The sequence below is a fragment of the Panthera leo genome, chromosome F3 (genome assembly GCF_018350215.1).
Source record: "Panthera leo isolate Ple1 chromosome F3, P.leo_Ple1_pat1.1, whole genome shotgun sequence".
NCBI classification, from domain to species: Eukaryota; Metazoa; Chordata; class Mammalia; order Carnivora; family Felidae; genus Panthera; species Panthera leo.
In genome coordinates, this window is record NC_056696.1 from 7,721,336 (window position 1) to 7,793,424 (window position 72,089).

At 42.0% G+C, this 72,089-nt stretch overlaps 2 long non-coding RNA genes across 2 annotated transcripts; one reads left to right on the forward strand and one right to left on the reverse strand.

Moving 5' to 3' along the window:
* Positions 1–6,233: 6,233 nt before the first annotated feature.
* LOC122211780 lies at positions 6,234–24,497 on the reverse strand. The gene is made up of 3 exons (XR_006198831.1): positions 24,256–24,497; positions 16,405–16,506; positions 6,234–7,202 (listed from the first exon to the last, which is right to left on the reverse strand). It is a non-coding gene; the product is annotated as an uncharacterized LOC122211780 (long non-coding RNA).
* Positions 24,498–26,273: 1,776 nt separating this feature from the next.
* LOC122212076 lies at positions 26,274–53,124 on the forward strand. Its single transcript, XR_006198968.1, has 4 exons — positions 26,274–26,289; positions 45,386–45,487; positions 51,629–51,677; positions 51,790–53,124. It is a non-coding gene; the product is annotated as an uncharacterized LOC122212076 (long non-coding RNA).
* The last annotated feature ends 18,965 nt before the right edge of the window (positions 53,125–72,089 follow it).

Here is a 72,089-nt window from a genome sequence, read left to right on the forward strand (position 1 = left end):
ATCACATCAAAAAATTAGCCTTTCTTTTTGTGGTGAGAACATTTAAGATCTACTCTCTTAATAAATTTCAGGTATATAAAATGATACTATTAATTATAAAAACTATGCTGTACAGGAGATCCCCAGAACTTATCATCTTGTAACTGGAAGTTTATATTCTTTGACCAGCATACCCCTTTCGTCTACCCTCCAGTCCCCAGTGGCCACAATTTAAGACTGTTTCTCTTAGTCTGGTTTTTTAGATTCCACATATAAGTGGTATCAGGCAATAATTATCTTTCTCTGTCTGATGTTTTAACCTAGAATAATGCCCTCAAGGCCCATCCATGTGGTTGCAAATGGCAGGTTTCCTTCTTTCTCACGGTTGAATAAAATTCCATTATATATATATATATATATATATATATATATATATATCACATCTTGTATGTTCCCTTAGAGGCATGTCACCACAGTGTTTAGAGACAACTGGAAAAATCTCTCATAGTACCTCCTAGACGAGATATGACTGACCTGGAAGATATCGTTTAGAGCATGGAGAGCACATGTTTCTCTTGGTGGATTTCTGAGGTCACTGCCCGAAGAAATTCTAGTGATTCCCCCTTCACCTTATCTGTCTTCATAGCATACAATTCACGTGTTGTTGTTTTTTTTAGCTTGCCAGAGAATTCTATAAACTTCTCACCCTGTCTTTCCAGAATTGGTGAATTCCACCTCTTTCCTGAGGGCCCATGATTTAAGCTCTGCCATTAGGAAAAGCAGTTGGAATAAAAAACCTCTTCTAATTGGAAAAAAAAATAAAAATAATGTTTACAGTTATTTTGCCTCACTATCAAACTTCTGGAATCAAAATCATACAAAATTTAATACATTTTCCCCTCTTTCCAAGACCTCCCCTCTCCTTCTTTCCAGAGAAATTTGCATTTCATGTTATATATTTATCCTGTGCAAGTACCAACCAGACCATGAGGTAAGAGGAACCAAATGGAATTGTCCCAATTTTGCACATTGCTCTTTTCCTTCTATTTCTTGGGCTCCATTATGCCACTTCCCCAGATGACAAGGTGTCAGATGTAATGTAAAACCAAAGTGGTCTAGAGTCTAGTAAGAGGCCAGTGGCCTCACAGATCTCTATGGCAACTCTTCATCCCCTGCTGTGCTGTGGGATGAGGTATGTGAGACACCCTCACAATTAAGACTCTCTGGCCTCCTGCCACTGGCTTTGACCTGAACCTGGAGAGCAAGAAGCTAGTTTCTTGGGAAGACATAACACAGAAGTGCTGGACATCTGACTTTCCTGTTACGAATGAGAGAAAAGGCAACGTAATCTAATAGTTTCCCTTCTGATTTAGTGTCATCATTATACGGACATCAGCATTTGCTGTACTGTAAGCCAGAGATGTCCTTCAGGCTGCTGTGGAACACACTTCCCCTTGACCTACACTAATGGACCAGACTACTAAGGCTTCTTTGTTCTCACATTTTGTCTTAATTTCCTGGCTCGTTCTTCACTGTCAGGAAGTTAGATAACACATATTGCCATTAAGCCTGTGCTTCTTTAACAGCCATGTTCTCTTCTAATTGCTTTGGGCAAATAACCCAAATGAAGCCAGTTTTTTTGATGCAAATATAAATGAACTTGGAAACCATACATTTTTAACTAGCAGACTTTAGCACGTGGACCGTCATCCCACATGCTCATAAGCTTCGAACATTTATCTTCATGTTAACCTGCATTTGGGAAGAGGTTATTTGAGGTCTGATCTCCAGATATTTTGTTAGACTGTTATTATTAGAATATATAAGCTGGATTTTACAACAGAGTTACCCTCAATCAACACACACATACACACACACACACACACACAATCATGCTTTTTGCTCACAGTGCAATTGCAAAGGACAGACTCCACTCTAGCTGGTCTAAACTGCACTGACTAATAAAAGGTTTACAAAATCACCAAAAGGGATAGAGGCACAGGCTGTAGGCTCAGCTTCCAGGAACAACTCTCAGCTCCTAGAACCATTCTGCCTGTGCTCCAAGTAGGAAAGGAAGCTGCTACTGTCACTGCGAAACCACACTGTCTCCAGTACAACCCATGCCAGTTGAACAGATGCCCACATGCAATGTGTTTCCCTCCATATCAAGTCTCACACAATAGATAAGTGAAATCTGGTACATCCTGAGCCCCACCTGCAAGGGACTCTGGGAATTGTAGTTCTAACCTTCCAGCATCAACACTGTAGGAAATAATTCTAGAAAGGATTTGGAGCATGTATTGAGAAGCCAATCCATAGAACGCCTCCTCATATCTCACAATCTTGTCATACCATTGTATATAAACAAATCAAAAATTATCTAGCGCAAAAGAACTATTAAAAAATTCCAACAAAGTGCTAGTGGAGTCTATATCTGATAAAATATTCTTATTTTTATGTAAGTCTGTATATGTATATGTGTGTATGTATGTGTATCTGTGCATATACATGTGACATATATACAATCGGGGGCACTGTGGCAGGAGACAGTCATGTTGTACCAAACATGGCTAACCACGCCACTCTTCAAGCACGCTCTAAGGGTAGACCTTAGGCTTACAAGGGGTGGACTGGCATTTATCAGGCTATGTGCTAGGTGCTGACTATACAATTTTGTCCATGTCATCTAGTAAGAAGAGGGAGACACCCATGTATGAATAATTATAAGACAACAGGGTAAGTTTTATGCTGTGAAAATATAACTCAAATTTTTCATCAAAATATCCCTGAACTATAGACAAGGACAGAATGGAGGTATAGCTAACAATGGTTCTCTGTAAAAAAAAAAAAAAAAAAAAAAAAAAAGTTATTTGCTATCCATGTGAATTTTGTGGTCTGTTTTATATTTGTTATCTTTTAAAATGTAGGTATATATATGTTTTAAATAACTTGCCATCATGAAAAACACATTTTATCTCTTGGAAGAGGAAATTCTTTTCTCTGTGCTGGTGTCAGAATATTTCTAGTGGTGCCTGGGTGGCTCAGTTGGTTAAGCATCTGACTTTTGTTTTCAGCTCAGGTCATGATCTTGCAGTTCATGGGTTCAAGCCCCGTGTCTCGCTCTGTGCTGACAGCACAGAGCCTGCTTGGGATTCTCTCTCTCCCTCTCCTTATGTCCCTCCCCTGCTCACACTCTCTCACTCTCAAAATAAATAAATAAACATTAAAAAAAAAAAAAGAATACTTCTAAAATCTAGGCCCACCAAAGTATATGCCTATTAGTGGCAACTGTTTCCAGTACTTTTATGAGATTTATGATTTTGTGAGTTATCCTTTATTCTTATGATTACCAATGAACTCATTTCCTTTGTTCAGGTTTTCCCCCTTTGTTGCACTTTTTTCTCATGGAGAAATATACCATGGAAGCTTGAGAATACCAACTCTAGGGAAGCACCCAGTGTCTGTAACAGGGGTGAGCATGGGACTCCATGTCTGTAACAAGGGTGGGCATGGGAGGGCCGCAGGGGCTCTACCCCTGTAGGAGGAGTATGTATTTTATCACTGAAATTATCTGCAATTGTTGGGACATACAGTGATAATAAAAAACAAACCAAATTCATGGGCTTTGCAATGATTTTTCAATTCTCTACAGACAATGCGTCCCTTTATTGCCTGTCCCCAGGACAGATGGCTCCTGCTGACCAATTTAAGAAGCCACTGCTGTACTGTGTGGGCAAATCTTCAAGTTATTTCCCATTATGCTGCCATGTGGCTACAAGATGATTATTCAGTGCACTTTTCTCCTTTGTGAAATTTATCATTTTGACCACCTCATTGAACATACACAAATACTTCATAAACATCATCTTTATAAACATAGGGAACAAAGAAACCAATACAGGCAACAGCTCATTACATCTAAGCACACATTCAAATGTAACACAAACAACCAGGTTGAAATTGTTTTCCAACCAATTGTTCACATCTGTCTGTGGAGAGGAACAAAATCATCATCTGGTCGTGGGGGAGTATCTAATACACCCTGTGGCCACCTTTGAGTCAGAAACAGCTGAGGCCAGAGCCAGAGCTCCATCCTCTTTTCCTCTGCAAAATGTAATTTCTAATGGGCTTGTTCGGTTGTGTTTTACATGGTTTCCTGGCCAACACTTGCTTTATTTTCATTGCAAACATTGCTGAAATTATCTTTAAATTTGCACATGGCATATTTGAAAATATCTCCATAATAATGATAGTTGGGGGCAAGAATTGCTCAGGATGTTTGAGAATGTGGAGGAGCACAGGTAGGACAAACAATAACACTGGATTTTCTAATAACCCTGAACTTTCCAGTCAAAATCGTTTACTTCTTGGGCTTTTTTTCTTCCTTCTCTTATTCACTGTATCAGTTAATTTTTGCTGCATGGTAAATCATCCCCAAATGTGGGGTTTAAAACCACAGTACTTGAGGGGCACCTTGGCGGTTCAGTTGGTTGAGTGTTTGAATCTTGATTTCAGCTCAGGTTGTGAGCCCAGGGTCGTGGGATGGAGCCCCACACAGGCTCCATGCTGAGTGTGGAGCCTGTTTGGGATTCTCTCTCTCTCTCTCTCTCTGCCCCTCTCCCTTGCTTGTGCGCTCTCTCTCTCTCTAAAATGAAATAAAAACCCACAATCATTGATTTACCTCACAATTCTGTGGGTCAGCAATTTAGAGCTGGGCTCGGTTGGGCAGTTTTTCTGATACGGGCAAGGCTGATCTTTCCTGGGCTCACTCATGTGTCCTGTGAGCTGACAAATTGCTCTGGGGCTGGCTGACAGCTGGGGTGCCTCTGTTCTTCTCATGGCCTTTCATTCTCCAGCAGCCTAGGCTGAACTTCTTACATGGTGGCAGTATTCTAAGAGCAGCGATCCCATGCACAGTGCTTTTCAAATCCCTTCGAGCATCACATTTTACACATACTAGGGTCCTCCCAGGCTCGAGGGCTGGAAGAAGACTCTACCTCTTCATGGGAAGAGCTAAAGAGCCACCTTGCAAGGATGTGGATACAGGGAGTGGAAGCATTGGTATCCATCTTTGCAGACTACCGCACTCACTTACATTCACGTCTAAACATAGCTGACACACAGTTTGGGGTAGGCCAACATAGGAAAAGTGGAATTCTACTAATATGTACTTGAGTATAAGTGCACCAAAAATATTTAAGAGATTGGGGCTCCTGCGTGGCTCATTTGGTTGAGCATCCAACTCTTGATTTTGGCTCAGGTCATGATCTCATGGTTCGTGGGATCGAGCCCCACATCCGGGCTCTGCACTGAGAGCACAGAGTCTGCTTGTGATTCTCACTCTCCCTCTTTCTCTGCCCCTGCCCCCCGCCCCCAACTCTCTCTCTCTTTCTCAAAATAAATAAATAAACTTAAAAAAAATGTTTAAGAGATTAAAACAAAAGCTTCCCAAGTCTTCAAGTAAAATTGGCACTGAGAGAAATCATTCTATGCAGCCCACTGTTTTTGGCTGCCACCTGGCCCCCACGGTGTGTATCCCTAGGTGTGAATGCACTGTCCTTGAGAAATGAGTTGTCAGAGGTGAATAACAAACCTGTGATAGCATGAACAAGACACAGACTAGCTGTCCCTAGGAATAGGGTGTTGGAAAAGAAGGGAGGAGTCAAACAGTGCAGATGGAAGAGATTTAATCAGGGGAAGGAAGAATGAAATAGATACAAAGGAGGGAACAAGAGCTCCCAAGACTAGAGAAATGCACAAATACAGGAAACAAACTTACTGCCTAATCTCTTTAACCCTGAAGGTACCGGATGAGTCACATAGTGCAACATACATCAATACAGTGAATCTCTGTTACCTGCCACTTTGCAAAACTTGAGGCTGGGATTTAAAAAAAATTTTTTTTAATTTACGTTTATTTATTTTTGAGACAGAGAGAGACAGAGCATGAACGGGGGAGGGTCAGAGAGAGAGGGAGACACAGAATCTGAAACAGGCTCCAGGCTCTGAGCTGTCAGCACAGAGCCCGATGTGGGGAACTCACGGACTGCGAGATCATGACCTGAGCCGAAGTCGGTCGCCCAACTGACTGAGCTACCCAGGCGCCCCGAGGCTGGGATTTTAGATACCTCCCCTGAATTATTTTTAGAAAGTTAATTGGGACAGAGTAAGAATAGACCAACCAGATGATGCATCTCCTATCAACTTTCTAAAGGATTATTATTTATCAGTCATGTTGCTTACAGATAAGTAATATGAAGCATAAATACATACGATGGGAAGGCAAGATGGAATTCTGTCTAGAAATGCCACAGGTGGAAGGTTCTTCAGAGAGCTTCATGGAGGAGACACTTGAGCCAGGCCTAAAAGTGTGATGGATGAATAAGAATGTTCTCTCAGTCTGGGAGCCTGCCTGCACTGGATCAATCTGTGAACCTTACCTTGCATACCAGATACTTCATCTGTGGCCCACAGTGACTTTTGGAGATAAAGAAAGGGAGCCAGAAAAATCAGTCCCACTGGCTAGTTGGTCAGGGGATCCTCATGATGGATCCACACTACCTTCTGTCTCTCGCATTGGGCTTGGGTCCAGCATCTGCTTCTGTTGGTGGTGGCACATTCATGTATCTCTCAAGGCTCAGTGCTGAAGGTTCAAACAGCCCTTTATCCTAGTCAATGGACTCCAAACTACTGAGCAAGGGAGTGTTAGGTGTGTGCTTAGTGGGAGGCGTGGTGACCATTCACTGTTGTCACCTGTCTACGTAGTTGTCAGCCCTGACTGCAACCCTGGAGCTCCTCTCCCCAGACCCTGAAGGCATTCAGTCCTCTTTACACACCCTGTTTCCCCTTCTTCCAACACCTAAGTCCTGGTAACTCCCTCCCTGCAGGGGCTGTTCCCCAGCACTCTTTGGGTGAGAAGTCTTCAGTCTCCAGTGTGAGGTGAGAGTCAGAGTTCCACTGCCTGTTGCTCAGAAGGGTGAAGGGAACGTGTCCAATGGTGAGGTTGGGGAGAATAAGGGGACCCATGTGGCCTCTGGCTCTCCACCACCTCCTTCCTCTTGTGTTTTGTTTCTTTGGGTGGCCATGATGTGAGATAATAGGAAACACATACACTGGTCTCTGCCCCCATTTCTGATACAGGGCTCCTTGCAATCCAGCTTCTTTAGTTCTACGAGGCAACTCTGGGTGGACTCCTGGATGTTTCCTGGATGGGAGCTTGTCACCTGAAAGGCCAAATCATGATTAGAAGGTTGGAATTTTCACCTCCATCCACCCCCACACACTTATCCAGAGAAGGGGGAGGGGCTGAAATGTAGGTAATGATCCATCACGCCCTTCCTGAAGAATCCTCCATAAAAATCCCAATGGTACAGGGTTTGGAGAGCTTCAGGGGAGTGGACACTTCCACATATGAGAGGGTGATGCACCCCAGATCCACGGGGACAGATCTCCTGCCCTCAGGACCTTCTCAGACCTCACCTTATGTATCTCTTCATTGGCTGTTCATTGTGTCTTTCCTCACGTCCTTTAATAAACTGGTAAATGTAAGTGTTTCCCTGAGATCTGTGAGACTCTCTAGCAAATTAATCAAACCCAAGGAAGGGTCATGGGAACCTCAGATTTATAGTCAGTTAGAGCACAAGTGATAACCTGAACTTGCACTTGGGTTTTCCTAACACACCTGGTTATTTAACAGAAAGTCAAAGACCTCATGCTGTGAAGAAAGAACAATATGATAATCTCCTCTGTTGGCTTGTGTGTGAGGAGTAAATGCGTTAAAGCCTGTATAAGCATTGGCACAGTGCCTGGCACATACTTGGTGCTCAGTGGCACCAGCTGTTCCCTTCTCGGCACTCCCAGTACCCAGGCATAGACAGCAGCCTCCACAGATGCTGTGCATACACCAGGAACTCTGCCACCTTCAAGGGCACAGTGTCCCTCCTGTAGTTGCCATGAGGTCTGGGAGGGTCCCAAACAGCACAGTGTTTGACGAAGTTGCTGGAAATAACGTCTTCCCTTTGGCGTGTTCCAGTCCATCATCATCATACCAAAGCAATACCCCCTTGTGTCTCACAAAGTTTTGGATAAATCTTGAGCGAAAATTGCTCTTTTTGTGTTTACCCATAGTTCATCCTGGGTTGCAGGTCAGGGTGAGTATCACGGCACAGAAAATGTAAGCGACAGACACATGCTGTGTGAATTCATTCAACAAATATATATTGAGTACCTACTACTACATGTCAAACAATGTACTAGGAGCTGGGCTCCGTCAGTGACTGGGAAGGGAGGAGTTATGACATCTGCCTGGGCATTCACTCCCTCCTTTTACTGGGGCAACACTCCCTGGGGGAAGAAAAAGTAGGCAAGTGATCCTTCCAAATTTCCTCATCAGCTAAACAGCTGAGTTGATGGATGAATGATATCTGCTAGGAAAAAGGGCCCTAACTATTGGATGACCTTAGCTGGATATCCCCGGCTAAGGACCACTTGCAGCATTAAACCCAGAATCTATGAGGCAGGGGTCCCTGCAGAATGTCCCATACACTCCACACCTTTCTGGGCTGTAAGCGCTGCCTAGTGTGTGTGGGAACCCAGCAGAACCTCACTTAGAGACCTCCTCTATTATTCTGGGCCAGAGCCCAGGTGTCCAAAGTGGGAACGACACTAGCTGTCACATGGGCCTGGGAAGTCACACAGGTGTCTGGGCTTTGTGCATCTTGATTGACTGTGTCTTTGAAATAATGAGCAGATCTTGATACTGGATGTGTTCTAGGGGTTCGCATGAGCCTGAACCAGCCATCTAATCCTGTGTTAATTTCACAGTTTATGTGAGCACAGCAGACAAAATCCCTGCCCTTTACGGAGCTTCTTTTATCCTGGGGAGTCCTTCTTTCTTCTGACAACCCAGGCTTTGTGGCTGAGTCAAGCTCAGTGCGTGACAGCTTGTGGGTAAAGATTGACCCCAGACTGCAGAGGGTAGCTGTGTGACTTCAGGCTACTTACTCTACCTTTCTGAAACTCGGTTTCCCTGTCTACAAAATGGGGATTATTATGGTACCCGCCCCATGGGGTTGCTGTGAGCTGAGCTAACCCCTATGAACACAGGATGTGCTCAGAATAGAGCTAGCACATGGGGCAGCTACGTCAGTTTCTTGAAAATTTCCTTTTTAGGCATCTTAGAAGTCTTCAGTGCAAAATAACTCTGGCTAGCCACCTAGCACTCGTGTCTGGACACCATTCATGGGTGCAACTTAGACTTGAATTGACTGACACCTTACACTTACGTAAGTCACTGTCACCTTCATGTCTGTCTGTATCACACATGGAGTTTGCTTGGAACTGAAATCACTTATTGGAGCTTCATTTTTAAGACCGCATCAATTTGAGGTTTAATGGGATATTTATTTACTGTGATTCCTCCCCAACCAAAATATTCAAACTTTATTTCTAGAAAAGCTTGCAAAGCAAAAGTATGTTCAGATTAGGAATAATTATACAAGTCTTTCACATACAATTTTAAATAATATTACTTAATTTGCTGTAAACTGAATCTTCCCTGTGGATACAGTGTTAGGAAAAAATTATATGGTACATTATCTACCAAAGTCCCTGTTCCCTGCACACCTCCAGCAGACGCATTTGAATGTGGCCTCAGGTGTTGCTGTTTGAAATGCAAATAAGCTCCACTAAGGCTCAGCAGCTGGGCTCCAGGGCTGCCGCCCACGCCAGCGGGTTTAATAAGAATTGATTCGTCAGTGTGTGTATTTTGGATAAGTTATAGGATTGCTTAGTATTCTGGCATCTGTACCGTATCTCTCCCTACTTTCTGAATGAGATGGTTCCCACACACAGCCTGCTATTGTCTTGTTTTGTGCATTTTATTTATTCAATCATTTATTTATTTTCAGAGAGAAAGAGCACGGGGGAGAGAAGTGTGGGGGGGGGGGGGGAGAAAGATGGAGAGAGAGAGAGAGAGAGAGAGAGAGAGAAAGAGAGAATCTTAAGCAGGCTCCACACTCAGCAAAGAACCCAACCTGGGACTCAGTCTCACCACCCTAGTATCATGACCTGAGCAGAAATCAACAGGCAGATGCCCAACCAACTGAACCACCCAGGTGCCCCATTTTGTGCATTTTAAAACACATTTTCCTTTAATGGAGAGATCTTGCCTTCTACACCTGCAGTCTCTCTCAGAACCTAACACATGGTCTGGCACATAGTGGAGGCTCGTCTAGTATTCATTAATAAATGCAGAAATGACTGACGTGCTACTTTCTGGAAGGTCAAAGAATTTGGCTAAGTTGTACCTATTGTGCCCTTTGTAAAATTACTTTTTATTTTGCAAAGAAACTCCTATCTGTATTCTGACTCAGACACAGTTGCATTCTATTTAAAGGTATTGTGACATTGGCCCAACAACCCTGATTACTCCCATTTTACAGGTGGGAGTACTCGCGCTTAGTGTGCATTCACGACTCGACCCACGTTACTGACTCAGCCACTGAGAACCTCCAGAGTCTGTGCTCTTCCCGCGTCAGGACACAAGACAAGACAAATTATAGGCAACTGGTAAACATCTAACAGCTAGAAACAAATGGAAGAGGAGAACCTGAAGCAATTTGAAAACTGTCAGGGAAATCACTGATTGGAAAATGTAGTCACAAATTGTTCTGATGAGCAACCTCATCCCTGTTATTTTCCCATACCTCCTTTAAAGAAAACATTTAAGGGTTCCACTGGTGCATGGGGGGATTCTGGAGGGGTACTCACTGATTGATGGGGAGGTATACCTGAGTCCATTCACCCGTGCAGATCAAGCACAATGTCCTTCAAACTCCTGCACATGTAGGGCCATTTCTCCCAAGAGATCTTAAAATGCCTGTCTTCCAACTACCTACAGTAGGCCCTCTTCTAATAACCATTGGCTGGTGGGGTTCCTACCAGAAACAGCTCTAAACGAGTTTAGCCATGCACCCAAACCAAGAAGACTGGACACCATGAAAGCCCTAGGTCAGACGAGGTCCACCAATGGACCAGCCACTTATTCTATGAAGAGAGGGCCCACCCTTCTTCACCGCACATGCTACATCTTTTTTCTGAGTACCTCTGTGTGCAAAGGAAGGTTGGTCTTTTGCAACCAAAGGCCAATTTTACTCATGTGACTTGAAAAGAGGATAGAAATGGAAAGGCAGGGCTGCAATGTAATATCTTGGCCATCATACCTACAAGGGACTTCAGAGCCCCGGGCAGAGTATGGAACTCAATCTGACATTGCACTGAGATGGAAAGTGCTGTCAGTTCCAACAAGAGAGCCCTCTGAGCCCCTACCTAGGGAAAAAGGGCTGAGGAGGGGGTGCCATGACTCCAACCAGCAGGATCCAATCTGTTAAAGATCCAGGATTCACCTCAGGAACATCACCATGAAGTTATTTCCTGTCTCCTTGTCCTTTTCGAAAAATGGAACTGTGGGGGGTGGTCAGGGAGATTGCTCCAAAGAAATGATGCCAAAAGCATTAAAGGCAATGTTTTCTTGGAAGCAGGAAGTAGTCAGCAAGAGTTACCTCTTCTAGAAAGAGAAAATGCTACAAGATGCTGCCCACGCGGGCTTTTGGACAGAAAACCATGTGAAAGAGCGGACCTACGCTGGCCGACTCCATCTTGTTCTGTGTCCTCCACCTTGAGTGACTATGTCCCCGACATGCCCCCTTTCCGGGAAAATCGCAGAAACCTCAGACCACGCCTCCTCCCCTTGAGTAACCTCCCGCTCACCCGTTCAAACTTCCCGATCAAAACACGCCCAGCGACCTGCGTAACAGGACTCCGACCCTTCCCCAGCCAATCGGCTGAGGCCACAGCCATTACCTCACCAACTGCCCCTAGACCCCTATAAAACCTTTGTGCTTTTGAAACTCGCTCTCTCTCTCCGGTATCTCACCGCTGTGTCGGTGCAGGTAGGGGATTGAGCTCGAGCTAGCTCGAATAAAGGCTCTTTTGCTTTTGCATCGGACTCGGCTCCCTGGTGGTCTTTGGGGATCACGAATTCTGGGCATAACACCATGCACTATGGATAAGTTTAACAAAGAGTCTACCTCTAAGATAGAGAATTATGGGGGACACTGTGTTGGCTCAGTCGGTTAAGCATCTGACTCTCGATTTCAGTTCAGGTCATGATCTCACAGTTCATGAGTTCAAGCCCCACATTGGGCTCTCTGCTGTCAGCACAGAGTCTGCTTGAGATCCTCTGTCCCCCTCTCTCTCTGCCCCTCCCTGCTCTCTCTCTCTCTCTCAAAAATAAATAAACATTTAAAAATATATTTAAAAAAAGAGAATTATGGATAATTAGACCCTCATGTTTGGGGGGGGGGGGAAGAAATATCTATGTAAATACAGACTAAACAGTTACCTTGTAACCTAATTATATTAACTGCTTTGTGTCTTTAAGTGTTGGTCTGAGTTGATTTGGCCTTTTCAACATGTTTGATTAGGTTTAATTAACAATTTTATTAACCATTTACAGTTTTAATTAACAGAAAAATCATATTTAAATGGAACTGGGTAACAAATTTCCTAAATTTTTCATGTGTATAGAAGATGGACATTATGGAACACATTTGTAACACATAGAGTATATTTTATCTGAGTTTTATGTGTGGAAAAGGCAAGGAAAAATAAGATTTCTCCTTATATTCTGACCTTGCAAACACAGCTTATAAAGTGAAATGACTCTTCTAATAGTAGAATTTCAGACCCAACAAATACCATGTGCTTTGGGCTTAATAGACAAATGATTAAAAAGAACATTGTGTTTCTCCTGAAATTTTGGACGGCTGCTCTCAATGAGTATTTCTCAGTTACATTACCAAGTTAAGCATTTTGGTGCAAACATCCTCCGATTTGGTAATGTACAAAGTGAAATGTAGCCTCACATCTGCCCTGTAAAATGACATTAAATAATCGAAATGTAATTAAGGTTTAAGATGTTACAGAAATTATGCCAAGATTCATTAGACCCCAAAATCACCTCCAGCATTTATTTTATAGGAAAACAATGGTAGATGAAACTTGGGAGTTACTCAGAGTGACCTTGAAGTTCTTGGATGGAAACTCAAGATATAAAATCCAAGGTTTTTTTCCATTTATTTTAATTAATGGCTCTGATTATAATAGAGGCGGGCCACAACCTGTTTATTTGCCTACACACATGCCAGAATTCCATCTCCAAGTCCGTCACTATACGCTAGAATGATGGATTCTTATTGTTCCAGCTGGAATAAGGTAGGATGTGCTATGTGGACAACCAGCCTCCATATTTTGATAGATTACTTTTCTCCCCTGCCTTCAAGTGCACTGTAGATTTGCAAGGGGCTCTGCTCCTTGTCTCCTCTTTCCAGGACTGATGTCGTCTGAATGGCGATCATCACAAACAGTGTTGTTGCTATGGTGAAGGGAAAGGGTTTCAGAGGATCTTGCACTGGCAATTAAACACTGAGGTCTAAAGCAGCACTCCTCACTCCCACTTCTATTTTATTCGCCAGATCAGTCACATATCCCCACCCAATCCCAAGGTGGCAGCGAGATGCATCGACACGTGTGTTCTAAAAGCAGAGAGCCAGAGATCTTTGTTGAAAGTCACTAATCCCTGTCATGCTGGACACAGGAAGAAACAATTGCTGAGAAGAGTAAGTCCAGCATTGAAAACGAGTTAAAGAAAAGCAAACTTTTGTGCAGAGTTCTCAAGAGATTTCTTTCTGTAAGGTATGTCCTTACAGAGAAATTCACTTCCTTAATAAGAAGGTGCCAAGATCAGAGCCTGCTCACCACACAGTAGACACTGTGCTGTATGTATGTATTATATTGGGTTGAATTAATGATTGAATAAAGACAGAGCCCATGGGAGTGAAGGTGGAAGGGGAGAAAGAGAGGAGAGACACTGGGAAAGAAACATACAGTGGGCTCAAACAGGCAGGGACAGAGGCCAGAGGATTGAGCACAGAAATGTAAAGACCTACGGAGAGGCAAGAGTAGAATCTTCTTCAAAAAAGTGGGCATCTGTCCTGTGAAAGATAGAGCATCTGATCATAAATTCTTGCTTGACTCTGGTCACAATTTCATTTCTCAATGTACAGAAGCTTCTATTCGATACTTAAGTTCTTTGGTTATTCATCAAAATTATTAGCAATACAGAAATCAAAAAATAATCTTAGGCAAAGTATTCTGGAAGTGTATTCTGCAATAGATTATTAACACTAGACACAGATTATCAGACATATGTCTAGACTCTGGGAAGACAGACATCAAAAATATTCAGAAGAATTAAAGTGTTCATTCCATGGACAAAATTCTGAAAGGGAACGTGGCCCACAAAGGATGGAACATCATTACAAAAATGTACTTCTGCTCATCAAAGAGCCATCAAAAGAATTCAGACTGGTGCTTCACAGGAGCACCCTGATTAAAAAGTCCATCTATAAAAGACACTATCAAGGTTATGTGACCCAAAGAATGACACTTTTTTTAAAGAATGACAGTTTTTAAGCATCATGAAGACCAAAGCCTCAAATGAACTAAAACCCATTATAAAAGTCCAAAGTAGGCATTTTGTAAAAAAAAAAAAAAAAAAAAAAAAATTAAACAACAGGAGATAGATCCACTGCTAGATGTAGAAACTACTAATGAATAACCAGGAAACTGCAGAACCACTTACTATTACTTTGCTTCATTTTTCTTCAGCCAAGATGGTGGGCTCTACTTTTAAAGGCATAGAACAAGTAATTTCAAGAAGGGATACTGCCAAAGAAGTTATAACAAATTTGAGGTGGTGGGGGAGGGTTGTCCTGAGTGGGATATCATCAGTGCTTAGGTGTTGGAGGAGGCATCTCAGAATGGTTTCACAGAATGAATGGAAGTTCTTAGGTGTGGGAGCAAGGGCAAAGATCCATCATACCAAGCAGCAAGGCACATCGGAGAGCTGAGAAAGGTGGATAATGATGGCAGCAGTGTGAAGTAATTAGTGAAGTCAGGAGACCAGGAGCATTCAATCTGAGGACAGGAGAAGCCTTCGAAACAGAGGAGAAAGAAATGGGCAAGATTTGGCCAGAGGCACATCGCAGGGAGGGTGGAGGGGCTCGAGAGGGTGGCGAGTCTTGGAGACTTGCCCCAGAACTGGAAATAGGAGCTGAACAGGGAACCATAAAAAGATTGCCAGAGAGCACTGAGAGCCCAAATGAGTCTGTGCCCAATGCCTTATAATAGCTCTGCTGTGTTATCTGATTGGTTGTAACTCAAATAACATTTCCACCCCAAAAGACACACAGTTCAAAGATTGTGTCTTTTGCTCAGACCCTAGTAATGCAAGATGAGTAGATCTCATCTTGTGGCTGCCCAAGACTCACTTCTGTCCCTAAGTCCTTTGAATAAACCATTTCTCATCAACCTGGGTTTATCAGCCTTTTCCTTCGGTCTTATGGCTCCCTTAGGCTTTGGAGATGATTTTGCATATACCTTCCTTGCATGAAACAATTGCAGATTCCCATGACCCCCGCTTTGGTTTCAATAATTTGCCAAATCAGCTCACAGAACTCAGGAAAGCACTTTACTTACTCTTAGCAATTTATTATGAAGATGTTTAAGAGACAGAATGAACAGCCAGATGAAAAGATAAATAAGGGGAGGTTCAGAAGGCTCCTGAGGGCAGAAGCTTCTGTCCCTGTGAAGTTTGGGTACACCACTGTCCAGGCATGCAGGTGTCTTCACATGTCTGGAAGCTCTCTGAACCCAGTACTTTAGGGATTTTTATGGAAGCTTCATCTTGTAGGCATGATAGATGATTAACTTAATCTCCAGCCCTCTCCTCTTCCCAGATGATGGGGGCAGGGCCATGAAACTGAAAGTTCCAAGCTTTTAATCATGGCCTGATGTTTCTGGTGACCAACCCCCATCCTGAAGCCATCCAGGACCCAATCAAGAGTTGCCTCATTGGAATAAAAGATGGTTCTGTCACCTAGGAAATGCCAAGGGATTTGGCTCCCTTAGGAGCTCCTGGGTCAGGAACCACAGCCAAAGACCAAATATTAGAACAAAGAACCCTCCTACTACCTTTATCACTTAGGAAATTACATAGGTTTGAGGATCTCTGGCCAGGAACCAGAGGCAGAAACCAAATATATGTTTATTATGTCACATACTCATGCACACAGGCACACACACACACACACACACACACACACACACACACACAAATCACATACACATCTATTCTGTAGGAAGCACAGATTTTGGAGGTAGATATTAATGGCATCACCTTGGACAACCTCTTTAAGTCTATTTCCTTGTCCAGAGAAGAAGGTGATTATAATTGCATTTCCTTCTTAGAGTTACCTGAGAGTGGAATTACTATTTACTGAAATCCGCTTCCCACCAGCCTACCTGATGACAGCCTTCCAGAAAGGTTATCAGTATGACTCCCTCGACATGGTAAGCTGATTCTCATTTGATGTGGGAGTACATCAAGTAAACCTTGATCTTTATCTTCATTTTACAGGAAATAAATGGAAGAGATAGGTAAATTTTTGCACTGATAAATTTCATATAAAAATGCAGACTGGAAAGTAGCAGAGCAACCTGTTAGTGAGAGAACCTTCTTAAAGCAGCACAAATACATTCTTAAAATTAGAATTTAGAATTGGACTCCATAAATGGTCTTCCATAGCACACCTATTAAGATTTACTTTCTATTTTTCATAAAATATAGATTTATATATTAAAATCATACAAACATTAGGTAAATAGGAGTATACTTTCAAAGGACTCAAAAACATTTCCAAACAATTTGGAAGACAAATGTCGAAAAAAGCACAATGCTGTACATTTTCAAATTTCACAAGATGGGAAATTTCCAAAAAGGTAAGTTTTTAATCTAAATTATGTCTTAACGGATTGCTAACGGGGGACAGTGGATATTTCAGGGAATGGTACCCCCACAGCATTCAAACATTTCTTAAATTACTAATTGAATTTCCCTTAATACTTTTAGAGATATCTTGTTTTCACAGACTATTTTTTTTTAAGTTTTTTATTTATTTGAGAGAGACAGAGACAGCGCAAATGGGGAAGGGGCAGAGAGAGAATCCCAAGCAGGCTCCATGCTGCCAGTGCAGAGCCGGACAGAAACTTGAACCCGGGAAGCCATGAGATCATGACCTGAGCCAAAACTAAGAGTTGGATGCTTAACTGACTGAGCCACCCAGACACCCCTCGCAGACTGTATTTTTAACATTTACTAGAATTTTTGTTTCAGTTTGGTTTTGATTGATTCATAACGTGACAGTTCCCATGAATACTGTTGTTGTTGTTTTTGGTGGCCATTCTATATGTGGTCTTAAATTATTTAAAATTTTACAAACTTTTTTTTCTTTATTGCTGTCAATTGGAGGCATCTTTAGAACACACCTTAGGTTTTTTATTTTTCAGAACTTTAAAGACTCTTAGAAGAAAGAAATTTTGAGCTGTTTAAACGTTGAACTGTATAAACCATGGAGTACTGAATAACACTGAAAATGATAAACTAATCTATTTCTATCATTCTAGGTCACCAGAAACCATATAAAAGCTATTGCTCTAATCCCAGTACAAAGTGGCAATGGTTATTTACAAGGGACTGTATTCCCATCTAAATGTTCCCTGGCAGTTTAAATCACATATCAAAAGCACGAGATGTGGTGACATATCAATTATTCAGAAAGTGAAAGCCGGAAGCAAACCCACATCCCCTCTATATATATGCTGGGGAATAACATATAATTTTTAATATACCTTATTTGTGGAAAAGATATCACTGGAATATAAGCTTCATAATGGCAGAAGTTTTATCTATATAGGTTACTGAACAAGCCCTCATGTCTAAAAGACTAGCAATGATAGGCCCCTGGGAAACATTTGTCAAATTGTTGGGGAAATGTTATAAAAAAAAAAAAAAAATCTTGTAGTGGAGAAATCCTTTCCACAAAGGTAGTAGAGAAAGAAAACATTTTTGTTATCAAACAAGAATTAAACCAGAGCATGATGCTTGTCACAGGCGATCCACTGAGATCCACAATCCCCAAAGACAGAAAGAAATGTCACTGTCTTATACAGCCAAGCAGATACAATCCACTACCTACACGTTGTCAAGAAACACTATGTTTCTTGATGACTGAGGACTGCGACAGCACCGGTTGTCATCCATAGTCCAACCTAACTGTACCTACTAGATGGGTGACCATCTGTGTCATTTAACTGGCTTTACCAAGAGGAAAACACTATCTTCTCATATCTTTATGACAGGAGATAGTTTTGCAGACTGGAGGAAGGACCCCACTGAATAGACTCCTACTCTCACAGAGAGTGGGGACATAGTGATGTACTCCCTCCTTTGATGTTTACATTGAAAAGAAATGGCTCACAGGTCTTGAGAAAGACATTCCTGGATCAGAAAGCTGACAAAAGGTCTACCTGGTCTTCAAAAGGATTTATATACATTTCAAAGAAAGGAGAAACATGTGTACCCTGACTGGTTTTCTAAGGCAAAACACTCTAAGACAAAGAGATAAAGAGGAATCCCTTTCTTTATTTTCAATAGGAAGAATTAAGCCTCTTATTTTTTTTTTAAATTGTTTTTTAATGTTTATTCATTTTGCAGAGAGAGAAAGAGACAGCAAATGAGTCGGGGAGGGGCAGAGAGAAAAGAGGCACAGAATCCAGGCTCTAGGGTCTGAGCTTTCAGCACAGGGCCCGACACGGGGCTCAAACCCATGAACCATAAGATCATGACCTGAGCCAAAGTTGGATACTTAACCAACCCAGGCGCCCCTAAGTCCCTTTTTTTTTTAATGTATATTTATTCTCACAAAATGAAGGAAGCTACTTCTATTTCTACCATTTAGACTGTATTTTATCCTAGAAGGTAAGCCTGTTGCCTCAATTACTGGTGTCAAGATCTCTATGCTTCAAATTGGGGTTTTACTATAAAAACAAGATTGGGAAAAATCCAGATACGTTATTGTTTGATTTTGGTAAAAATAAACAAAAAGATTTACCTTGATATCACTTTTTTTAAATATGAAATTTATTGTCAGGTTGGTTTCCACACAACACCCAGTGCTCATCCCAATAGGTGCCCTCAATGCCCATCACCCAATTTCCGCCCCACCACCCCCCATCAACCCTCAGTTTATTCTCAGTTTTTAAGTATCTCTTATGGTTTGGCTCCCTCCCTCTCTAACCTTTTTTTTCCCCTCCCCCATGGTCTTCTGTTAAGTTTCTCAGGATCCATATAAGAGTGAAAACATGGTATCTGTCTTTCTCAGTATGACTTATTTCACTTAGCATAACACTCTCCAGTTCCATTCACATTGTTACAAAAGGCCATATTTCATTCTTTCTCATTGCCAACTAGTATTCCATTGTGTATATAAACCACAATTTCTTTATCCACTCACCAGGTGATGGACACTTAGGCTCTTTCCATAATTTGGCTATTGTTGAAAGTGCTGCTATAAATACTTATATAAATAGGAGCCTAAATTGTAAGCTTGATAATTGTTCTTTCCTATCGTGAACATCAGCCTGTATGTGTGTTTGTATGTGTGTGACTATGTAAACATTCATTAATGAACCTGTGATGCTCTTCCAGGATCAGGCTAGGATTTGCAAAGCAAGTACCATAGTTTGGCAAAGAAACAGATTAAATTAGGGGAGGTATGTGATAGTCACTCTCATTTTATCTTTCAACAGTGAATTAATCACAGGTACAAGAAAGCTATCTTAATTGAACTAAAAAAAAATCTTTGATTAGAGTTATCTTAATGATAATTCCAGTTGACTTTTCATGTGTAAATCAAACCACAGGGTGCTCAGATGTTAATTGGTGATGAGATTAATCATTCCTTCGGGTTTAATTCACTTGATACTAGACCTTCTCCCCACCAAGATTTTGAAGTAACTCTGTTTCTTCCCTCACCACTGAGCATCTGAGATGGAGCCCTGAGAGCTCCGACTTAAACACCACTAGTGAAAAACGATGGCAAAATAAAGACCATACTGGCTGCTAGTGAAGAAGTTTTCTCTATTTCCCAAATGTAAACATGGATTAGGTTGCACTAAATTTCAGTACTTCTTGGGTACAAATGGCACATTGTCAGACACCAGAGGGATTCCCAGAATTACTGTGTTCTAAGGATTTTTATCAACCTGGGTACATCCACTGATCTCATGTATAATTTGGCCAAAAAATTCTAGTCCTCCCTTAGAAATGTGTATCACTAAATGCCACACGTGCTGCTTGTGCCTCAAGTATATATGCGGCATTGTATGTTGTCCTCACAGAAATACAAGTGGATTTTCACAGATGAGAAATGGAGGCTCAGGTGTTAGGTAAGTCACAAAGCTTGGGAACAGCAGAATGGAAGTTAAGCTTGGCCATCAGGCCAACTTCAAAGCTCACGGTTGGTAAGGCACTTCCCTTCCACAAAAAAACCATAGCCAATGAAAAATCAGTTAAACTACATACTACCTTAGGTCTTTAAGCCGGGGCCACCTTAAGAAAATCTCAGATCATTAAATATTAATGACACAAGCAAGGGCTTAGCTCCATTAGTGCCAACTGAGAGCTGTAGGTAATTAGAAATGATTAGGTGGCTGCCTTGCTTTCTAGGTTTTCATTTGTGAGTTTAGAGGTTTCAGGGAAATTTGGTGGCCAGCTTCTCAGGGGAGCAGCACCTTTCTATCACCCTCACACTATTCTGAGTCACAGTTCACAAACTGCTCTGAAAATATTAGAGAATGAGGAGGAGGGCATTTCACTTGTATGAACAAATGTCTCCTGGGTAATAGACAGTAAAGTCCTGTTAGCTGGTCTAATTTTCCACTAAGTGAGCTTAAAGAGAAATGAAAGAGGAAGGTGCCTTTTTTCTTGGTGTAAATGTGTTTAAGTTACAGTATATCTATTGAGTTAAATAACCTGAAACCAGCTCCAGGCTCTGTGCCAGCAAATCCCATCAGGCTCTTTGTATGGAGGAGCAGCCATGTGGACAAGGAGAATGCTACTTCCCACCTTTTGTTTCCTAGCAAAACTTTTGTAGAAAACATCCAAGACCCTCTGGTTAGTTCACAACCAACTACAATGCAAGTGGCAGTCACAGAGTGGCAGAGCTTGTACAGGAACTGGGTACAGCCATGTTTAAGAGCCATTCAGAAGGACTGAAACACAGGAACTAGTACCAGGGAATACACTGAGACCAATGGCTTCCATCAGGAATTATCACCATCTTGCCATGAAAATATGTTCTTGAATTATATCAGAGTGGTCTGGTTTTCTCAGCCAAGTTTCAACTGGAGAGCCAGTGTGAGTAGATACAGCACAAAAAGCAGAGAAGCCAGTACATGTGTACATAAAAAGGAGCTGGTCTGTTTAGAGATAATTTTCTCAGGTAAATATGCATTTATTTGGCACCTGTCACTGTTCTAGGTCCTGAAACCAAAGACCAACAGTCCTTGGGGGCTCTCACAGTAGATTTATGACAAAGGTTCTCAATCTGAGATTCACCTGAGTTTCATAGAGACTTGTGACCTCCTGAAAGACTAGGACAAGTTGTGTATGAACTTGCAGATTTAGGTTTACATGAGAGTTTCCTATGGGATGAGGCGTAGATTTCATCAGTTTCTTTAGAAAAAGGATCATGATTCTAATAAGTTTAAAACAATATCATATAGATATTTTTGAATATAAATCCAGCAAATTGATGAAAACAAAGGGCCAGTGAAAGCTCTCAACTTAATTTGATCTTGGAATTATAAATTCAGAAGGAATATCTATTGTTTGTTTGGGAATCAATCTTTAGTCTCAGACCATGCTAGGTGCTACCCCATAGGTAGTGATGGCTATTAGAAAAACTGGGGAAAAAATGGAGCAAGTAAAAATAAGTACATTTGAGAATAATAGGCCTCAAGCAGAGAAGTACGTAGAATCCTTGCGTCTTGACGGAATTCGGGAATTCCACATAAATATTATTGGATTTGTACCCCCTTCAGCCCCTAAAATCAGCCACCTTAAGTTGGCTGCTTCATCTCTAATCAAGCAACAATATTACATCTTATCTGAGCCAATTTCCCTGCTGAGAATTTGGAAGCTCCCTGCATGATTCATTCTGCATAAAATCATTTGGTTTTTGCTCGCTGTAGATAATTGGTTCTTGGCACCAGAACTTAAACTATTTACGGTCCAAGCCTGTTAAAATGACATTGAAATTTAGCTTAAACAAATAGAATCCAAGTTAAGGGTATGTTTTCTTAATGCTGTTGGTTGTACCTGTTAAAATTAAATTTTAAGATGCCTATGAAGATCTATGGTAGAAATGGTGGGGAAAACATCCTCCAAATCTAGTCCAATGATATATTTGATGTGGTGTGCCTAAGAAGAAGGGAGAAAACTGAGGGCCAGAGTGGAGTCTTCTTTCTTGGGGAGGCATCCACAGGGTGTGTCAGTGACACGTGGTGTAATTTGAGGTATAGCTATCCAACGTCTCCTTTATCCCCTCATCTATTGATGGACACTTGGGTTGCTTCCATACCTTGGCATTGTAAACAATGCCACAGTAAACATATGGGTACATATATCTTTTTGAATTAGTGTTTTTGTTCTCTTTGGGTAAAAACCCAGTAGTGGAATTATTGGATCATATGTTATTTCTATTTTTAATTGTTTAAGGAATGTCCATACTGTTTTCCACAATGGCTATATGAATTTACATTCCCACCAACAGTGCATGAGGGCTTCTTTTTCTCAATAGCTTCACCAGCACTTGTTATTTCTTATATTCTTGATTCTAGCCATTCTGATAGATGTTAGGTGATTATCTCATTGTGGTTTTGATTTGAATTTTTCCCTGATGATCAGTGATGAGCATCTCTTCATGTGTCTGTTGACTGTTTGTATATCTTCTTTGGAAAAATGTCTATTCAGGTCCTCTGCCCACTTTTTAATTGGATTATTTGTGTTTCTGGTGTTGAGTTGTATAAGATCTTTATATATTTTGGATATTAAACCCTTATTGGATATGTCATTTGCAAATATTTTTTCCCATTCAGTAGGTTGTCTTTTTGTTTTGTTAATGGTTTCCTTCACTGTGCAAAAGCTTCTTACTTTGTTGTTGTCCCAATAGTTTGTTTTTGTTTTTGTTTCCCCTGCCTGTCAAGCAGTATTTAAAACAAAACACAAAATAATAAAATCTAACAATTTGCTGTTTACAAAAGATACATCTAAAACAGATACATTCAGAAAGGTTGAATGTAAAATCATAGACAGAGATGAATAACATAAATGCTAATAAAGTATAGTGAAACTATACTTGAAGCTGAAGAACATTCCTATTGATAAAGATGTTCACTTTCGAAGGGTGAAAGTTTCTATTTGCCAGGAAGATACTGCAGGTTTAAATTTAGAAGCACCAAATAATATCACTTCAAAATATACAAAGGAAAATTGGCAGAACTAAAAAGGAGAAGTAAATAAACCTTTATAGTAGGAGATTAAAGTACAAGGCTTCTAGTATTTACAGCATAGGCAAGACAGACCATAGATGACTGATTTCCGGAATATCTGAACAGCATGATTAACACATTGACTTAAGGGACATATATTGAACATTGTATCATGCACAGAATGGGAGACTAATGCTCCTTTTTGGCACCTTGGCAAGGGGACTTTCCTAATAATTGAGAGTAGATATTTTCATATAGTAGGCATATACAGTTTGCATATAGTCACAGACCACATAGAAAGTAATATTTGCTCAGGTGTCCCTACCTACTTCAAGCCTGCTTAATTTCCCCACGGCAGAGGAGATCAGTATCTCAGAACACCTTTAACTAACTCAGGGTTCCCAGTGACACACTTCGGAAGCTGTGGCATAAAGGATGCTTGGGGGCTCTGAGTGTGGAGGTTCAAGGGCTTTAGGCCACGGTATGGTCACAGGTCACCAAAACTTCATACACTGAGTTTCATCTAGAAAACCCTAAAATGAGCTACGGGGCTGTAATCTGTCTTTATCTTCTGCTTTTGTGGTGACGAGACTCCAGCATGTCCCCAGTGATGCTCGCCACCTGGTGTTCTCTCCTGCAAAGAGTCTCCCCCCACACCACACAAAGGACTGTCTTGTATAACCCAAAGGACACTGCAGTGATGTCAAAGTGTGACTTCTGGGGCATTGAGCTTTTCACCCTGCTCTCCTTTGGATTACTCACCTAGGGAAGTCAGCCAGCATGTTGTGAGGACACCCCAGCAGCTTCATGGAGATGTCCACGCAGTGAAGATGGCAGGCCTTCCACCGACAGCCAGCACTAACTTTCCAGCTATGTGTGTGAGCCCCCTTGAGACCTGAAATTCTGGTCCAACCTTTAGATGACTACAGCTCCAGTTCAGCCTCTGAATATTAAGGTAATTTGCTACACATCAATAAATAACTAAAGCAAAATAGAGCATGACACTTTTGTATTCTTGAGCCAAATTTCAGGGTCTAATATTCCATATGGATTCAAAGCCACAGCACAAAGTCTGGAAGTTGTATTGCCTTGTCTCCAATTTCTTATGGGCAAGAGCAAAAATGTTCCAGAGATTGTGGCAGGTGAAGCCATGGAGCAGAGATGACCTGAAGCTCCTTCTGCCTTACCAATGACCTTTCCACACAAAGGCTGGCATTTTCTTCCCTCAGCACTGTTTCCCAGGTGAAGTGATTGCTGGGTAACCACCAGAGCATCTGTGTTGCCATAGCGATGGGCATGTTTGAAGCAAGAGTATCCAGCTCTATCTGAGGTGGGTGGAGGAGACCGCTGGAAAAACCTGTAGAGGCTTCTGGAGGATCAGGACTGCGTGGGTAGGAGGAGCAGAGAAATATGAAGGCAAGTTCAATCTATGGCTGAAGACACAGCCAGAGTCCAAACCAGAAAAAGCTGACCTGATGTCCAATCTCCAGGGTGAGGGTGGGCCTGGGCGCAGGAGATCAAGTGCAGATCCAGAACGAGGACCACGGTAGAGCAGAGAACAGTAGAGCAGTAGAGCACAGAACCAGGGCAGGTGAAACAGAAGCGGGCCAGCGCCTGCCGTGAACTGAATGGGGCTGCCAGGAGGCTCATTTACAGGGGCACCAACAGGGCCTCTCAGGTGTCTGGAGAGGCCTGGACGATTTCCATTTTTTGAGGCTCCGGAGAAAACATAAAAATGAAGAGAAGTTAAAATAGGATTGCGAAACACTGTTGTACGTTAAATGTTTGTGTTCGCCAAACTAATGTTTAACAAAAATCAATACAACGTGTGTGACACTTGCAAGATGATAATAGGTTTGATTTCTTTTTTTTTTAAGTTTTTTAAATTTATTTTTGAGAGGAAGAGACAGTGCAAGTGGGGGGAGGGGCAGAGAGAGAGAGAGAGAGAGAGAGGGAGAAAATCCCAAGCAGGCAACTACACTTAGTGTGGAGCCTGACACAGGTCTCAATCCCACAACTGTGAGATCATGACCTGAACCAAAATTAAGAGTCAGGTGCTTAACCTAGCCACCCAGCTGCTCTTGACTATAGGTTTTATTTAAGAATAGTGGCCAACGTTTAAATCTAAAGCTCCCGATGAATATGGAGTACTGAGATTGATGACACCCCTGTAACACCCCATCGAGGAAGCGTTAGGTACCAGCTATATGGTACTGGGCTGGCCTGACCTAATGTAAGGCAGAACACTGAAACAGATAAAAGCATGAGCTGGGGGAATGAGGCCCTGAGAGGGATGGTGGGGGGGGGGGGGCAGTGGAAAGAACAGACTCTGTTCCCAGTGCTCCCGGGGTCACTGGGAAAAAGCAGAACAAGTCTCCTCGAGGGTCGTTTCACCCCAGCCTGACTTCATCATTCAATGCTGTGTTACTTTAGAACCACAATCCCATCCCTTTCTGCATCGATTGCTTTTCTCATTGGAACAAAAGGGCTATGTTCCAACCCCATCAAGAAGCCTATAGGCAGATTTCAGTAGACTAGTTGGGCGTACCCTTTCAGACAGTGTCCACTCCCTTGGTGATTCAAAACTACTCTTGATGTTGGCTTTAGCTAAGCATTGTGAAAATCATTTCTGCCCTACAGAGAATAGTTTCTGCTACATTTCAGAATCAGTGGGAAATACTTCAAGTTATTTCACACAGGTACTTTTTTTGCTCAGCTCATGTCCGAGACAATAAGGTCTTTGCACTACTCTTGCAGGGAAAATAAAGGAGCAGGTGTTTCTGAAGGAAAGAAAGGGTAAGTCTCCAGATGGGCCCGGTACCCATTGCTGTTAACACTCAGCCATTTCCTGCTTCCCACAGGGTGAGTGGCCTCAGGACCCTCACCCCCTCCTCCTCTGTGGGCTTCCCGGGGAATGTTGCCTTATTTTCCAAGGTCTTTACAAAGGACCATAAATGCCCAATGTTAATGGCTGTGAACTTTTAAAATATGCAGTGGTATATAAATGTCACATTAATAAAATAATGTTAACCTTTTTACCATTATATAAATGATTTAAATTCTGAACTAACTGGCCTAGCTGGTGAATCCCTACATCTTCTCTACGGAGTTTTCATAGGAAATTTTGCGTGCTGGCGTGATCTGGAGAATGAATGTTTACTTATTTACATCACAAATTCTTTAAACTCATTCCATTATGCGCAGAGGCCGCTTTTAGGCAACAGACTTAAGCAATGGAATGTAAGCAGGGCTCCCCGGTGACCACCTGGCTGAACACAGACCAGCCCATCAGGCGACCCACCTCAAGATATCCACTGGCCCTAACTGATCAATGGGCTACTTACAACCAGGCACAGTTACCAAAAAAGGGAAAATTCTACATGTCCCCATACTTCTTACCTTCCGCCTTTCAATACAGCCCCCACCGACTGCTGTTGCACACAGTGTCTCCCCTCGCTGTCCTTCCTGTCCACTGCCCCCTTCAATAAACTTCCATCTCCTTTGTTCTGCCTTGAGAGAATTCTTTCACTGCCTATGCCACCTGCTTCCACCGGATCATTGCCCCCCATTTGGGGGCCCCCAGATGATCAGGAGAGATGCCACATTATTGACATTATCTATATGGTTTATTTGGAGTATGTATTCCAGTAAACACTCACCCACCCCACTGCACACACGCACACACACACACACACACACACACACACACACACACAGATGCCTGTCTCTCTTATGTAGTTATTTCTGGCTATTTCGATGGTATTAACTGTTAGGACATCTTTTTTTTTTTTTTTTTTTTCTTTTTCTTTTAAGCTATTTAATTCTCTGAAATCCTGGAGAAAGGAATAAGCAGGCAAAGTAAGAAAAAGTAAAATGCATTCAAATTTGAAATGGAACATGATATGCACACAAATGTCATTCTATAAGTATATAATTGTATACTCTAATAACATTAATTAAATTCACCTTTAACCTGGAAATATCAACTGATGGTAGTTATAATTCAATAAGTTGTAAGACTGAAACTATGAATATTCTAATATTTCAACCAAAAATCATGCCTCATCTCACCTCCCTTCTGAGTCTTGAACACTTACTGTTAATGAAGCTGAGAAATAGTCACTTACCCAAATGAGACTTTAGAGTGAGACTGTTTGTGAGAGATGGGACGAGAAGCTATAGGGAAGGGATGTTCTCAGCTCATCTTCCCCATGTGTTAGGACATCTTTTTACTCAACACAGGGGGGAGTGTAGTCTGGAAACTTGTAGGTGGCTGGGAAGCTTCCAGAAGCAGCTCCTACACACCCTGGGTGGCCCTGTGGCCCACAGTTTGTGCTGGTGGCAGTTATATGGGGAAGTTTCTCTTCTTAGGTCATCCCATGCTTGGTTCAAGGGTCCTCTGCATTTGCAGCATTCAATCATAACATCTTATATTCGCATTGTGCCTGGGGAATCTGTAAATCAGACACCACTTGTTACCTTTCTTGGTCATGATGTTTCCTGGCTCACCTCACACAACACCTCCCACCCCCAGTCTGCCTAAATGTAATTTCTGAAAAGTGGGCTTACATTCTTTCAAATTTTACAGTGAAACTCTCAGATATAAATATTCTTTTTTCACTCCAATCTAGTCCAAGTAGGTGACCGCAAATCCCTGATTCTGGAGTCATACTGCAGTTAGACACCTCTTGTTTAACTCAGAGTGAATCCTAAGAGTGCCCCAAAGTCCAAGGTGAGCTAACATCAGGGCTGTGGCTAATTAGCTCACAGAAATGCAAAGCAGTTCCATTTGAAAAGCTTGACACCTTTTCTAGATACAAATTTTCCAGGAAGTGAGAACACTGAACAGAAAATGATAATGTCCATTATTTTCACTTATAGTCACTATGTATCATACGATGAGTCTCTTACTTTCAGTCTCAAATACCTGTGGGCACCTCGTAGCGGGGTGCAAGGGAAAGGAAGCTCCTGAGGGGTTTCTGGCTCCTAGGGTTGTTCCTAAGGAGTCATTGGGATGGTGCTTGTGGAGAACTCAGTCCAGTGCCTGAGTAAACCAAGCCAGTGTTTTATGCAAAATAAGGATGAGTAAGCCAAACTCTGTCTCCTTGTAACTTCCAACAACTTGAATGTGCCTGCCCTCCGTAGGTACCCATTGAAGTCTCTCTTCCACATGCTACCCCTTCAGATGTGTCCCCTGTGCTCTGCATGGTCTCCAGGGAGGGGAGTGCAGGAAACCTTCCCCCAGGAGAGGACCACCGAGCTGAGCTGGTGAGGCAAGCAGGAGTGGGCTGTGGGTGCGTGTTTTAGGCAGATGTAGTTACTGCCAACAACCTGAAGGCCGTAGTCTGTGTCTTTTGAGTGAAGATGTGGTGAAGATAATGGCGGAAGAGAATATGGGTGAAGACCCTGCATGCTACGTTGCCCAAGACCTGTGGATGGGGAGCCTCTGAAGGGATTTCCGCAGACAAGGAGCATCATCTGACTGGGGGGCTGAGAAGTACTAGTTGGGCTTCGGGGTGGAGACTGGATCGAGGGCCCAGTTAGGACCAGGCAGTCTGGTTGGACGCCGGTGCAGCATCCACAGGAAAAAGAACCAAGGCCTGCTCTAGGGTGGTGGCAGTGAGGATGGAAAAAAGCAGTGTTTTCTCATATATCTTTCCTGAGGGAGATCTGCTCTGATCACCTTATACACTGCAAACTGCTTCCTTCTCTGCATTCCCATCCTCCTGACCCTGCTCTGATTTTTTCCCCAGGACTATGATCATCTCTCACTAACTACATCATTTATTTGTCTTGCATTTTGTTCTCATCCCAGTGGAAGATGCGGTAATTACTAATCAGGTCACAAGTTTGCACTGGTGGGTTGCAAGGACCCACAAGTGCCCCAGCACATGGTAGGCACTCGATTCGTATCTATTGTCATCATTTGAATGAATGAATGAATGAATGAAGACTTAGGGCAAAGCCTACAAATTTGGGAGGCTTTCCAAGAAGTTGAAAGATGCCAGCAATAAAGACGGGTGATGTATCAAGATGAGATCAACCTTAAATCCAAGGTTTTTGACCTGATGGGTGCTTCGGTATTAGGTGCTTAAGGGAATAATCTCCCGAGGGAGAGAACAGTAAGCCGTGGTGGGGAAAGGTTTATGTGAAGCCCCAGAGGTGAAAAATACCACAGGAAACATGAGGATGTGGGAGACCCTGATGCCTGGGATGGTCCCAGGCATCTGAGTTTTTATATCCCCCGTGTGACACAGCCCAGGCACAGCCCAGAAGGTGGGTGATGAACCCCAGACCCAACCCTGGCCTGCACACCACCTCAGGGCAAACTCCAAGGATCCCAGGACAACTGTCATGCAATCTATGCAACAAAACAAATCGTGACAATGACAAAAACCACAACCACATCCACAAAAACCAACCCGACTAACAAAGACAGCAACACAAAAAACCCACTAGGCTTTCACACACACATCTATCTCTGCGTCATCTCCACAAGATCTGGAGCTGAGGTACAAACCCACACCATTCCCTGGCTTCTCCCCGAGGTCCTCTGTGTGTCCAGCCCTTCCTCCCAGGCTAGGTCAGAGCTGGGGCTCTTGCTCTGAGCTTCTATAACCCACCGCCCTCCATCCCTTACCAAAACCCTTGTCACACGTAGAAGAGATCATTTCTTGTTTAGTATCCAATGTCTCACTTCACCAACTGTGACCTCGTGAGGCAAGGACTCTGTCTTGTTTATTCACTGCGACACACCCAGGACTCTGCACATGCCTGGCACCTAGAAGACATTCAGTATATATTAAATGAAAGAACAAGTGGACAAATGAGTGAATGGGAGTCCCCATTTCTCACTCTCTGTTTTTAGATGTACCATCCTCAGGGTCAGCGAGGCACTGAGCTCCCTGGGGATGAAGGTTCATGCTGCTTCCAGTGGTGTGCAACTGTGGAGCACTCTGCCTACCGATCTTGAGTGGCACGATGCCACATAAATAGTGAATGTAAGCCCGCCTTTAGGACAGGACTTGGTTCTGTGTCCTGAAATATCTAGTACAGTGCCTTATGAATAGAGTATAATCAGAAAGAGTCACTGAATGGAGAGACGAATATTTTTCCTCATAGAAGTATATATATGCATCACAACCCAAAGAAAGCCACAAAGAAAGAAACCCCAATGCAGAATCTATAATGATAGCAATTCAGGCACTGTGCCACCCGGGTGATAGAGATACCGTGGAGGGCAAAGGAGGCTTTCTGAGGGCCTTTGAATCATCAACTTGTTTATCCAACAAATATTTGTTGAGGGCTTGCTGTGTGCCAGGACAGCTCCAGGCATTTAAGGTATGTCAATGAATCAGACAAAGATCCATGCCCTTCCAGGGCTTACATTTTAGGGGATACAGTAATAGTAGGTGTGATAAATAAGTAAATTTTAGAGTGTGTTTAAAAGGCATGAGTTATCTGGAGAAAACAGAAGAAGAGGTGATGAGTGAGGTCTCAGATGCAGGGTTAGGATGATGTGAGGTGTTGCAACGCTCAACTTAGTGGTCAGAGTGGTCACGTATGACTACAGCCTCTGTCTGTGGGGACGAAGTCAGCCTGAGTAGCTGGGTTTGCACAAGAAAAGCTTCTGCATGCTTCAAAAGCATAGCTTGAATCTGTAGAACCAAAACATTTGTTCCAAATGGAGAGAAAGGCAGACCATAAACAACTTCAAAAAGTCTTAATTAGCCCTGCTTATAAATACTTAAGGAAGTAGAGCAGAACAGGAAGAAAGAGTAATTTATTTGATTTGATGAATATTTGCTGCAAACTTTAATGTGCATTTTGGGTAATTAGAGGTTGCTTTCATTATAAGCAATATTCATTGCCGTTAAAAACAGACCATTCTTAGTAAATAAGCCTGTGTTTGGGAAGAGCCAGGGGCCCGTCTCTGCTAGAACTGCCTCTGTAGACTGAACTAAGAGACAGGATGAGTCCTGGTCTCTTTTCCCTGGAACAGTCTATGGATGCTTCTCCCTTCCAGGCACCAGTGATGGGAGGGGCCTGGAGGCCTGGATTTAACAGAACAGGAAATCCAGTCTGAGACTAATCATGACCCACAATTTCTCTCTGCTTCCCTCTAGAAACTACTGTTTAGCATTGACCTGAATGGAAAAGCATTGAATTGGAGGAGAATGCACTAGCTCTACTTAGTGGAAATGGGTTTTAATGTAGAGAAGATAATTGGAGAGACTGACCAGTTTCCTTGCCTGTGAGCTCGTGAGCTCAGAAACCAGCATTCCCATTTGAGACACCACTATGCAGGCACCAGAGCTGGTAGCCAGGCTTAGGGCCTGCTGCTTATGTTGATACTACAAAGAGAAAAACCACTTGTAAATGAAGAAAGTAATACTTAGAGGCTGTGTTCTGACCAGATGGACTTTGGAAGAAGGTTTGGTGGGAGTCTGGAATACATGTGTGCAATAGAGGTTGAAGTCATTTAAGGCTTGTCTTGAGTCGTAAATAAAAGGAATTGTATTGGGGCACCTGGGTGGCTCAGTCAGTTGAGCACCGACTTCGGTTCAGGTCATGATCTCATGGTTCCTGGGTTCAAGCCCTGTGTCGGTCTCTGTGCTGACAGCTCAGAGCCTAGAGCCTGCTTCGGATCCTGTGTCTCCTGTGTCTCCCTCGCTCTCTGCCCCTCCTCCGCTCATGCTCTGTCTCTCACTCTCTCAAAAATAAAACATTAAAAACATTTTTAAAAATTAAAAAAAAAAAAGGAATTGTATTGAACCACTAGATTAGCACATTCCTTGGTGTTGAGATTCTACTGTTCTTGTTGCCGATGTTGTCATGGAGTCACATGGATTCTAAGACTTCAAGGAATCACATGGCCCTGGCTATCCTGTGGAGTCTACACCTTCTGAGGGAGTAACTCATTCTCCTGGGATGGTGGCTTTTGATAGATGGCTTGAGTTTCTTGCAGTTTTAGCCACTTACAACCCGAATTATAACCCTCATTGGCCTTTACTACTTTCGAGGAGGGTGAGCCAAAGGAAATGGGTAAGGATAGAATGAGGAAGGAGACAGGAGTAACCAAAACTTCTTGTCTCATTCATATATGATATAATGACTTGAATAAAAAAATTAGAGCTTAAGGCGAAGTCAATGTAGAGACTTTTTAGATTTTTTAAATAAAATACACTGAAACCTCTATGTAGTAGCTGTGAGCCTGTTAAAGAGATGGATGTTTTAAAAGGAAAGCTCTAGCTCCATAAACAGTTTTTCATTTTTCTTGAATTTGCCAGATAAGTATGACATAAAAAGAAATGAGCTGAGTTCCATAAACTTGCCTGATCTATTTATTACTACATATTATTTATTCATACTAATAGTAGTTTTAAATATGCAACTTATATACATACTCATTTTAATCTTCATTTTTGAGAAAGAGAGAGAGAGAAAGAGACAGAACATGAGCGGGGCAGGGGCAGAGAGAGAGGGAGACACAGAATCCGAAGCAGGCTCCAGGCTCTGAGCTGTCAGCACAGAGCCTGACACGGGGCTCAAACTCACGAACTGTGAGATCATGACCTGAGCCAAAGTCAGATGCTTAACTGACTGAGCCACCCAGGCACCCCATACACACTCATTTTAAAAAATCAGAAGAATATAGAAAAACAAAAGTAAAGAGATAACATATCAATTGAAGTGTATAACTCAGTGGCATTTAGGATAAGTAAGTAAATATCACTCATAATTCAGAGAAGAGCACTGTTCTGTTTTGGTGTATATCTTTCTGGATTCTCTTTTTAAAATCTTAACATTCATCTTATTTTACAACCATGATTACTGTAAAACAAATGGTAAATCATTTCCTATATGTCTGTATCATGTGGTTTTTCATCATGTAAAGTGGGCACCCCTGAAGGGCACTATGCTTATAAACTAGGAATAGATAAATGAAAATAACCATGAAAAAGGGCTGTTATTTGATTAAAACTATAAACATTTTGAATAAAACATAGAAGAAAATCTTTGTGATATGTGGTTAGGCAAAGTTTTCTTAAGATGCAGAAGGCATCAATCAAACCAAACTGCCACCACAGCAAATAGATTCATCAAAGTTAAGAACTTCTGTAAACTAGGTATCTCACAAAGAGCTTGTATGCAAAATATGTTTTTAAAAACCACTCAATCACATCATTCATCATCAGGGAAATGTGCATCAAAACCACAATGAGATATCACCTCGCACTTGTCAGAATGGCTAAAATCAGAAACACAACAAGCAACAAGTATTGGCGAGAATGTGGAGAAAAAGGAACCCTCATGCACTGTTGGTGGGGATGCGCACTGGTGCAACCACTGTGGGAGACAGTATGGAGGTCCCTCACAAAATTAAATATAGAGTTACTGTATGATCTAGTAATTCCACAACTAGATATTAACCCAAAGAATACAAAAACACTTATTCAAAAGGATACACGCTCCACTATGTTTATTATTGCCCCATTATTTACAATAGCCACATTTCGGAAGCAGCCCAAGTGTCCACCAATAGACAAGTGGACAAAGAAGTGGTGTAAACATACGATGGAATATTACTCAGCCATAAAAAAGAATGAAATCTTGCCGTTTGCAACAAGATGGACGGAGCTAGAGAGTATAATGCTAAGTGAAATAAGTCAGTCAGAGAAAGGCAAATACCCTATGGTTTCACTCATAGGTGGAATGTAAGAAACAAAACAGATGAACAAAGGAAAAAGGAGACAAAGCAAAAAATAGACTCTTCACTATAGACAACACACTGCTGGTTACTAGAAAGGAGGAGGGTGGGGGGATGGGTGAAATAGGTGAAGGGGATTAAGAACACACTTATAATGAGCACTGAGGAATGTACAGAATTGAATCACTATATATTGCACACCTGAAACTAATATAACGCTGTATGTTATACTGGAATGAAAAAGAAAAACTAAACAAAAAAGAATATAATAACAAAGGAGAATGAAATAAAATGTATGATTATTAAAAAAAAAAGGAAACTCAATCACAAGAAGACGAACAACACTTTACCCCAACTGAGAAATGGACAAAATCTTTGAACAGGCGCTTTACAAAAGAAGATATATGGGTAGCCATTAAGTACATGATGCATTAGTCCCCAGAGAAATTCAAAGATCTACCACTGTACAATTTCTAGAGTGACCAAAGTAAAAAGTACTGAACATACCAAGTGTTGACTAGGATGAGGAAAACTGGAATTCTCATTCACGCTGCTGGGAATGTAAAATGGGATAACAAGTTTGGGAAACAACTTGGCAACATTTTATAAAATTAAACATATAATAATCATACAACTGAGCAATCTCACTCCTAGGTATTTATCCAAGAGAAAGGAAAATAGCCACCGACTGGGTGGCTCAGTCGGTTGAGCATCTGACTCTTGATTTTGGCTCAGGTTGTGATCTCACGGTTCTTGAGATCAAGCCCTGTGTCAGGCTCTGCACTGACAGTGCAGAGCCTGCTTAGGATTCTCTGTCTCCCTCTCTGTCTGCCCCTTGCCTGCTCTCTCTCTAAATAAATAAACTTAAAAAAATTGTTTTAAAGAGAAAAACAAAAATATGTGTTCACAAAAATACTTGTACGTGAATGTTTATAGTGTCATATTCATCACAGCAAAAAAATGAAATTAATCCAAACGCCTATCAATTGGTGAACGAGTAAGCAAGTTCTGTAATATTCATACAGCAAAAGAATAAGATGTTAAACATACAACATGAATGAATCTAAACAACTGTGTGTTGAAGTGAAAGAAGTCAAACGTAAGACAGCACGTTGTCTGATTGCATTTACATGAAATCCTAGAAAAGAAAGGTAGGTCAGTCCGGTGCGTGGGGGCAGTGGTCGTGGAGGGGAATGGTGGCTACACGACTATGTACAAGTTGCACACTTAAGATGACTTTATTGTATTTAAGTTACACCTAAAAAACTGAAAAAAGTGTGGGAATACATACATGAACATTACCATAAAAAAGTCATTGTTTGGATGCCTTGACCATGCCAAAGCCACAGAATCGCTGTCCCTTTCATATCCGTATCACCTCTGACAGCACTTTGAGAAAAGACACTTCTTGGCCTTAATCAGTCATTATTGATTTGTGTGTTGGACTTTTACAGCCAATATTCTATGGAGCCTGAATCTTGTCTGTTTTCAATATGCGTGAAGTATAAACAACAAAAGAAATTAAGGATAAGCTAAAGGAGCGAGGGTGTGCACGAACATAAAAATCAAAGAAATTGGTAGCAAGCTATAAAGTACAATCACATCAGCAACTGCCTCATGTTTGAGGATATTGTGAGTCATTACATAATGGGCACAGATATGGGATTCAATTCAACTAACGTTTATGGAGTCTTTTCAAAGTACTAGGCATTTTTTGAGATCTAGTTCAAAAGCACCAGACATTTTGCTAGAGGTTCAAAGATCAGGACACACAGGAACCTGGTCCTCAGATGCTCCCAAAAGCAAGGCAATGTCTCAACAAGAGAAAATACGTTCCAAGAAGAAGAACATGGTCAGAGATATTCAGGATGGCAACGGCTTGGAGGAGATGAGTCCTGGGGATTAGCCAATCGAGCTGGTGATCTGGAGGCTGGAAATGACTGAGAAAATCATGTCAATCTTCAGTGGGGTTGCTGAGCCAGGGAGTGAATGACGATTGAAAGGGAGAAGCCATGGGGAGCCTGGGTGGCTCTGTCGGTTAAGAGTCCAACTTTGGCTCAGGTCATGATCTTGCAGTTCATGAGTTCGAGCCCCACTTTGGGCTCTGTGCTGACAGCTCAGAACCTGGAGCCTGCTTTGGATTCTGTGTTCCCCTCTCTCTCTGCCCCTCCCCTGCTTGTGCTCTCTCTCTTTCTCTCTCTCAAAAATAAATAGCCATTAAAATTTTTTTTTTTTATGAAAGGGAGAAGCTAGAAGCTTTGTGCACAGGCTTTTATCCTGTAATTTCTTTCTGTGTGCTAACCACTGGGGTTCTTCTTGCTCGCTCACACCCAGTTTTCTGTTTGGGCTGTGGAAGTGAACCCTGAAACTGTCAGAGAGCTGATGCATCTCTGGACTGGGAGGCACAAGAGGCCCAGAAACTTTCTGTGCCTCTGTGATCAAGGAAGATCTTAGCCAGTCAACCAACCTTTCCATCCACTGCGCATCCGCAAGCAGTCGCTCAGACAGGTCAGAAGGCCCTGGGAGCCCCTGCCCGCTGCAGGCCTGAGGATCACATGCCGGGATCCTGGAGCCAGCACGAGCCTACCTGGCCCAGCCTGGGGTGCCACACTGCATCTCCAGGAATCAATGGTCCCCGGCACACTGTACATGAAAAATACATTTCTGTGGATCGTAACGGTCACAGGAGGATGAGCCAGAATGAAGACAAAGGGTCCAGAGAAAGCTGTACCTCCCCCAAAACTGCTCTTTTGTTTTGTCTTTTTCTGTTTCTTATAGCCTTCTTTCTATTCCAGGCTTCTTTCTTTGTGTTGGGTTAATTCACTCCTCTCATTTCTGTTCCTACATCTGCAAAATACTGCCTGATTTTTAATATGGAGGAGAAAGCTGAAACTAAGGAGAATCTGTGGGAAATGACTGCTGACACACACAGGATATGCTGCTGGGCCTGGGGCACGTGCCTCCTCAGAACGGCTCAGCACCACTGGCCCTGGGGCCTGTGCACCTGCTCAGTGCAGGGCAAGATTGCCACCACCCGGCTTAGTCTCCTAGCACCACAGGCTTTTTCAGCTTCCCTTGGGGATGAGGATCGGGATGAGCAAAGTCTCTATCTTGCCTGACCTCACCTGACCAGACGGACTATGGTTCCCAAACAACTTCTAGATGCGGATAGAGAACCACACTGGTGTTTCCAGCAGCTGTTCCCAAGGGCCAGGCAACACAGCCTAGAAACTGAGGTGCAGCAGAGTCAACATCCATGAGATCAGCTTTGATCAGTAAGAACCAGGAGATAATTTCCCCTTCCTTCTGACCTGCACCAGAGGCATGGTGTTTCTGCCCAGCCTGTCTAGAAGATATTCTACCTGGTCAAACCCTGGCTGTGTTTCTTGTGATGCTATAGCCCGTGGGGTAGGGTACTACCTGGAGTGTGTTCTTCCCTCTTTCCTGTATTACATCTTCTCTGACAGCCCTGAAAATGGTCTCGGGCTCTGCTGTTTCTGTGGAACGCAGGCTGAGCCAGAGACACAAACTTAGAAGAGAGAATCGTTGGTAGAACTTCATTCTTTGAAGACCACTCAGCTCAAACTCCCACCCAACAGAGGAAACTCACATGCTTGGGCAAGTCTCATAAAGAGATACTCGCTTCCTGGAGAGTCCATCCATCCCATTCTGGAAAACACAGTCTATGGAAATGTCTTTCTTGTATTGGGACACAAATGGGCTGTTTTTTGTAACTTCTACTCATTGGTTGTAGAGTTTATTTCTTCTACCGGAGCGTCGGGCTTTGAAGAAAAGCATGATCCCAGAGCTACCTGTTTGAAAACACTGACCCTGAAAACGGAGACATAGGAGACATAGAAGTTACCCCGAATTCAGTGAAAACATACGAGTAAGGAGACTTGTGTTATCCATCCCTACCTTATTACAAAAATTCAAGGCGGTATAACCAAAATAAATTAGATTACTTTAAATTAGATTACTTAATTGCCCTGTTAACCATTGGCAAGCAGGTGCTGGTTACATTGTGCCAAATTGTATCACCCTCCCTTTCAATGTTCCAAATGCATTTTAAGTAGAACGAAAGGAGGTCAAGCTGTTCCGTAATGCTCCCCTAGAGACTGCACTTCAAGCCTGGTTGGTCACTGAAGCTCCCAGTCACCCTTCTACAGAGTCCCTGCCCCTCCTCTGCATCTCCACTCATATTGAACCTGTCTTTATCATGACACTCACTGCATTGTGCTGGAGCCCCTTGATCACGTCTACTCCTCCCCATTAGGTTATGGCTCCTCAAAAGTGAGAACCATCTTCTTCATTTTCTCGTTAACCCCCTGCCTCTGATCTCCATGATGAAACCAGACATCCTCCGTGTAGCAGGCCTCCAGTGTGTGAAGCCTGGATTAATTAATAATCCTGTTTCCTCGTGTTCAAGCTAAGACTATAAATGCAGGTAGACCTGTTTCTCTGCCAAGTTAGGATGATTGTGGATGAACGACTGAGGAAAACATCTAAAACTGGTCCGAGTTTTTCTAGAAGTAAAGGGAAATATAAAGTAAAATATTTTGACATGTCCAGCAGCATTTGGGGTAAGTGGTTTGAATGAGATTTGTAGAAAGAATGTTATTTTTCTTTTCTTTTCTCTTCTTTTCTTTTCCTTTCTTTTCTTTTCAAGGAGGGAGAGAGAGAGAGAGAGAGAGAGAGAGAGAGCAGGGGATGGGCAGAGGGAGGGAGAGAGAGAAACTTAAGCAGGTGCCAGCTCAGCCAAAGCCCCATGTGGGGCTCAATCTTATGACCTTGAGATCATGACCTGAGCTGAAATCAAAAGTCGGATGCTCAACCAACTGATCCACCCGGGTGCCCCAGAAAGAATGTTATTTCTTAATTTCCTTCTTTTTTTTTTTAATGTTTTTTTTATTATTAATTTTTGAGAGAGAGACAGACAGAGCATGAGTGGGGGAGGGGCAGAGAGAGAGGGAGACACAAAATCTGAAGCCGGCTCCAAGCTCTGAGCTGTCAGCACAGAACCTGAGGTGGGGCTCGAGCCCACAAACTGTGAGATCTTGCCCTGAGCTGAAGTTGGATGCTTAACCAACTGAGCCACCCAGGTGCCCCTTCTCTTCTTTTTATTCTTACTTCTTTCCTCTTTCATTTTGGTGACAATGAATTCTTTTTCCTCCAAACAGAGCTCTTTGGTCCTTTTCCCAGTGCCCTAAAGAAGGCCTCAGGTCTGGAATGTCTGTGTCAAGGACCAATTCACCTGTGCAAACTGTGCTTTACAGAAAAAGCATCCCCTCAATGCAAGCACAATCATTCTTTTGTTCTCAACCTCTTATGTTGACATATCTCCCAGAGCTAAAGTTTGGCGCACTTATCCTTTTCCCTCTATTCCTTACAGACTCTAAGTGAAGAGTCCTGTTTATAAGTGAAGATTGTGCCACTAACTCGTTTACAGCAGATTCTGCTTCGATTTCATTTTCCCTCAGTGGTGATGAATTTGGGCCTTTCCATCCACCTCTGCCACCTCTTCCTCTTGTGAGGGACCGTGTACATGTGTCAGAAAGCTAGCTTAATTTGAGACTGTGGTCTGTGGCCTTGAGTCAAGCTAAGGTACTGACCTCCTTGGAGCCACCTTTCACCAGGCTGGCATGGGAGGACACCTGCCTGGTTTAATCTGATGGATGTTCGGAGGGTCTCCCTGAGGGAAATTCACCCTTCTGTATCCAGAATCACATTTTGGTAGCTCACTTTTGTCCCTGCTAGAAGAAGTAAGCATTCCGTAAAAATGCACAGTTACCTGAGAAGGTTAATTGAAGGTCATTCCCAACCATTCATACCTCATTCTACTTATTTTATCAAATGGATTAGCCGGGAATGGGGCGGGGTCAGGGGGGGATTTTGATGGGGCAGGACAGGAAATGTCCAGCTTCTCTCTCAAGCCTGGGATAAGATAAAGGGAGTAAAGCCCGACAAGGGACAACAGTGGGGGCTTGTGCTTGTAAAACAACCAAAGGGAGCCAGATCCCAGGGCTTTGAGGGGAAGCCCGGGGCTTCAGAAGGAATTTTATAGGAGACATTTACCTGCCTCACGGCTTTGCCCGGAGCCAGTCCTGCCTGACAACAACAGCAGCCGCCCTACCACATTGCTTACAACCAAACATCAGGAAGCAGACACAGGGGCAGGGAGAGCTAAGTGCAATATGATTTGAGTGTGAAATTCCAGCCTAGTTCCGTTCATTAGACACGGTCTTTGTTAGAGCTGCCTGGGATATATCTTGGCAACAAAACAAACACACATACACACACACACACTCATTCTCTCTCGCTCACTCACTAACACACAGCCTTGGAAAGGAACTACTTAAATCATGTATTTAACATTTAATGCCTCCTACAGTGGATGTACTTCTTTATGCCGGAGTTAGCTGGACTGACGCAATAGCTTCCCATGGTTGGATAGATTGTGGAGCGTACTCTCTCCTGTCCTGTAGAGTAATATAAGGCAGAATCCTCCAGATTTTCATAAGAAGTGACAATGAGTTTGCAAGAATGCATGCTCCTGTGCTCTGTGTTCATTTAGCAGTGGGTAAAGAGGGACGGGGGAAAAATGCTTTGTCCCTGTATGGTGGGGGGACGTTGGATATGGTCACCTGCCTTCTATCTGTGAGATAGACCTCTGCGTAATACAAATCTGTGTGTGCAAAATCAGAGGGAGACTGCACATGGCAGAGAATATAGCCACAAGGCATAATTTAGCCATCAATTTAAGATTTGCTCCTCTAGGCAAATCCTTCGTATTCTTCTTCGAATAAGACGGTGGACACCGTCTACAGACAGCACTGGGAAGAATCAAGTGGAGAAAGTCCCTAACCAGCCTTCTGTTTTTTATTGAGATGGTGAGAAGACTTTCCATAGTAGTTCTTGATGCTGTTAAGAATTATTCTAAATGGTTGTAACATAATCGCAGAATTGTCTGCCATCAGTATCCATGCCAGAAGTACATGCCAGAGGAATTCTAATTGTCCTACTGTGATTTCTTCATTGTCCGCATCACCAGCAGCAGCAACAACCATGTAGAGTATCATAAAACTTAAGGTACTGAAAGTCACTTGTATTAATATCACACTTTTAAAGGAATATACCAATTGCTAATATATCCATAGATATATATGATAGGCATATATATGTATGTATGTATGTATGTATGTATATATTTCTCAAATCATGGAATCGTCTTCAGGATTAAATGAGATAATTCACTTAAAGCACTTTCTGTCTGTCACATAATATTCAATAAATGGAAATTCCCATCCCCCACCATAAGAATGAATGAAGGCAGTGAGCACTTTAATTTGCTCAGTGGTACTCTTTTAGGGGCTGATTTACAAGTACTCTGGGCCAGTGAGAGGAAGCAGCAATAGGACAGTTCGCATGAGGCTCAGCAACATCCGGTTCATGCTCTTATACTCTCTCTCTCTCTCAAAATAAATAAGTAAATATTTTTTAAAAAATAAAAAATAAAAATTTATAAAAGGTACAAAAAATTCACATATTTACTAGAAAAATACTATAGAGTATCAATGCAGTGGAACACTACTGAGCCAATAAAAAGGAATGAACTAGGAATATACACAATGACATGAGTGCATCTCAAAAGCATACAATGCAAGTGAAGGAAATGATAGAAATAGTCTCAAAGTCTACAGGTTGATTCCATTTTTATGACATTCTTGAAAAAGCTGGGTCACCACAACAGAAGGCAGAACAGTATTTACCTGGGGCATCAGGAGGGTATTGGTTTTTAAGGAAACTTTTGGGGGTGATGGAAGTGTTTTATATCTCGATTGTGGTGATCAGACAATTGTATACATTTGTCAAAGCTCATTAGACTGTATTCTTACCGTGATGTGATTTAATGCCTGTAAATGATATTTCAATAAATCTGACTATAAAATACTGGATATATAATCTCCAATGTCTTTGTACTATATTTAAACTCTATTTTTAAAAATGATCTCCCTTTATTCAAAAGCTATCTTAGTCAGAAATTTAGAAAAATACAGGAAGGAATGTGGGAGGGTGGGAAAGAGGGAGGAAGGAAAGAAAGGAAGGGAAGGAAAGAGGGAGGAAGGGAAGGGAGAAAAAACAGCCTTAGCTTATCCAGTTGAAGCACAGTTTGGAGCCCTGAGGCCCTTCCCATTCAGCCCCCCTCCTCCCCCTCCCGTACTAACTCTGAGCCCTGAGGTCCATGCAAACAACCTTTTAGACACAGTTTGAAAATTATTGTTTCTGAGCAACTCTCGGTTCAGGAGCAAACTTTGGAGTACTGGAGGACAGCAATTAAGCCATTTGAATTCTGTGTTTAATATTTAATTTCTAAGGAAGTTTTTCTCAATCTAAAAACCTAGAAGGCCTGAAAATACCTTTACCATTGTATCTACCACAGCTAAGTACTCTAAGTACCTGTGAATAAAATGTCCACCTAATATATGAAAGTTAACACGACTTATTAAGCTTTTTTCATCCCATATGTCTACTAGGTGACACCAGATGATGCCATTCATGGGTTGAGATTTGGTTTTATTCTTCAACTGTCCATTGCTTAAATTTATAATAAAGTCCTTTCTAAGAGTGCAGCTGTAGGGTATATAGATTCCAAAGTCATGGGGAGCACTTATTACCAACATGATTGAACCCAAGGTATAAAAAGCTATAAAGTGGAAACAATGGTACAGTAAAACCTCAGGAATAAAACACTGACCAATTAACTCTGTGTATGAAAGCCAAAGCTGTTTCTGCCATGCTGTGTTCTGCTAAGATACTGAGAAGCAACATACCAAACAGAATTATGGCAAATAAACCTTGGTCTTTGCTAAAACTCCAGATGTATAAGGAATATTGTCTTTATACAAGTATAGTATTATTAACCTCTGTCTGAGGCTCTGTGATGTGCCCTGAAATGGCAATAAAACTGATATTTACTGCTCATTTATTTTCCTCTATAAGTGTGCCATAACAATAAGGCACTGAACCGAGCATGAGAGACAATGGTTTCATCTCCTTCTCTGCACCCATTCTCTCCATGACAGTGATCTTGGGCAGGTCATTTGAACTACCTGAACTCAAACTGTCTTATTTGTAAAATGAGGTTATTAGACTAGATAACCTCCATGGCCCTTCATACTAGAAACATAATGCCCCTAGAACTCTGCCAATGTTGGCCTCAACCATGCCCACCTTCTCCTTGGCACCTGCCTCATTGCATTTTAAACATGGGCAAGATGATAGAAGGGGCATGGGGAGAATTGGAAGATGAAGTGAATCCCAAGGCAAGTTTAAAGCCAGCAACCAAAATTGGAAGAGCAGGTCATGCTCAGATTCATAAGAAACTCGGAAAAAGTATGTCGAGCAGAAGTCATTACCTCTCCACCACCACATGTCCTCTTATATGAAATGCATGCAGTGGAGAGAGGAAACCCAGGAAAGTTGTCTCCACATTGCTCGTAATTTACTGCCGCACTCTGGAGAGAGAGGAAGTCAGGGGGAAGGAACTGAGAAAGAGCCCAGGGAGAGATTAGAGCTTTCCCAAACTGAAAAGTATGAGATTGGATTGTGAAGATAGACTGGATACTTATTGACTCTGAATAACCGTGGGGTAGGACCATTCTCTACATCTTGGTTTTGCTACCTATATATCAAGGGACAATACCAAAAATTTTCCCCAGCAAATATTAATTGAGCATCTACTCTGTCCTAGGCACATGGACACCCACCTTAAGGAGCTCACAGTCCAGCAAGGATGATGGACGTGCACACAACCGACTCAGCACCAAGACAGCCAGTAACAAGGGCTAAATTAGGGGCACAGCGAAGTGTTGAGGAGCCAGAGGAGGGAGAGATTACTTAGCATGTCCTTGCCCTTTCTACTATCTAGAACAGGGTAGCCTTTCCCCATTATCTGTTGGATTTTCTGGAATGAAATATCTCCTTTCCAGAACTTGGGTCATTTGTCTTTGCCTTTCACTAATCAGTCATTGCCAAGCAATCTGTTAATGATCAATGAAAGACTTCATTGACTGCCATTTCTGATTACAGATGACTCTGGGAGAGCCTCACCAATCACAGGGACTGTGGCAGACAGGGAGAGAGGCTGGCAATCCCTCTTCACCAAAGCCTCATGTGGCTGCCATTACTCTTGTGCAAGTCATGTCCCTTTCCTGGTTCCTGGTCATCCTCTGTGCCCCTGGGCAGCAGGGTTTTTTTTTTTTTTTTTTTTTTTTTTTACCATTTCAGAAGTAGGCACTGAGATATATGAACATGCACTGAAACCCTTTCAGAAAAATAATTAGCTACTCTTGTGGGGAGCAGGGCTCAAGGATACAAGGGAAGAGGTGGAAGAGAATATGTACAGAAAATTGATTTTCAGACTTCCTGGGTGTTTCTATGTAGCCCAAATTTTATAGCCACAAAGTCACTTCTAATGTGTAATCCAAAGTGCCCTCCTTTAGTTAAAAAATGTTACCACTGTCCTGCCTTCAATGGAAAAGGGGCAGACTTTGAGAGGTCCTTCTCAATCACTATTGCCTCTAACAAGTGCATAGGGTTGGAATTTTTATTTGAATCTCAGGTGCCATTAACAATGGGTCACTTTCTTTGTCTGAACCTCTTCCTTCTTTTGTAGATCAGTTTTCATCTATAACATGGGGATAATATTGCATCTATTTCATAGGGTTATTAAGAGTGTTCAGGAGATAATACATTTGAAACACTTAGAACAGTAACCCGGTATGTAGAAAAGCACTTAGAAAATGTTTACTGTTGTTATAGAAAGATGTACTCTTAGTATGCACTCAAATGTCATGGGAACACCTTATCTCTACTCTTTCAGATGATAGAGATCTTTACCCTCGAAAACAGTTGGCCCGTTAAACTATGGGCTTTGGGGACATTTAAAGCATAATAATCTATATTGGAGTACTTTCTCTGCTACTTAAAAGCTGCATGATTTGGGGATTAATCTTGCTAAGTCTAAATTTCTTTTCCTACAAAGTGAGGATAATAATATCTACCCCATATGTTTGTTGGAGGATTAAGTGAACTAATGTATGCAACTTTCTTAGCAAGATACCTAAATAAATTGGCTGATGATAGTTCTTGCCTTACTAAGGAAAATGGTTCTTCTCACAGTCCCTATAGATGAATTCACCTTCACCAGACAAGTTACAACACCTTATAGCAATGTCCTCTTTGGCTGTGCCTCCTGGAATTGTGAGTAGCAACTGACTCAAGGTATGCACAAATCAACTTGGTGTAAAAAAGAAACATGCCTAAGAAACATTGGTTGAACCATTCAAATACTTGCTTTTGGAAATTTTAATTGGGAAAATGCCCAGAGAATTAACTGTCAACAGTGGGATAACAGAATGGGAGACATAATGAGAGACAGTCCAGACCAGAGGGAACATGGCAGAGTTAAATTAGGACTAAACAAAGCTGTAATCATGAGAAAAGATACACAAAATAGAAGCTAAGGAGGCTGGCAAGAGGAGACTAGAAGGAACATTGGAAATTATTAGAGTTCCTTAAGAGTGGACTACTTGGTTGAAGATCCATGACATTTTGCCACTAACCCCCCCTAAAGCATCCTTTTTCTGAGACTGGGTCAAATTAGGTTTCCATCCTTGGCTTCCCAAGTAGCCCTCCCTTCCTTTGTCTACAATTTTCCCTCCCCTCCTTGCCTCCCTTTTCCTTTCATGAGCTAATCTCTGTTCCTGGCATCTGAGAGCCTAACTGAAATACAGGCACACAGGAGACCTTCAATACATGATGCATATTATTATTAGTTGGAAATGCATGAGGCACTGTGACTTAAACCAGGAAAACCCACAAATAGAAGATATGGTTAAGACAGCAGAAGGGGAATTCCAAGAGACTGTGTTTAAATATATAGCCAAGAGTTAGAAACACTCAAAATTCCAAGGTTAGTAGGGTGAAATCTCAGGGAAACAGTACCAGAAATAAGGCATAATTTCTTGATAAGAAATACCAATTATAAATTATCCTATTTAGAGAGTGTATGAACAGACAGTGTGGATGGTCAGCATAGAAGAATAAAGTACAAAAGCCTGATATAGTAGTGTTTATTTAGTACTATCTGGGAAGGAAGACAATAAATTCTGGATACACACATTTTCCAGTCACTGGGGAAACGTATCAGAGCAAGGATGATTCTCCCGTTCTCCCCAGAGCCAGGCAGAATATCCCTTAAGGCTATGCATTTCTTTGGCTTTAATTTCATCCTCACAAAGCAATCTTTTGATCACTATTTTGTCTTCCCATGTATTCTGACATTAGAAGATGGTATCAGGAGGAAGACACGTGCATTTGAATGGCAGAAAAAGAAAAGTTTCTTCTGTAAAGCAAATATGTGGCTGGTTTAGTTTATACACTTCAGATTTGGTGAACATGATAGATGGAAGCCAGTCTCTCCGACTAGGACCATGTCTATGGAACTGAAGAGGTTGAGAGACAAGCTTCTTAGGGTAAACTCAACAAGAAAATGCCCCTTTGGTCAATATGTTGGTAGAAGTCTTATAACCTTGTGTGATTTCATAAAAATATATATTTGGTCTAAATATATAAGTATAAAAGAATAGACTGAATTGAATAACCTAGCCAAGAAGTCAAGAAGTCTTTGTATCAGGGAAAGAGAAGCTGTAGGTTTGGTGGTGTGGTGGAATAAAAATATATATTTGATCTTTGTTCCTGGTTCCAGAGCTTCTAAAACTGTTGGATCTCCTGAGTGGTGAGTGCCTTTTGTAGCTAATAAGGTAACTTCTGGCAAGGTCCTCAGTATATCCTCAGGATGGGGGCTCATCATCAGAAAGATCAAGCCACATTTGGAGGGTTAGAACTTTCCACCCTACCCTTGACCTCCAGGGAGGGGAGAAGGGCAGGGATTGAGTTCAGTCAGCAATGGCCAATGATTTGATAATCATGCCTACATACTGAAATCTCCATAAAAAACCCTAAATGATGAGATTTGGGGGAGCTTCTGCGTTGGTGAACAAAGGGAGGTGCTAGGAAGGTGGTGTGCCCTAAGAAGGCACTGAAGCCATGTGCCCTCTCATCCCATACCTATTTATCTCTTCCATTTGGCTATTCCTGAGTTGTATCTTTTATAATAACTGGTAACCACAAGTAAAGTGTTTTCCTGAGTTCTGCAAGCTGTGTTAGCAAAATGTCAAATCTGAGGGGGTGGGGGTCATAGGACTCCCCTCCCCCAAGTTTGTTGTTGGCTGGGCAGAAGCATGAATGGCCAGGGCAGCCCATTTGCAGTGGCCATCTGAAGTAGGGGCATCTTGTGGGACTGAACCCTTTAACTCCTAGGGATCTGACACTAGCTCCAGGGAGATATTGTCAGAATTGAATTGTTGGATTCCCAGTTAGTGTCAAATAATTAGAGACTTGGTTATTGGTAAGGGGGAAAAAAGCACCTTGTTATCTTTCTCTGTCTCCTCTTTTTTTTTTTTTTTTTAACTTTCAACACTTGGTTATTGAATGAATAGACATTATTTGATGTGTAGTCTAACAAAGTTAGGTGGGTAAATATATGTCTGTGTTTGGGGAGGGAAGTTTTCTATTTACAGTCTTAGCGATATGTATTCTTGCTGCTCTAGAAAGATACAAGACAGTTTCATATCCTTAGAAGTAGTAGCTACTGAATATGAATTTCATACTGTACTTGATTGCTAGATGCTACCATTTCCTCAGTAGCTAATGAAGCACCAAGTGCTTAGAGATTAAGAAAGAATTAACTTATTAAAGATAAAAATGTAATAATACCACCACATACTTATATAATTTATAAAGAGCTTTCATGGACCCTCATTTTATTTTCACAGTTCTGTGAATTATGCCTGTTTCAGAGAGGAGAAGTGAAAGTTTAGGTCATAAAGCTGTTAAAAGATAAACAGAGGCACATTAAAAGTTTTAAGAGTTTACAGGGGCATAAATTGATTTGAATCACCACCAAACCAGAAGTGGTAAGGAGTGCTTGGCCCACAAGGAACCACAAGAAAGACTTTTATAGAGAAGAGGAAGAAACAAAACAAGAAAACCATTTGACTGGCTATAGCTTAAGGGGTTGCCTTGTTTGGGAAAGCCTAGTTGGCTGTATGTGATTGGTTGTTCTTAGAATTCTTAAACATTGAGGTGTTACAGACAGATTTTGGTTTGTTTACACGGCCTCCTAAGGCATTCAACCCACCTCAGTTCAATGACCTCCTTGTTTAGTTAATTCAACCAAGATAATAAACTGTAGCTCCAGCATTCAAACTCATTTCTTTTTATATCAGCTCCAATATTTTCTTCCAGTCGGTGACAGAAACCCTAAATAACCATGAATCAGAGCACCCCAAGAAAGGGATATTGTCTGTGCCAAAGCGTTGGGGGCATACTCCAGAGCAGAAATGAGTGGCACCATTTGGGTGAAGAATATGATTCTAGGACAGAGTAGAGAACAGAATAGGGCCCAGGTCGACCCGTGTGCATGAAACAATATTTTCCTGGGAATTATGCAATAAGTCCCTCCTAAGACTTCTCTTCTCAATCATAAGGCAGTCTTGAAGTCATTGGGAATGCAAACCGTGCAGTGTGCAGATTGTCAACTGAAGAAAACCAGCCTCTCCCAGTAAGCTTGGTTGGAAGACTGGATATAGAAAAAGCATAGAAAAATATTTCTCCTTTTGATAGAAGACAGAATGTTTCAAGGGGTTTTAAGACACATATATATGATGTACCATAGAATGTATATATGAAAGTTCCTTGGCTCCTTCCAAAACCTGTTAATGTATTCTTATATCTACAACCCTGGATTTAGCCTTACCCAGAATTCTCCTTTTCAAATTTAATCTCCCCTTTATGTTCTAAAAGAATACCATTAACTACTATTTTTTTCTATTTTTTTATGTTCTAATAAAAAAATAGCTATTTATTGAGGGCTCACTATATTCCAGGGACTGTGCTGAGTGTTTTTCATATATTATCTCAGCTTCCTTCTCCAACCTCTATGAAGTAGGTATTATTATTATCCACTGGACAAGTGAGAAACCTGAGTCTTAGTGGGAAACAGCAGATTTGCCTCCACATTGTCAGTCTCCAAAGCCAGTCTGCCGACCACAAGCTCAGCTGCCTCCAACACCAGCCATGTTTTGTGCCCCACGAACACAGTCGCTTCCCACTCCCAGCCATCTCTCCCTCTTGTATTTCCTTCCTTTGCCTCACTTTCTTCCTTTGGAAAACTTGTTGTTTATCTGTGGTCAAGAGCCACCCTGTAACTGCAATTCTATGTCTAAAGGAGCACACTGGGGTACCACCCTCGACTTAATCCTACACATTTCACAAGCAACTCCATTGGAATGTCCCCCTGCAAGGTTAAAGCTGACAAGTCCAAAATGGTGCTCATTACCAATTCCTCCTTTCTCATTTCCCCATCACCATGAATGACACTCCCATTTGTTGGGCTTCAAGCCTGGGAATGGCCCAGGACCTCTGGGTCAACCAGAGCTAGCGTGGTGGCTCCCTCCTCTACGGGCACATCATTAGACCGGCCAGAAACATGGCAGGGGCAGAGAAACACAGCTTTGCCCGACACCCTTTCTATCTCCACTGGAAGACCACCAGCGCCCACACCCTTACGTGTCCACCAGTCAAGCTTCTGTCTCCTTGTCTCCCTGGCCACCGTCTCTGCAGATTGCCCCTCCTCTACCCATGCCTGGGGTGGCCTTTCCCTCTTCCGTCCATCGCCATCTGGACATAGGTCTGTGGCTGGTGCTGGATAGTGTCGTGCATGTTTATTACAGATGTGTGATAACGGCCCTCCTGTTCACGTCCTACATCTTGATGACTGCCCTGTGGGTACCAAATGGGCTACCCACATTGGTATAGGTTTGCCCAGAATGAGAGGAACAATACAGAGCCGGAGCAAAGAGCAGCGTCCTGGCCTGGCCTCAGCTGCTGAGAGCTCATCACCACTGGGGTCACGCCCCAGCCCCTACCTGCGTGGGGCAGAGATTCCCCCCTCATGACCCGCCCAGCACAGCCATGACAGGGTGATGCTCGGATCTGTGCTGCCGCCTCCCGTCATATCCGGCCCCTCTGGGCACATCGGGCGTTCTCATCACACCTGCCACAGGTCACTTTCTGAATGCGGTACAAGGCCTAGGCAGGGGGGTGGATGTGGGTTGGGCTCCTGAAAGCAGCAGGTCATTTAATACTTCTCACGGACACACACACACACACACACACACACACACACACACACTGCCACACTGCTAGGAAGTGGGTGTCATCACAGATTTCCAGGTTCTCAGATGCTCCACTAAGTGAGGCCTTGAGAGAAAACATAAAAAGCACTTCATCTTTTTTGGAGGTTCAGGGGAAATGTATTAGCACTTGAATATATGCCCAAAGGGGGAAAAGAAAAGAAATCTTGCAAAATTGGGCTCTCTCAAATGCAAATGAAACTAAATCCCTTGAGGAAATTAAAATACTATATGCTGGGTCTGAAAAGCTAAAAGGATCGTACTCCCTGTTAACAACCCAGACCCAGAGTTCTCCACTGCCTCTCAGGTGCATTAGCATGTTAACCCCCCAGATAAGCCTTTCAACTTGCCTCACACAACTCTTTGTGCGCAGCCGAACCTTTACATGAAAGCGCTTTGGACAAATGCTTCTCTGACACCTTTAATCTTCAAACCACTGTGGGCTCCCGGGTTCCTAATGATCCAGCCCGTCCTCCCCACAGATAACTCAGGATACCTCTTGTGCATGTGGCCTTGATGTCATCTGAACATCAGAGTGTGAACGTAGGAAACTACTTTGACCTCCCACAGAATCAGAAGATACAAGCATGTATGCAGGCGTGAGCAGAAAGACAGGCAAATAAACACAAATATCACCAGAAATAACTCCCAAGTCAGTAGATAGTATCTTTGTTTTCTTTCAGTAGAGAACAGAGCAACACCCTAACGGCAAAAGATGAAGTACTACTTTTCAAGCGTGTTTGTTCAGAAATATTCAGAAGGTTAGGGCACCTAGGGGGCTCAGCTGTTTGAGTGTCTGACCAGCTCAGGTCATGATCTCATGTTTCGTGAGTTCAGCCCCCACATTGGGCTATGTACTGACAGCTCAGAGCCTGGAGCCTGCTTCAGTTTCCTACGTTCACACACTGATGTTCAGATGACGTCAAGGCCAGATGCACAAGAGTGTCTCCCTCTCTCTCTGCCCCTCTTCCGCTCACGCCCTGTTTCTCTGTCTCTGAGAAATGAATAAACATTAAAAAAAATTTTTTTAAACACAAAAATATTCAGAAGGAATTTTCTCTACAATTAATAGCCTTGCACATACATTATTTCTTTTCTTTTCTAGCCAGTGTGACTGGGGAAGAATCCTAGAAATAGCATTGCCAAGTTGGAAGGTAAATTGGTATAATTTTTGCTGGATATTGCCTAATTCCCATTGAATGGGGTAATAGTTTAAACCTAATTGCTTACCGACAACATAAAGATGTTTTTGTCTTGTTGCTCAAGCTTCAGGTGCAAAACAAATCAATGGGAACTGGGCACGCTGAGCTGTGCAGTCACTCGGGGACCCTGGCTGTTGGGGGCTTCATGCAGCCCTCCGGCTTCACCAGGTAGAAAGGACGCTCGTGGAGAACATGCCTCGTCCACACAGAGACACAGATATGTCTGCTCATGGCCCATTGACCAGAATTCTCATGTGAACTGCTGACCCACACAGGATCACAACTGGGAAGACAACAGACCCCGGATATCTGGCAAGCACTTGCTTCTCAAAGCCATTTCATCTTTGAGGTCACGTACCAAGATTTTGCCACACGGATGTTCATCAAAGAGCTGTTTACTCTCGAAAGGAGTGGAGGGAGAGAAGAATAGAAGAAAGAAAAAAGATAATTTTGAGGTCTAACAATAAGGAAGGGTTAAATATATGATAGATTGTGCACACAAAGGGAAAGCTGAGTGATACGATCCAGGGCATAAATTCTCTGAGTTGAAGCGCTTGGATATATGATTTTGAATGAAAAAGAAGCCTCAGAACTCTTTGCTGGGTATAATAAAGGTCATTTCAAAATCACAAATATATGCATAGAAAAATCTGGAAGGTGGGCCAGAATGTAAACAATGATAACCTTAATTTATGCATTTCTGGATTTTGTGTAATAAAATAAAATCCCATCAAAAGAAAAAAAGACAGAAATTACACTTAGATTAGATGTACAACATGAGCCAGACTGCTTGTAGATTGTAAGACTTTCCTCCTACCATTTCTAGTTCCTATGGCTCACTGGGGAGACTGAATCTATGTCTTCAGTTACACTTATAAAAATGTGAAATTTTATGTTCCAAGAAACTAGCCCTCCATGCAATCAAACACACATACTGCCCATGCCCAGAGGACTCTGGCAAGTCTCATGGTTATTTTGAAAAGAAAAAAAATAGTGTACTTGTAAGACACAGTTGCATGTACTTTCCTTTTTTAATTGCAGTGTCATTTCTGAATGCAATGTCATTCTGAAACTCTGCTGCTCCTTTTTTTTTTGGCAACATCTTCCTATGAACAGCTGCTGCAGACATCTCCCATCACTATGTGCCACCCTATCTTCAAAGAATGCTCTGCCTCTAAGGGATCTCAGAGCAAAATAATTCATGGTCTATGTGGCATTTGTATTTTCATTGTTCTATGACTGTCACTACTAATTAAGAGGTTATGACCCCAGGTTCATGCCAGTATTACTATTTTTAACTGCCAGACTACTGCTGCTGCTACCACTAATATACTGCGACTATGATATGAAAAAACAGCGATTACTTCTACTTAAAAATATATTCTCAGGCACCTTTCTGGCTCAGTAGGTACAGTGCACGACACTTGATCTCAGGGTTGTGAGTTCAAGCCCCATGTTGAGTGCAGACATTACTTAAAAAAATAAAATCTTGCAACACCTGGATGGCTCAGTCAGTTGAGTGTCTGACTCTTGATTTCAGCTCAGGTCATGATCTCACAGCTGTGAGACCTAGCCCTGCGTCAGGCTGCATTGTGGGTGTGGAGTCTGCTAATGGCTCTCTCTCTCCCTCTCCCTTTGTCCTTCTCCTGCTCTCTCTCTCTCATACATGCACTCTCTCTCTCTCCAAAAAGAGAAAAGAAATAAAATCTTTTAAAAATATATATAAATATATAAATATATATGTGTGTGTGTGTGTATATATATATACACACACACACACACATATATATTCTCAGCACTTATTACAACCTTCATTCATTAAGCCTCTGTTTACTGAATGACTACTTTGTGTGAGGTTTCATGCTAGCTGCTAGAGAAACACTCCTAGTTCTCAAAGTGTACATTCTAGTAGTGGGGGAAAGATAATAAATAAGCAAAAAAAAAAAAAAATCAATTACCAAACTTGGTAAGTGTTATCAAAGAAGCAAACAGAACAAAAGAGAATAATAATTTTGGACAAGCTAGTTTAGTTAGATCAAGTTTCTCTTGACCTCCCTGAAGAAGCCATCTTTCACTGAGAACTGAAAAATAAGCTAGAATAAGCTAGTCAGAGCCAGGAATGAGTATTCTAGGCAGAGGGAAGAGAAAGCTTGGCTTGCTCTGGAAACAAAAAAAAGCTCCATAAATCAGGAGCAAACTGAACATGTAATGAGGTTGAAGAAGTTATTTTAACTATAAACAGAATTTAAATTTTATTCGAAGTCCCATGGGGAGCCACTGAAAAGATTTAAAGAGGGGAATGTCATGATTATAACTGTGCCTTTCAGAGATCCCCCTAGAATTTCATCTAACAGCAATAGCAGACCAAGTAATTTAGACCAACTACCTGAACTACAAGTAAACAAACCCTTCAATTATCTTAGTCCTTAAATTTTTCTTACAAGTAAAATTCCAAAAGCTATTTCTGGGACACAACAAAACATAACCAGGCACATTAATACTCTCTCTCTCTCTCTCTCTCTCTCTCACACACACACACACACACACACACACACACACAAAGGGAAAAGAACCCCTGGAGCTTCAGATATCAGAACCACATCTCGCAGATTGTAACTACACTTAATATGTTGTCTAGGTAGATAATTTTAGCCAAGAACTAAAACAATAAAAAGGACATAGATTTGAAGTGTAATCAAATAGAAACTTTTAAATTAGAAAATACGATAACGGTGGGCACCTGGGTGGCTCAGTCGGTTGAGTGTCCGACTTCAGCTCAGGTCATGATCTCATGGTTCATGGGTTTGAGCCCCGCGTTGGGCTCTCTGCTGACAGCTTGCTCTGAGCCTGGATCCGGCTTCAGATTCTGTGTCTCCTTCTCTCTCTGCCCCTCCCCCACTCATGCTCTGTCTCTCAAAAATAAATAAATGTAAAAAAAATTCTTAATAAAAAAAAAGAAAGAAAATATGATAACAGAAGTTTGAAAACTTGATGGATGGGGTTTAACAGCAGATTGCACATGGCTGAAGAAAGAAAAATAGGCTGGACCTTGAGTCAAAAGAACATCCAGAATGATGCATAGGAGGACAAAAAGTACACACACACACACACACACACACACCACATCACAATAAAGCTGAAGTACAACAAAGTTAAAGAGAAAATCTTAAAAGAAGCTAGAGAAAAAATTCAGATTGCATTAAAAAGAGCAACCACCGTCACCTGACTTCCCAACTAAAAAAGTTGAGTCCAGAAGATAATGAAACAGCATCTTCAAAATGGTGGGAGAAGATAACCACTAACCTAGGGCATATAATATACATCATGCAGTCATTGAAAAATAGGAAGAGGATCTTATGAACAATTTTATGCCAATGCCTTTGAAACTTTAATTAAAAGTAATAAATATGTACAGAAAAGTACCAACTTAAAAACAATGACATAAAAGGAAATAGAAAGGCTATATATTCCCGTAATGATTAAAGACATTGAATCCATAACTGAAGTTTGGTCCAGATAATTTCACTAAGGAATTTTGCCAAATATTTCAGGAGTAAATAATGTCAAATAATACACAAAGTCTCCCAGAAAACAAAAAAAGAGAACACTCTCAAACATGTATTTTGAAGCCAGCATACCTTTAATAGAAAAGCCCAGAGGGGACATTATGAGAATTTCAGAAATTTTTCAGAAAAATTTTGTTCATGAATGAAATGGAAAAGTCAGCAAACTAATTTAGTAACATATAAGAAGGATAAATCATGACCAAGTTGTGTTTATTCTGTGAATGCATGCTTTTTTGGTATTAAAAAATAAATCAGTGTAATTCTCTGTATGGACAGAATGAAAGAAAACTACCATCCACGACTCCACAGGGAGAGGATTACCAGAAGCTCCACACCTTCCCAGACCCTGACCTATGTGTCTCTTCCTTTAAATGCTTCTCCTTTGTATCCTTTCCCCCATAATAAACATGTCTGTGACTATTAATAGAGTTATGAGTCATTCCAGCAAAGTTTCAAACCTGTAGTTGCTTTTGGGAAACCCCTGAAATTGTGCTTGTCTTGGGAAGACTTAGCAGTCTGGAGGACTGTGTCTTTAAAAAAAAAATTTTTTTTTTTAATGTTTATTTATTTTTGGAGAGAGAGACAGACTGCGAATGGGGGAGGTGCAGAGAGAGAGGGAGACACAGAATCCAAAGCAGGCTCCAGGCTCCGAGCTGTCAGCACAGAGCCGGGCCCAGGGCTCAAACTCACAGACAGCAAGATCATGACCTGAGCCAAAGCCAGATGCTTAACCGACTGAGCCACCCAGGTGCTCCTGGAGAATTGTCTTTAACCTCAAGTTTGACTAGCTCCACATCTTACTCACAAATTATACACTTGTGCATGTAGAAAAAAAGTATAACCTGACAAATTGTTAGATTAGTGCGTTTAGCAGGATCTATGGATTCATGGTCATTATAAAAATTCAATTGTGTTAGTACCATCAACAAACAAAATTTAAAAATATCATTTTCAATAACATCAGATACTGTATATCATATACCTAGGAATAAATTTCACAAAAGCTAAGCGAGATGGCTCTGTAGGAAACTGTAAATTTTTTTTTAAATTTTTTAAAATGTTTATTTATATTTGAGAGAGAAAGAGAGAGAGAGCATGAGCAGGGGAGGGGCAAAGAGAGAGGGAGACACAGAATCCAAAGCAGGCTCTAGGATCTGAGCTGTCAGCCCAGAGCCTGACATGGGGCTTAAACTCACGAACTGCGAGATCATGGCCTCAGCCAAAGTCAGATGCTAAACCAACTGAGCCATGCAGACACCCCAACTATAAATGTTTTTAAAGGAAATTGTAAATAATCTGAGTAAATTGAGAGATATATCGCCTTCCTGGATTGAAACCGCAGGATTTTAGACCTGTTAACAATCCGCAAATTGATCTATAAATTCAATGTAATTGTAGCTTAGGTCCCAAGCTTCTCTGTATATCTTGATCAGCTCATTTGTAAGTACACAGGGAAATATACAGCCAAAAATAAGCTAAAGCACACATGAAGAAGAATGGCATCAGAGACACTGTTCCACTTGATAGCAATATTCATTCAAATTTGGGCCAATCTATTGTTGGATGGATAAACAAATAAAATAATAGAAAAGCACAAAAGGTCCTGTTGGTCACTTATATTAGGTCACTTATCTATTGACACTTGATTTATGACAAATGTGGCATGGCAGAGCAGTTGGGAGAGAACAGCTCTCTTTAATATGCGGCGCTGGAACAATCAAATGGCCATCTAGACCCTCTACTTCACTCCAAAAATCAATTCCAGACCCAAGGTTGAAAAGAAAAATTTTTGCAGAGTAATATAGGAGAATATCTTCAGACTCTCATGATGAGAAGATATTTTTTAAACAAAAGAAAAATACTAAAGGCAATGGATAAACAATTGAATCCATTAAAAGAAGGTACTTCTATTAATCAAAAGTAATCATTAAGAGAAAGAAAGGGTTTTGTTAGTTGATTTTATTTCTTAAATTCCAAATATGAGTGAAATCATATGGTATTTGTCTTTCCCTGTCTGACTTGTTTCACTTAGCATAATACCCTCTAGGTCCATCCACGTTGTTGCAAATGGCAAGATCTCATTCTTTTTTATGGCAGAGTTATATTCCAGTGTGTGTGTGTGTGTGTGTGTGTGTGTGTGTGTGTGTGTGTACACACATGTTCTTTATCCATTCATCTACGGGTGGACACTTGGGTTGTGGAATTTCAGAAACAAAACATTAACAAACAAGTAAAGACAAAAAGAGACAAACAGAAGAAGCAGACAAATACAGAGAATAAACTGGTAGTTGCCAGCAGGGCGGTGGGGGATTAAAATTAAACTTATAGTGATGAGCATGGAGTAAATGTATAGAGTCGTTAAATCATTATACTGTAAACCTGAAACTAATATAACACTGTATGTTAATACCTCAATAAAATAATAATTTTTTTTTCAAAAAATCTGGTATTTTTTTTTTTAAAGAGAAAAGGCAAGTCCTCTGAATGAGAGAAAATAATTATACATAAGGAATTTTTGTGGTCAGTAACAGTCCCTACTTCCCAGGATGCGATTAAATAAATTAATACATGAAAAGCTTTTTGAAACACATTTGGGATATAGAAGCACCAATTACAAATAAGCAAGTAAACTAAGTAGCATAAAATAAGATTTAATGTGGAATCTGCTCAAAGAAATGGTCATCTTGTATAAAGGAGTTAGAATGACATTCCAGTTGGATATAAGAATACTAAAGTATACATTATGTATCAATTTATGTCCCTCTTTTCTTCTCAAATGTAGACCAGGTCCAGAGCAGGGAGCTGGATAAGACACAGCCCCCACCTTAAACCTAAAGCCTAGAAAAGAAGAGAATTTGTTTACTCATTTATTCACTTAACACACATTTGTTGGGTCTGTACTATGTGTCAGGTATTAGAGACATGAATTGCATTTTCAAGGAGTTTACATACCATACTTACATACATAAATAAGCACATAAGAATAGAGATGCTACGCTGAGGGGAGCACAGTGCAGCGGTGGGGGCAAGAACTAGTTATGATCCACCTGTTATGTAAATGGAGTGCCAGAGACTGAATTAATTCATTTTATTTCCATGCCACACTCGTACGAGTTAGAGAAATTAAGCGACCAAAACGTACCCTCTCCAGACTCCCTTGCGAGGAGGAATCTGAATGCAAATTAGATGCGCTCAGGAGGTGTGGAAGACAGAACTGGGTGGGGCCATCTTTTGCAACTTCTGGCCCTTTCTGAGGGCTTGTGGAAGGCAGTGGGAGGCAGTGGAAGGTTTCCCGGCAGCAGTGTCCCTGTACGTGTTCCTGTTTCCTGAGTGCCGAGAGGTTGTGGAGGCATCACCAGGTTGGTTATCTGGGACTGGATTTGGGTGCCTATTCTCCAGCTGCATGGTTGTGAGGAAACTGTAGAAGCAACAGCAGCTCCTACCGTCCACCTGAGCAGCATCCTCAGCAGTAGCGTCCCTTCTAGGGGGACAGTCACGTTTTGTTCTACAACGTTCCTGAAGACACACATGGAATCAATTCCTTCCAATAGTTTTGTTAGGACCTACTTCCCCATATTTAATCTCTTTCTACTTTCACAGACTTCTCTTTTCTGCACCGGGGCCAGGAATAGGACAAAGGGAAGCATGAGTTTTCATTTGCTAAAATTCATTGGAATAAAGAAGTTTACACACTTGTCATTATAACGGCTACGAAGATAATGTCTATTGTTCTAATTACCATTGTTTTTTAGGAAATACTACATGCGGCCATTGGCTCTACAGATGCACCACCAAAGGGAAAACAACTGGTGCAAAAACATATCTTTCCCAGAATACATCTCTATAGTATTTAGTATATAGAAATACATCTTTGTTATTGCAAAGAATACTTTATCCTTTGTTGAAATTGAGTCGTGAGGTGTGACAGATGTGTCAAAAATGCTCGTGCTATGTACACCTCAGAGATTCCCGCATTAAAGGCTAAATTTCCTTAAACAGGTGAACTGATACAATCTCATACTTAATTTCAAGGATGAAATAGGTCAAATAGATAAATAGGACACACGCATACACACACACATCCCGCTGCTCTTTGTTTAAGGAATTCTAAGCATTACATTGGAAATTTTCCAGGAAGAAATCTGTTTCTTGAATTCCCAAGAGCTGAGAATAAAGTGAATTGGCATATGCTGATTCACCAACACATCTCCTTGAAGCAAACAGTCCCCTGAGCATAATAAGAAACCATCCAGGTAGAATTTACACCGAAGCCTTCTAATCAGGGAAAAACATACTTCATCAGTTAACAAGGTACTGGTGTCTCATGTTTGCCACAGAACTTGCTCAGATGTGGAGAGTCCTTTTAGTGTCTATTTCTTCCCCTTCTTCCTGTGTCCCTGGGGCAGGATTCAGGAGAGAAAAATAAAGCACTGACCTTGTACACAGAAGGCTCTCAAAGAACGTGAGCCATGACCAAAACATAAGCCAGCCAGTGACTTCTCTGGAAGGACAGGAATGGCCACCATTTATTGAACCCTCAGGAAGTCTAGTCTGCACCAGCGCTCAGAGATACTGTACTCATTCAATTCTCAGAGAAACCCTGCTGACTGGCTTCTACTGCTAGTCCCAGTTTGTGGATAAGGTAACATAGGCTCAGAAAGTGATTTTTGCTCAAAGTCACATAACCTAAAGGTTAGAGCCAAGAACGTAAATGAGGGTTGACTACCATCAGAGCCCATCATGATAGCTGTGGGCACAACACACCACAATGTGATTTTTCATTGGCATTGCGTGTGACCAGATGCACTGCTGGCCTGTGCTCAACCTCTGTGTGCTTCCAGACATCTTCTAAAAATTCTGGAACAGACTGTGACCATGAACTACTATTTCCAGGAGAATGCATTTTTTGGCAGGATGAGCCAAGGCCCCAACTTGTTTGCGTCTTTGAGAAATTCAGGTGACGGGGACACGTGCTTAAGAGCAGAATGCCTGCATTGCTTCATGGGGAGTGCTTTTGTGGTACCCTGAGGAGTGGGGGATGGTACACAGAACTAGACTTTTCATATGGGACCATGTCCAAGACCTCAGGTTCAATATGGAACCCCAATAAATTCCAAAAGTGAAATATCACAATGCTAATGTAAATTCAGACTTAATAGTGAAGGTTCATCAGTTATGCCAAGGAACCCTATTTTATTAAAATTCTACTCTCTTTGGTCCCACAAAACATGCTTTCCAAAACTGCAAAGCATGATGTGGAGACAATTCTGATAGTCCAGTGAGTGGTCTCAAATACTTGAAGTCAAACTAAGACTTTCCAAAGAGCTGTGTTATTGTAGCTCAAGATGTATGCCCCTCTTACCTACCTTTGAGGGAAGGCGTTATCAATCCATGCACACACCAAGCAATCAACTCTCATTAACTCAACATCTACCATATACCAGCACTGTTTCAAAGCTGAGTCACCATGCAATAAAAGTTTTTAAAACCGAAATATTATGACCTGCTTGGTTTTTACTTAATGCTTGGTTTTTTTTTTCAAATGTTTGTTTATTTATTTATTTATTTATTTATTTATTTATTCTTGAGAGAGAGAGAAAGAGAGGCAGAGAGAGAGGGAGAGACAGAGAATCCCAAGCAGCTCCCATACTGTCAGAACAGAGTCTGATGCGGGGCTTGAACTCACAAATGGTGAGATCACAACCTGAGCTGAAATCAAGAGTTGGATGCTTAGCTTCCTGACCTCCCCCCCCCCCCCCGCCAGGCACTCCCTTAATGCTTGTTTTTAATATCTTCCCAAATGTAATAAGAGTAAAGGCAAAGCATGGTGATCACTGACCCCATTTGTATCCAGGTGAAATTAGTTTAACTTGTTATGATGGAATGAGACACCATACTGGGGTCTTCCTTAAGCCGTGAAGGTCTGGAGTTACAGGTGCTATAGGACTCAGTAGCATGTGATGCTCTAGATTATGTGTTCTCATCGGATATGAGCTACCCAGAAACAGCCTGAACTCCCTGACTATCAGGCTTCTCTCTCTCTCTCTCTCTCTCTCTCTCTCTCTCTCTCTCTGGTTGATCTATAGGAGTATTTACATCTTGTGTTGCTGGATGTGGAAGAAGAACCCAAGTGCCAAGTGGCCAAGTTCTGGTTTGTGGACAGAGATGCCAGAAAAGCCCAGCATCTCAGCATCAGCTAGGACAAAGATTGAGGGCTGCGACACAAGCCATTTCTCCTTACTTTTCCCTTCAAACCCTCTGAGGTGCAAGGATTTACTATGGTGTGTTGGGAGTGGGCTCCAAATAGCATTTTGTAATAGGTTTGAGGAGGGTTTGCTTAGTCTGTAAGTTTGGGCTAAAACTACACCTTTGTAACAGATTTGGGGCGGAGGTTTGCTTGTTCCAGTCGTGGTTCTTTGGTTTGCCAAAAATAAAACCTCTAAAATTATGGCACAGCAAAACTGGCCTTTGTCTCTTCGTGAGTTCCTTCAAGAACGTTAAGGCAGTAGCAATTATAAAAGGGGTCCTGACCCCCAAAATACACAAACACTTCAACCTGAAGGAGAAAAGGAGTCACTGAAGATACCTCCTGGTGGAGAGCATGGTTCTGGGGCAGAGCAGCCTCATGCTGTGGGCTGAACACTGGCTCTTGTGACACAAATGCCCCAGCCTCCAGCCCCTAAATCCACCACTGCCTCCGTAGCCAAACCCTGGTCAGATTCTCGCAGCAAAGCGGGTCCCAGATGACTGCTGTCTTAGCAACGGTGCGGGGGGGTATGGATTAGGGTGACTTGAAGCCTCTGCACTCACCAGTCAGGAAAATCTCCATCCTCCTCTCAGTCAAGAAGATAATCAGGGAGTCACATAGAAGGAGCCTGTCTCTGTGCAATCACCCAGTGTCCAGTGGCCAGATGGTTGGTAGCTTTCATCAGCACTCGCATAGCAGAAAACAGCTGACTTGGAGTCTGGTGTGAGTCTAAGTTTCACCTCTGACACTAGGTCTGTAACCTTGTGAAACCGTAATTGTTTAGTGAACTTCTATGATGTCGCTTTGCCATCACCACCTTCTCCTGGGCACTTGTGCCCCCATTCCAGCCCCCCTCCACCCAAATGGCCACACGGATGCCATGTTCTTACATGACATCTCCCTTCTGGCCACAGTGAAGGGGACGGAGGGTGGAGGAAGGGGGCACTTGACCCTAGATCAGGATCCAGAGAGTTAAGTTCTAATTCTATTCAGTGGCAGAGGATATAGAACTCGGTATCCATCAGAGGCCACATTTGCCACCCTGAAAAGAAACAATCTATAATAAGAAAGAGTGAAAATGATAGCCAGAGAAGATCTGGGAGAAAAGATGGAGTGGTATCCCAGCTCCTTTCATGCAGCTGATTGTAATTTGTTTTGGTTTTTTCTTTGAGAGAGAGAGAGAGAGAGAGATGTGTGTGCTTGTGCATGCACATGAGCAGGGATGGGCCAGAGAGAGAGGGAGAGAGGAAGACAGAGAGACAGAGAGACAGAGAGAGGGAGAGAGAATTTCAAGCAGGCTCCACACACAGTGCAGAGCCCAACGAGGGGCTCGATCCCACGACACTGGCATCATGACCTGAGTCATTTGTTTAACCAACTGAGCCACCCAGGTGTCCCTGATTGTAGTTCTTAAGACTTAACTGCATCTCTCCTGCTCTTGCAGTTTGGTTAAGATAATAAATACATTTTCTTATCAGAATTTGGTCACTTGAAGCTAAGAATCCTGAAAAAGTAAAACAAGATCTATTTATCAAGCCCCCACACTTGAGTATTTTACACATCCCTGTTATCTTACTTGATATTAGCAAAAAACTGCAATCTAGGAACTATAACCCCTATCTTGTGTATAGGAAATAGAGGTTCAGAAAAATTAGTAACTTACCCAGTGTCACAAACTAATAACTCTCAAGCTATGCCAGGATGTGAACCCAAGTCTGTGTAATGTCTGGTTTTGCTTTTTTTTTTTATAATTTTTTTAAATGTTTTATTTATCCTTGAGACAGAGACAGAGTGTGAACAGGGGAGGGACAGAGAGAGAGGGAGACACAGAATCTGAAGCAGGATCCAGGCTCTGAGCTGTCAGCACAGAGCCCTATGCAGGGTTCAAGCTCATGAACTGTGAGATCATGACCTGAGCCAAAGTCAGTCGTTCAACTGACTGAGCCACCCAGGCACCCCTGGTTTTGCTTCTTGTGCTGATCTTGTGTCTCACTGAGATGATTATTTTTTTCTTCTAAAAAAAAAAAAAAAAAAAAAAAAAAACCCCTGAAATTTTAATAACCTCTTCACAGAACTTTTGAGAAGCAAATGATAATATGTGTGCAAAGCCTCTTTGGATCATAAAAGGAATATACAAATATTAAATGGGATTGCTTCTTCAGTTAAAATCTGACCAGTCCTTCACTGAGAATTTAAATAAAGACAGTGCCTTTGAGAGTATGAGTCCCACTCTGGGAAAACTAAGAAGTCACTTTACTGAAGATGTTTTAGCACCTCTAGATTTGAAATGACTCTCTATTACTCGCCTCGCCCACCGAAAAGCTGTGTCAAGAGTGAAGGGGTCAGTGTGTTGATGTTGCTTCCCTATCCCTGGTGTCTTCTTCACCTGCCTCTGAGGGCTCATTTTCTCTCTTCTTGTACCTGCTCGTGAATTTACAGTCTTGCTCTGTGATGTGCCTGCTGCCCAGGGCTCCTGCTACCAGGCGCTGTTACACATGATTCCAAAGTCCTGGAGTCATTAAGAGAGTGGAATCTGAAGTCAGCCAGACCTGTTGTAAAGTTCACTTCCTTTCTTGTAAGCTGTGGGTCTGGGGCTTGTTGTCCAATCCATCTGTATTATTGGGAAGCAATTTGGATTAGAGACATGGGCTAAATGTTTACGTATTGCTGCTGCAGTGTCATGACTGGCATTTGTGACCACTCCTTTATCTTTTGTACCCACTCCTTTTTTTTTTTTTTTTCCTGGCGGAACACTCCTTTGTACTCTGGAGAGCTCCTGAGAGTTCTCTTCCCCACTGTCTCTGAATGCTACGGTCTGTATTGCATCCCCTGTCTCCCGTTTGCCTTCTTCTTTCTGTGGATCCACCTTTAAGGGTCTGGCACAAAACTATGCTTTCTTTCCCTTCTGGATGTGCTGGTGCTGTGTGCTGTGAACCTGAACCCCTGTCCCGCCCTCCAGAACTCCCCGGGGTGCTCCAGACTTCAGCAGATGCCCAATCCGCTGAATTCCGTGTTTGGGTTGTAGTTACTGTGGATTCATTTCACGATGCAAGGGGTGATTTAATGAGTCATTATTTGCAGTGGAATCATGGTGGGGTGTTCAAATATGTGGTGTAGCACTGAAAGGTGTGGTTTCAATGCCCACGTCAGCCACTAACTAGGTGTATTGACCCTAGAAAAGTTGCTTAGCTGCCTGAATCTATAAATAAAACAGAGATGATGATCCTATTAGTTTTTATGAGGATTCAATGAGATCAAATGTGTTAAAAATTAGTTGTGAACTAGAAAATCACCACACATAAATTAGTTATTATTCTCTTGAAACAAACCATTATTTTGGAGAAAATAACATGATTCTGGAAGGATCCATCAGAAACGCCAATCCTCCAAGAAACTCAACAAACACATGCACTTTTTCACAGTGCTTCCCATTACCTACAAATCACATCAAAATCACTGCATTTTCTACTTCAAAGAGTATGAGAAGACTTTGCCTGGGCACAGGTGGTTTTGCCTTTAACACTTTCCGATTGCGTCCTTTTTCAAGATTGTCAGTCTAAAGTCTTACTAAACCATAACATTTGCCTCTCTCTCCTTGGGGAACTGGTGCACAGAAAAATCCATGTTAGTTTATATTCGTGTAATTTGGAATTGTAATAACTACAGGTAATGCATAGCTGTAGTTTACCTTTGCTCCATGTATGAAGAACAATGTTTCACTTTTTTTAGAAGTTTATTTATTTTTGTGAGGTGGGGAGGTGGAGGGGCCAGGAGGGAGAAAGAGACAGACAGAGAGAGAGAGAGAGAGGGAGGATCCCAAGCAGGCTCTGTGTTGTCAGTGCACAGCCCAAGGCGGGGCTCAAACCCATGATCCATTAGATCATGACATGAGCCGAAACCCAGAGTCAGGCACTCTAATGACAGTGCCACCCAGGTATAATGTTTTCCTAAAAAATAATTACACAATAAGGGACCCCTGGGCAAGCCTGCTTGGGATTCTCTCTCTCCCTGACCCTCCACCAACTTGTGCTCTCTCTCTCTCTCTCAATCTCTCAAAATAAATAAATAAACTTAAAAAATAATTACACAATATGGGGTGCCTGTGTGGCTCAGTCAGTTAAGCATCTGACTTTGGCTCAGGTTATGATCTTGCGATTCGTGGGTTTGAGCCACACAAGTGGCTCTGTGCTGACAGCTCAGAGCCTGGAGCCTGCTTTGGATTCTGTGTCTCCTTCTCTCTCTGCCCCTCCCCAACTCATGCTCTGCCCCTCTCTCTCTCTCTCAAAAATACACATTAAGAAAAGTTTTTTTAATAATTACACCATAAATTATACCTAGTTACAGTTTAAAATATGTAAATGAAATAACTATTTTGCATTTTTTCACAGGTAACTTGGAAACATGTCTTTAATAATAATAGCTGGTACTATGTGAAAAGCATGCTTCTAAATGCTTTATATATATTCATTTACCTAAAAATAACTGACATGACTTCAAGGCATTCTTATCTAATCACTTAATTGCAGGAGAAATTTCTCTAGGCTAGATAAGTAAAAAGAAACCCATATCTAGACATGCCATAGCCAAACTGCTAAAAACCCAGAGATACGGAAAACATTTTAAAATCACCCAGAGAAACAACAATATGAATCACTCTGACTTCTGATCAAAAGCAACAGAGACAGAAGACAGAGGATGACATCTCTCCATGCAAAGAAAAATAACTGTCAACCCAGAATTCTATATCCAACAAAATATCTTCCAAAAATGAAGGTGGTCATTGCTGTGGGAAAGCAAAATGTCATAGCCACTTTGGAAGACAGTTTGGAGGTTTCTTATAAAACCAAACATACTCTTACCACATATCTGGCAGTTTCAGTCCTTGGTATTTACCCAAAAAAGTCAAAAATTTACATCCACAGAAAACTCTGCGCACAGATATTTACAGCAACTTTATTCATCATTATGCCAAGTCTTCAAAGCAACTAAGATGCTCTACGGTGGTGGATGGTACAACAGTAGTAAATCCAGATGTTGGAATATTATTCAATGATAAAAAGAAACAAGCTATGAAGCTACAAACAGACATAGAAGAATTTTAAATGTATATTGCTAACTGAAAGAAGCCAGTCTGAAAAGGCCATATACTACATGTATTATCAGGGTTCTCCAGAGAAATGGAATCAATAGGAGATTGATAGATAGATAGATAGATAGATAGATAAAGAGATTTATTAAAAGGAATTATGGCTCACATAATTATAGAGGCTAACAAGTTCCGAGATCTGCAATCAGCAAACTGGAGACCCAGGATAGATGAAAATATAAGTTTCAGGGGCGCCTGGGTGGCTCAGTCAGTTAAGTGTCCAACTTTGCCTCAGGTCATGTTCTCACAGTTGGTGGGTTTGAGCCCCCGTTGGGCTCTGTGCTGATAGCAGAGCCTGGATCCTGCTTCAGATTCTGTGTCTCCCTTTCTCTCTGCCCCTCCCCCTGTCACGCTTGCGCTCTCTCGCTCTCTCTCTTTCTCTCTCTTTTTAATAAACATTTTTTTAAATAAGCAGAGAAGAAAATCTATCAGGAAGAGCCCAAGTCCAAAGACAGGAGAAGATTAATGTCCAGCTTGAAGACAGACCCAGAGGGAGCAAATTCTCCCTCGCTCAACCTTTCTGTTCCATTCAGACCCTCAACAGATTGGATGAGACCCACCCCCATTAGGGAGGGCAGTCTGCTTTATTCCTTTTACCAAGGTAAATGTTCATCTCATCCAGAAACACCCTCACACACATGCCCAGAATAACATTTCACCAAATATCCAATAAGCAAATATCTGGGCACCCCATGGCCCAGTCAAGTTGACACATACAAATTAGTCACCACACTGTATGATTCCCACTAGATGACATTCTGGAAAAGGCACAACTATAGAGACAGTAAAAAGGTCAGGGGGTTGGAGAAGGATGAATAGGTAGAACACAGGCTACTTGTAGGGCAGTGAAACTGTTCTGTATGATACTCTAATGTTGCACACATGTCTTTACACAATTGTCAAAACACACAGAATGCACAACACCGTGAACCTAATGGAAATGACAGACTCTTAACAATACTGGATCAATATTGGCTCATCAACTGTAACACACATATTGAACTACTGTCAGATATTACTAACATGAGAAATGGAGGTGAGGGAGGCACAGATTTATGGGAACTCCCTGTACTTTTTGCTCAATTTTTCTGGGAACCCAAAACTGCTCTGAAAAGTCAAGTCTGTTAATTTCAAAGCACAATGAAGGCAAAATAAGATCAAAGACATGCTGACGTTCCTTAGGCCGCGTGGAAACGGCACCAAATCTCCTGGAAGGAATGAAGAGTGACTGGAATTCGTAAACATGGGGGCAACCATAAAAGGCTATATTTTTCCTCTTAATTTCTCTCCTGAATCACCTATTAGTCAACGTGATGTTACCCCGAGGTGACTTAACATGAATAGGAGCGAAAGATGCAAACTAACTTCTCAGAAATAATTGACATTTTTCATAATTAAAAAAACCTCTTTCATCCCAATGACATTGAATTTATGGGAGAACAAACTAGAAAATATGCCTGATGCCCCAAAAACAGTTAGACTGTAAAACACCTGCTCTTGACTTGAGTTGGATTGCTTGAGCTGGGCCCATTCTGGCAGCCATGGTTGGGCCACTCAGACCCTCTGCAAGACAGAAGCTGTTTCAAGGACTGCCATCAGCTAAGAGCATCCAGCTGCAGTGCCTTTGGGATCCACCAGGGCATTCAAGCCCGGGTCATGAGGGCATGCTTTCCTGGGCAGATGCAACCAGTGACAGAGGGCAGAGGGTTGCAGGGAACAAGATAACGTAGGGTCTTGTAGGCCCCAGAAAGGACTTTAGATTTTATTGTGAATGATATGCATGGCCCAGGTGATCTGAATTACATTTTCATAGGATCTCTGTCGCTGCCATGTTGAGAGCAGAGGGTAGACAGAGAGGCATGCTCACCCTCAGGGTCTCTGTCCTGGAAATTTCTTCTGCTGAATGCTCTTCCTCCAGACAGCAGCATCTCCAATCTATTTTTTGGTGGAATTGATTCCAAAAATGTTCAGATTGCAAATGAGGGTCCATCCCCCTCCTTGATTTGTTTCTATTTGGGATGTGGCATTTGGAGTGTTTCTTTACATCCTATAAGCTCAGCAATGTATTAAAAGTCTCTCCTATGGGCGCCTGGGTTGCTCAGGCGGTTGAGTATCCAGCTCTTGACTTTGGCTCATGTCATGATCTCACAGTTTGTGGGATCGAGCTCCATATCGGTCTCTGTGCTGTCATCATGGGGCCCGCTTGGGATTTTCTCCTTCCCTTATTCTCAGTCCTTCCCTGCTCACACTCTCTCACAAAATAAATACTAAAAAATATATAATAATAATAAGAAGAAGAATAAATAAGAAGTCCCTCCTCACACTCGCCCAGCTGTTAGGTGGCCAGTGGGTCCTGCTTCAGAATGGGCTGTACTCCTAGAAGCAGAATCCCCCTGGATTGGTTCTTTCCAGATTTAATCATTGAAACACTCCTAAGTGGCAGAACCTAAGCCATGAATGGCCGGGGCCAAGCAGGAAATTGGAATTGGATAAGCAAGCCAAGACTGAGAATGTGACAGTAAATCAGACGCCTTTACCATGCCAGATGCAGGGTATGACCCAGGAGGCTGGAGAGCAGGGCATTCGGAGTCAACTCCTGGAGTCAGAATTGTGAAAGTGAAAATTACAGGCTGTCCATGACCCTGGGCAGGTCACTTCACCTGTTTCCGTTTCTTCATCAGATGATGGTAACAGTGCATCGGAGGGCGTGGCGAGATTAAGAAAGATGGTTTGGAGTACGTGCATGATGACTTAGCGCAGTGAAACAGACTGATGAATGTTCACCTCTAATCACCTGTCACGTTTGAAAATGTTAAATGGGTTCCCTCTCATTTTAGATGCTAGTGCTCAGATTTCATACTTTGATTAATTTCTGCCTTACATACGTCTATTATACATATCATTATATGTTAATTATTATATTGTTACTGCCTTTACCTAAAAGCAGATCTTCCTTCAGTTAAGAGTAGCTGATAGCTCTTTACAGGCAGGGCGGGGAGAGTGGAAACCTGGGTACCCGAGTGTCTTCATTTTATTAAGGTCAGAGAAAAGGCAGCTGTACCCCCGGAAAGTCTTCCCTTCGTCATGGTGTGTTAACCTAGATGCCCAGATGGGATTAAATGTGCAGGGACGTTATAGGGGAAATGCCTGTGGGAGGTAAACTAGGGAGTCTGGGGAGCGGAGAGAATTGACCATGTGATCCCAAGTAAAGAAGACTGGGAGAGATGGCAGGAAGGTGCCTAAGACTGTCGTCCAGCTGCCTAAGGAAGGCTCAACAGAGCTGTTGGAAAACAGTGAAGCCAAAGGGTCTGCGGGTTCCTGTTCTGAGCTCGTGCTCCCCTGGAGCTCTGACACTGGCTGGGAGCAGGGTGGGGGCGTGGCTTCCAGGTGCTGTCAAAGGGGAGCAGCTGCTTGGCCCTTGGTGGGGGGGGGAAGGTGAGCTCTCAGCCAGCCACACCTGAGCTGGGGGATGGGCAGGAAACAAATAGCAACACTATCTCCTGGTGAGCCTTGAGGCAATCTGGTTGTTAAGACTGTGGTGCCTCTGTGTACCTGAATTTGTTAGCTCTGTTTATCCTTATTTTAACTAGGAGATTTACTTCCCAAGCTTCAGTGGTCTGTAATCCTAATGAGGTGGTAGTTTATCTACAGAACCTAACAAAACGTTCCACGCTTGACGAGATTTTGGTGATTTATTAAGTCCTTGAACCCATTCATTTATTTCACTGTCGTGCATTAATAGTCTCCAGAGTGTGAAGGCAAAGGAGACACCGTAGATCCTACACTCAAAATGGATATTGTGGACTTTTTTGTAATGTCTATGATTTCTCCCTGGCGTGTGATTGACTGGGGCCCCCTCCCCAAAGATAAATCTCTCTAAAGGTAAGCTTGAAAGATTATAGCATTATACATATTTGAGAATAAAAACAACTATCCCCACACATTTAAAGGTTTGATTTCTTCTTTTTCCTCACTGAAAACTCTTGGCAGAGGTGAGAATAGACCCACCCATCTGAGCATCATCAGTTTCAGCCCCCACCCCCACCCCCACCCCAAGCTTCCCCCTTCTCTGACAGGAATCAGTTTCTCTGGATTTCAATTTCATTTGCTGACAGGTTTGATGTGACTTACAATAATATTTACATCCCTCTCGTCAAGTCCTGTGCTGCCTGATTGAAACTCCGGTCACATTTTGATTAATTTTAGCCTTTATTTATTCTATGTACTCTCTCAGTGGAATTAATTATTTCTGGGGCCCCAAATGTCAGGACTGGCAGCACAATTGATGGGCACTACCCAGAGTCACGGGGAAGTAGAGTATTGCTTTCCTGGGGCCCATTTCTCCAGGGATGTATTTGTCAACAAAGACGGAAATTTCTTTACTGGATTTATATACAAGTTATCCCTAGTTGTACAGAATGTAGTGAGTGCTATAAATCTTGGGAAGACTTTATATATATCTCCACCTCGAAGCCTTTAATATCCTGATACCTTCTTGCTCATTAATGATATCACTCCTAGAGGGAAATCTGAGTTATGCCTTCAGATGCCGTAATGTCGGTAGAGTAGGGTATATGGTTACCAGTTGTTTGAATGTGGTGATCAGGGTCTTGGAAACCTAATTCTATTTGATACAAAAAGTCATTCATTTGTCTTAGATATGGAAATCAAGGTCACCTACACTGAACATTGTAGAACTGAGCCTCATTATTGTCAAATCCTAGTAACACTCCCACATATTGGATATTTGCTTGGAAGTACAAAAGAAGTCAAGAACCTGAGAAAGATTTTCTTCCTCTAAGCAGGTCCTAATATTAGTCATTCTAAGTGGTGAACTTGAAAAACTGCTTATCACCATGAAGAAGTCTGTGAATATATTCACCTCTGGTTGGGACCACAATGTGGTCAAACCAATTATTTTAAAGGGCATTTCTCTGCCCCCACCCTCCATTATAGATCTTTTAGCTTACTAGACCTTCCATTTATAATACGTGTGAGAGTCCTCTGTCATAAATGAGGTCTGAACTTGGGGCTTCCATTTTCATTAGAAGCAGGTGCCTTTAGATCACACGAATTCTCCATTAACCATTACTATACTTTGTATTACCCAGTGGGAATCCTATATGATAACTGACAGTTTTATTCAACCTTTGGCCTTTTCTCAGTGGCTAGGAGCTGGTTGGAGGCTTACCCATATGGGCTCAGTTATGGACACCTGCCTCTAAATTCTGTCAGATTCAGGACCACTAGGAATGGCTCTGATAAGGCCAGTAACACTTTTAGAAATAGGTATAAAAAGAAAATCAAGGAGAAAGAGAGTTTGAGGGGAGCCTGGCCGGGTCAGTCAGCTGAGCAACCAACTCTTGATTTTGGCTCAAGTCATGATCTCGCGGTTTGTGGGATCG